The sequence below is a fragment of the Mytilus edulis genome, chromosome 4, assembly GCF_963676685.1.
Source record: "Mytilus edulis chromosome 4, xbMytEdul2.2, whole genome shotgun sequence".
Taxonomy (NCBI): domain Eukaryota; kingdom Metazoa; phylum Mollusca; class Bivalvia; order Mytilida; family Mytilidae; genus Mytilus; species Mytilus edulis.
The window spans coordinates 13,100,803-13,172,891 of NC_092347.1; the positions used below are offsets into that span (position 1 = coordinate 13,100,803).

Here is a 72,089-nt window from a genome sequence, read left to right on the forward strand (position 1 = left end):
TAAAAGATAGTTGCAAATGTACACTGTGAAAGTCAGAAGAGATCATCTAAAATTAGTCTTTAAAATATCTTTGTACACTTGCAATTCCTGAATCACAAATTTCGTAGTAGTTGAAATGTTCAAATGCGGGTTTATTTGGTTAGGATGAGTTCAATATCGTTTTCCCATTGAATAAACATACTACACGTAGTTTTGAGAGATTGTTCATTATACTTATACATTTTGTATCGTTAGACAATATTAGTAAATGTTATGTAAAATAAATAGTAAGAGCGTAAAACACCGGATGTAATTCAGTTGTTCACATAAGGAAGCAGCAATGCCAACATTTAATCGACTCCTTATTGTACATCTTTACAATATACTATAATATTTATTTATTTATTATGCATGATTTGTGTTACACCTTTTTGTTTAATATATAACATAAAACAGCGTTCAAAAATCATTCGTACCCAGGTCCAACATGCATTCATAAGAGAACTGTAGATAACCATATTTACATGAAAAACACATTAATAATACTAGATATAAAGATCTTGTCGTCGCCAAATATAATTTCCAATGAATGACGGCTATTGTTCGGTTTCCGTGTTTTTGCCCCAGCTGTTGACATTCCATGCTACAATAATGTCTCATTCAACCGTTCAAGGCAAAATTACAAGCTGGTTAACCCAAAAATACAAAAGAAATATTTTTACTGGTATTTCTGTAGTAGTATTACTTAATAATGTGTGCATATTAATATGTATGTCTATAATATCGGGCAATGCTGTGAGCTGTTATTACAAATAATGAGATCTTGAGTATACGACATTGGCGCGACAGCAACCAACCGACCCAAACAAGCAAAAGACTTACAGAGGTTTATTGGTCTCTTAAATTCAACCAGTTTGTACTTTTATAGACTAGTGACATGGAAGAGACTGATTCTGCAGATACCTATTTATTGTTGAAGATGGTATTTTGCCCTCTATATGTCTTTAAGTAACATCAGGACTACTGCCAAGTTTCATTTTTTCTCAGGTTGGTGATGGCCTTTTCTCGGATTTTCAAATGTGTTTCCTTATAAAAACAAGTCAACTGTTGACGGTGTCGACATCAAAACAGGATGTTTATTTTATAGAATAACATCTTTACCAAGTAAAGATTATGGTAGTTGTTTTAATTTAGTCTCCTTTTGTTTATTGAAAGCGATTGATTTTGGAGGAAAAAAAATATTGACTTCCCCTTCTTGTATTTGGCTTGGAGTTCGGTATTGTTGTTATTTTTACTGAAGTCTGAACATAGACTGAACATATCTCAATTTACTGCAAGCTAGTTAGCTGCACAGACATGAGTTTTTCATAGTAAATAAGTCTGAAAATTGAAAGAAAAATCACTTTTTAATTACGAATTGTTCAGTTTTTTAAGAGCTGATCATAATAGTTGTTTCAGTTCAAAAATGTTTTATATATTTAGTTCTGCATTTTCAAAATATATTCTCAAATGGACGTTAAGAAAACACCAACCAATCAATAACCAAAGGCTTTATATTGTTTGGAGCAGTTGATATTTTAAAATTTTGATATGAATTACTTTGCACCTTTTGGAATTTTGGGTCCTCAATGCTCTTCAACTTTATACTTGTTTGGCTTGCTAACTATTTTGATTTGAGAGTCAATGATGAGTCTGATAATGCCGGCGTCACACATTGGCATATATACCGACGTGAACCAGCCGTGCAGAGAAAATTGACTAAGTCTGGTGTATCAAATTATAAGCTTGGTACCTTTGATAACTATATGTGTATTTCTAACAAGATAGAAACAAGGTTTTTCGTCTACTACCAGCAGACATGATGCAGGGAACTTAATTAGTTCGCACGACGGCTCAAACATAATGACATCTGTGAAAAAGGCCGAAACAAGCATGTTTGACGTGAGATAGGCAATTTAGCCGATCAGAGAAGTATAATATACAAAATTAGTTTTGCCTCATAAGACCTACCATTAGTTGGAAGTTCAATTCAAATATGATATACAACTTATCTTATTTATTCCTGGAACATAAGATTTATCGTCCTTCCCTATGCCTTTACCCCCCTGCTCTGTCGCTCAGTAATTCTCGTATCAAGACTTCAAAACGAGACCAGGCATTATCAGCGACGTCACAATGTGAGAGGAGAAGTTATCAGCGACGTCACAATGCGAGAGGAGACGTTATCAAGCTTGCTGTCAAGCGTAAAACTGAGAGGAAAAAAGACCATTAATAGAACGATAAATAGATAATCGGGTTTTCTACGTATAGATATTGTAAAATATCAGCCGCTCGACACAATGTGAAACTTTTTAGCTCGTTCGCTACGCTCACTCGCCAAAAAGGTTCACATTGTGGCTCGCGGCTGATATTTTACGATATCAATGTGTAGAAAACCCGATAATCTATACTTATTCGCATTTATCAAATTTAATTGTTAATTGAGATTTTGTTTACATGTTTACGTAAACATTGATTGTTAATTGTTGTCTGTTTAATGTTCAGTGGCTAGTATTTCATGCATACTTTACGAATAAAATATAAATGCAGAAGTTGGTGAATCTAAGTGTGGAGTTTTGGCTGCCACTGCAAAACATAAATAGTACTATATATTTCCCTGGTCGCGATAATCAAATTTCTATCCCCTATCTAACTTCTGAATGCGGATAACACTTAATAATGACTGTTCTTGTCTCTAAATGAAATACGCTTATACAAATCTATTGCTTGTTTTATGAGTATTATTTACAAGTAGAATCGACCAAAATAAATCCTAAATGGTAACAGTTGTACCTATCATTTTCTCCAAATAGATCGACCTCTGTAATCAATAGAGTTGGTCAGACATCCAAGTACTAATATACATAATGTGCTGTCAATGTTGACTCGGACTCATTAATTTCATTTAATGGGCATTTCTAAACTTCCAAGTAATACTTGACTTCCTACATACTGTCTATGGATCATAGTCTTAATTACTGTTACATAGGCTGTTGTTACTACCTTGTCTGCTTTTTGAAAATTATTATCAATCTTTTATGCAACCAGAAAGTTATCGAGAAACATAGTTCCCCAAATGAATTTAAGGTGCACCTGACTCGACAATTTAATGAAAAAACTGCTAATTTATCAAAGCCGCCGTCTCTATAAGTTCGTCAAGTAGTTGCAATTGCCACAATACTCCCATAATACCGGAAGAGATTTCTGTGAAATTAACATACACATTTTGATTATGGTGGTTGTTTAATGTCTAGTGGTAACTTTTTTAATGTTATTAGATTGTGAAAGTGCTAAATTTGAATGCGTACACATGCTTAGTGCTTCATTCGAGGTTTTTACACCCCAACAAAATTACAAAGAAGCATTGAATTCTTAAAGAATTGTGCAGTATGATAATGTTTTCTTGACCCAATATTTGTTTTCCAGTTGATACTAGTGCCTTGTTTCCATGAGCTTTAATATCGGTCTGTTTTCGTGCGAGTATCATATCACGTCTGGTCGAGACGTGCACTTCTTTGTCTTGATAATATTCATGATCGTTAAATTCTATAATTTCTTTAACTCATCAATCAAGTTGTTTACAAATCTAAAAATTTAAAATAATATAAAACAATCGTCGGAAAAGTAGTCGTTTATTGTATTATATTTGATTTGCTGCAGCTGTTTTCCACATCAGACGAGAAAACTCACAATATAATGACACATAAAAATTGTTTTTTCTTCTCACCGAATTACAATCGAATAAATTCTTTTAATATGAGTTTCATTTTAATGATATAATAGCTTTCAAAGAAGCACAAAAAGCATCTATCAAATTTTACAACCAAACTCATTGCTTACTTATATATGTATTTTACAACCAAACTCATTGCTTACTTATATATGTATTTTAATCAAACCATAAAGGATTAAAATATTTGAAGTCCTGTGACTGCATTAACACTAACTCTAGGGTAGAGTCGCGTGTTTAGGGTAGAGTCGCGTGACTGACGTTAGAATCAAAACGTCACAAAGGAAGAAATATAAAACAGTTTTGTCGTTCAAATTTCAATACATTAGGGCTCGCTGCTGAATGTCGATTCTGACACTAGCATAATATGCATGTTTTTGAAATGGTTAACGCTAAACATTTTTTTTTGGGCCCTTTATAGCTTGCCGTTCGGTGTGAGACAAGATTTCGTGTTGACGACCGTACTTTTACAAATTATGACTTGGATGGAGAGTTGTCTAATTGGCACATCTTCTTATATCTATTTTAATTGACAAAAATTGTAAATGAACAGATATAATGTCCATTTTAGAAGGTCATGACTCAATTTTCTAGTTGGTTTATAATTACTTTTAATAGTTGAATATCTTTATACTTTCTTTGTGATTTAAATTTAAAATTTGTTGAAAACGTTACCTTTTTATAAAAATAAACTCATCGTGAATAAAGTGGCTTATTTATTTTGATAAGAAATAAATGCTTCAGTTTAATAGTATAGTTCGAACTGTTTTAACACTTGAACTATTTAAATGGAGTACATTTTCGTTGAACAGCCAATTGACACAAACAGAGACCTGTGACATTTTTAATGATTGAACATGACAAAATATGTGTAAGGGTATAATATTAAGGGTTTTCACATTTTATCGTGTTTTTTTTTTATCCTGGCATTGTTTAAAAAAAAATACATCGACCAAATAATGAATTATTCAAAGTTGATATTTTTATTTTGTACCTCTTGATTCATAAGAAAATTAGCTCGACCTTTAATGGCAGTCGTCAACTCGAGTGCGATTTGACCTATGTAAGTAATTTCTGTCACTTTAGGTAGCTTGACAATTTAGCTCAACCAATAAGTCCTGTCTTGAATGTGAATTTACATTTTCTTATAAGTAAAATGTCAATGACCATTTGAGTTCAATCGCATGAACAAATAAAATCTATTTCAGAATCTAGATCTGGCACTTAAACTACGGTAGTAAACAAAAGTACAATACTTTCCCCCCTAACGGCTTTAAAATAATTACTGAAGACAAAAAGTGGTATGCAATTAAATGCCCGAGTCAATAATGTCCAGACAGATTTGAACGAATATACAAGTTGACCATAAACTGATTACGTGGATGGTTAGAAGTTAGAAATTAGTTTACATTTATTGGATTATAACATTATTCTGATATGGCCATTTGTAAGATGCTAAGAACATTTAAAGATAGTAGAATAGCTAGTAAGAATTTGATTGAGCTACAAAAAATAATGTATTTCTTCGTATTTGTTAAAAGTAGTAGGATGGAGAGGAGATGACATGACACTTTTCGTTTCGATTCACTTAAAACAAACTCGGATTTCTATTTGAAAAATATGCAAAAAAAACACAAGCAAGCTAAACAACATGAAAACACAAAAGTCAATAAGACTCAATGATTCTTTATTATTGAAATAAGATTAAGTCTACAGAAGAAGCATTCATTTTTTTTCCTAAACATGACTGCAATATTTGCCATTGGACATCAAACAACCAAAATTCAACCAAATACTCTACAGAAGTAGCATGCAACGCTATTTTTAGTGCCCATTTTTATATCTTTTTATCATAACGAAGCAAATGTAAAAGACATGAAAGTTAGATATTGAATTATACATTTATGTCATTAGACAGAGCAAAATAGTTCCAAAAAAAAAAATCAAAAAAATCAGAACAACTCTTTCTTTTAAAAGTACAGGTCACACTATACTTTCCGATCACAAAAGTACAGGTCACACTATACTTTCCGATCACAACAGTACAGGTCACACTATACTTTCCGATCACAACAGTACAGGTCACACTATACTTTCCGATCACAACAATACAGGTCACACTATACTTTCCGATCACAACAGTACAGGTCACACTATACTTTCCGATCACAACAGTACAGGTCACACTATACTTTCCGATCACAACAAGTGCAGGTCACACTATACTTTCCAATCACAACAATTTTGATAGCTGTCTAAACACGAACCTCATCTTTTGTTTGACACTTGCTGGATTAAAGTGAAATATGTTTGTTCAAACGTTGGAGAACTATTATAATTAAACCAGTTATCAGATCTAAGTGACTTCTAAATAAGTAGAACGTAAGAACTTGTAAATTTGTTAGCCCTTCGGAATTTAACCTGTTTAATAAAACTAAAGATACCAGGCTTACTATTTGGTAAGTTAAACAGTCGGAATGACAATACATATACAAGATTGAAGAGCTTTAAAAACCGTGAAAAAAATCCAAAAGTTGTGCCAAATCCAAGAATTAGGATAGAGTGTTGTTTTATATTATCTTTAACTCAAGTAAAGTGGCAAGCATTTCTTGTCAAAGCAACATCTTACGGTGTATTGTACTTAGAAAAAAATACAGATACCTTTAACAGCATATAATAGAGACCAGAGTCGGTTTCACAAAACAAACTTACGAGTTAAATATGTACTACTTTCAACTGGTATGTGATTTCTGACCGTGCAGGAATTGTGGTGTTTACTGTGACACCTTAATTACGACCTTCAATATAATAAGTGAGCAAGGCGGTAAGTTATGAAACGCCATGACTGCCTTATGTTAATGATCAGCATTATATGCAGTGCTCACAACATTATATGCAGTGCTCACACCATTATATGCAGTGCTCACAACATTATATGCAGTGCTCACACCATTGTATGCAGTGCTCACATCATTATATGCAGTGCTCACAACATTATATGCAGTGCTCACACCATTGTATGCAGTGCTCACAACATTATATTCAGTGCTCACAACATTATATTCAGTGCTCACAACATTATATTCAGTGCTCACAACATTATATGAAGTGCTCACAACATTATATGCAGTGCTCACACCATGATATGCAGTGCTCACAACATTATATTAGTGCTCACAACGTTATAATATGATGTGCTCACAACATTACGTAAGTAGCTGTTTAAAAGGAGACTGCTACTCTTTGTTATTTGAAAGTCTATTTATATTTAGGAGAGGACTATCTTAATTGCGATAGCAGAAAGGCAAATAAAAGCACTTTTCACTATATTTCACGCATTTGTTGATATACATCATCCTTTAGATGTTAGAAGGAGAGATACTTTCTCAAAAAGCTCGTTCTTTATTTAATAATTATCTTGCAGTTAATACATTGAATACCATTGTGTTAACTTTTTGCTCCACTGGCTCTTCCGGCGTAATTGCGATCAGATTTATGAATATCAGTAATAACAAATCAGACATAACAGTTTAGTTTTCCTATATTTAATTGAACAAAATAACAATTTTCTATCATCTTGATGATATATTTATACAATCAACAAACATGTAGCAAGTCTTTCAAAAATATCCAGGTTTAGTTTCAATAAGTTCGCTTTCATTATTACCTTATTCATATTATATATCTCTAGGGGCGGGGACACTGACTTTCAAATGAACAATTTTGTTTGAACCAATTTAAAAAGGTGTCTTCCAAGACAATCCTGCATGCGAAATCGATTATGCTTGAAGAAGATTGACATTTTTATTAATAAATTGATTATTTAAATTTTGAATGAATTGATTACAAAGTAAACTTACTTATTGGAGTATATAGTTGTAAATGAAGAGAGAACTCCCGTGAGATATTTTTATTTAGCTGTCTATTGACGAATATTCAATAGATCATTATTGGTATACTATAAATTAAATAAAGTAAGTCTTCTTACACTAGTTAGCAAGCTTTATATATATTATACAAACATGTCAGTCCCTTCGTAAGCATGTAGATCTCTATGGCAATAGCAAAACTATATAGTCTTAGAATAGCATCTTGGGATTTCTTATGTTGGTCAATTTATATAAATAATTCGAACATAGCTACAGGTTTTTTATTTGTTTTGTTTTCTTATTCGTAATTATATTCATCAATGTAAACTGAAGAAAGCAATAACTATTATTTGTTTCCCATTACAAAAAAAAATATTGTCAAACAAAGGTTAGTTATATTGTTAAATGGAAACGTAAAACAAAATTAATATTATAATTGTCAATTTTGTAGTACTACATCTATATATATGGTCACATGATGTCAAGAAATTTAAATTGTTTAGACGTTTTTAGTTCCAGATAAGAACAACATACATATAGTCTGGCTTATTAATTGTAGTATATTTAAGGTTGTATAATTTTAGTTCAACGGCTCTACATCTTAACATTACGTGAACATCAAACCATTACCCTGCAAGTTACTGAACAAGGGTACCAAAGAATCCGTTTATTTTGCACGTTAAATTAAAAGGAGTGTCGAACAACCCATTAATGGTGCATGTTTATTTGTTAGTGCAAACAAATTAGTTAAATCTTCCTATTGGAAAATGGAATGACCTTCATAAACCCTTGGTATCCGTTAATGTGATCCATATAATTTGTCAGTACAGTGTGCAGTGTCAAATTTCAGAGGCGGATTTAGAGGGTGTTTCAGGGGGCCCGCCCCCTTTTGGTTGATTATATAGGAAATCACTCCAGCATGACTTGGAGCGGGCCCCCACTTAGGCAGTCAACGGGTCCCCACTTGTGAAAAATTCTGGATCCGCCATTGAATTTGAATAAACTATGCTACCTTCAGGGTTGCATTTCTGTTGAATAACCAATGCAACTTATATGTGGGAATGAATGTCACCACTATAAGTACTTATTATTATAATACATATCGGATCTCCGTTTTATTTTGTGAATGGAGATAGTCCGGATAGACGGCGTTTATGACAAGGAAGAATCCTAAATGACCGCCCACATTTGTATTAATTGTGTCAAGTGTCTCTATATTTAGAAAAGCATTGTAACATTCTATTCAGCGAATTGCGTGACTATCTGTAAAAACATGATAGGTACATCTACAAATAAAATTTTATAGTGTCATATTGCTCTAAAATGTGGAAAAAAGACTGAATCACGAATTACTACTGTCACAAAAAGACAGAAATAATTCATTTCAACTGCGCCAGTGAATAAAAATAATATAAATATCTCAAAACGTTTTTAAATGCTCTGACCTTTCTTTTATTTAAGTGATTAAAATTCATCATTGTGTGGTAGATTTCGCAATTTTCAATATTTAAAACGGCCAAGCTTCGTTTTTTTTTTATTTGAAAGTTTATCTTTTTCGTGATGAACAATAAATATCGCATCACACTCGATGCAGAAACGTAGTTATTATACTAATATATAAACAATTATCTTTAAACTTTGCTAGATAACCTAGTTGCACAATTTAATGATATTTCAATTGTCGATATGTACCTATAATTTCTATATTTTATATAAGTCACATAAGTGATGTTGATAATAATTCTAAGCATGACTAGAACGATAAACAAGTTACAATGACCGTTGTAGCCGTACACTAATTAGCATCTAACATCTAGACATTTATTTCAGGACAGACAGATTTTCATTAGTGATTCTCCTTAAAGTACAACTGGTACATCTAATTAATCATAAATACTTAGTTCACTGATGATTCTTAGTAAGTCTACTCTCATATCGAATGTCGTCTTTTTGTGGTGCGTTTAGTGTGAGTATTTGTAAGAGGAAGGGTAGATTGTATAATTAGATGTATACCATACATAATATCTGACCAATTCAACCATCACTGGTATTGAACTGATAACAATAACGTACTAACATCACAAGATGACACACATCGAAATGGAATATTAGTTCTGCAAGTACTTTAGGAAGCGGAAGAACATGATAAAAACCAGATATGTTGACCGAAACTTCAACCGGATACAGAATGACGATGATAGCAACGGAAAGCAGAAATGATAGACGTTCAATCATGATTTTGAAATAAATAGATTGTATAGCATGTATCGATTTCCAAACTAAATCATATTTATAAAAAAAAAAAGGGCATACGATACAGTTACAGGGCAGGTAATGACGTTGCTAACGTAAAATGTTATTTTCGCGACGTCAAAATGTGACATATCGGGAAAAGATGCAGTTTTGGACTGATTTTTATCATTCAAACTGATTCAATTTGAAAACGAGTGCATGGACCCCTATTTTTTAAAACGACATTTTGTTTCATTTTGCAGGTAGATAATGTGGACCAAATTTTATAAAACTGTAAATAGTGCATTTTTTTAATTTTGATAAATAGACAGCAAAAAATTACGTTTTTTTCTCAATTCATGACCATTTGACAGATATGAGTTATTTCTGAATAAAAATGCATTAATTTTTAAGATACTTATAAAATACAGAAATTACAAAATATTTAACAAAAAACAATTTGTGTTTATCTTTTAAAACAAAAAAGTTATGACTTTCTTTCGAAAGGAAAAATACAGCCACAAATCCAAATTTTGAGCAAATATACAAAATTTCAACCTCATTTAACTCAAAAAGTAGCACATAAAGGTATGTTTTTTTATTACATATTTGATTTAATTAGGCAAAAATTAGTCTATATGGAAATTTTAAGGAACTGTAAATACAGAATCAAAACTGTATCGTATGCCCTTAACGTCCAGTTACAAGTATTTGATGCATATTCAGGACATGTTTGAAATGGATTCAATATGATCCACCTGGATTAAATATTTTAAAGATTTTCTTTTTTTCAGATTTATATGGCTTTGGACAACCCATCATCTTTATCCTATATTTGTGTTTGTGTCTGTACTTACTGTGTTCTTGTTATTGTATAAGTTATAGTTGAACAAAACCATACCAGAGCTTCGAACAATTCTTGATTAATTTGAAATGCCTGATTTTTTAAGTTTTCATGTAGTTTATGTCTTGTATTTACTGCCTTTTAAATAAACCTTAAAACTTTTTAAATTTTGAAGTTACCGAAATAACTACTTCTTGATCAGCTTTGTTCTGTTGGGTTACTGTTTATTGACGAATGGTATTTTAAAGTAAATTAAATATTTGGTCTTTTTAATATATAAATATTGATATTGCGAAATAATTTGGACTTCTGAGTTTATCACTTTTTGATGAAACAGAAAGAAAGGACTTATCCATATTTATCTTTTATGCGAAATATCTCAATAAGAAACTTTGTTCACATTTAAAGGTTGTCCCGTAATGCTTTCGTGTAGGTTGGCAAACCGCGTTGACAACTTTTTATATGGTCCAGTTATGTGTTTTTCAAGGTAAGATATCATATTTTGTCAAAAATTTACCTCACTTTTATTGACAGTCAAAAGTTCAGTCCATCTTATTTAATAGATTACCTAGAAGGCGTACTGAAATATTGCACATATGATTACAAGGAGATCAAACAACACACAAAAAGGTCATCAAGAGTTCAAAAATATTACAAATATATAAACAATACACAGGAGTGTTTACACTGTGAACAGCCTCGGTTGTTGGTCAGTCGGAGGTCTTTTACTAATATTCGATACCAAGCTGGGTCAAACTAAAGACTAAGATATTGGTGTTTGCTGTTTCTCCACCAAGCACGTAGCATTCAAAAGAAAGAGCTGGTATGTTCGGATAATAAGTTTTTTTTATCAGAGTGTCTTTGTGTGGACTGCTGCCTTGTAAGTTAGCATGTTAAACATTGAACTTGTCAGTCTCAACGCAGGATTTATATCACAATAACATGTTCTTGTCCTGAATATGCATATATCTGACGCTGGATGTTAAACATACCGTTAATCAATCAATCTATAAAAAATGTCAAGTTTTTCTTACCAAAGAGAATATCCTGAATAATATTTTGTCTGTGTTATGTTCAAGAAATGGACCAAATTGAATGATAGTCCTTAACTGAATACCTAAATGATACCAGCGTCTTCAAAGTGCTCACGAAACCCCCTTCTAAACTGTTACCATCAATCTTATCAGCATTAAAAAGCCGTGCATCAGAGTTATTGTGAACTATCTATTCAAGGGGTGGTGGTAATCAGATGTGGATACCACGAATTATAAAGATGATCTTTTAAAGTACATACAGTCGACGGCTTCTTCCTCTGGCAATATTATTATTAACACGTTTGATTTCTCCTTCACACGTGTATCCCCAATTCCAAGTATCTTGTTTTAGGGAAGGATAAGTCATACTTTGAAAACACACTGATTAATACAAAAACCTTCCTGAAACTATAATTAACTTATGCTTGATTGTTTGATTGACAAGATATTTGTTACTTTGTGATGACGTAACAAGAAAAGAAAAAAACGATCGTTATTCTCATGGGAATCAACTGTGCTCCTAATCGACTTGTTCTTTTTTTCATAGAAGGTAGACTCCATTTGGTCTATTGTTGAGAGTTGTCTCATAGGTAATCATACCAGACCATCTTTTTTCATAAGTGTACGAGAGCTTCTTTTGCAGAAGACATGAAGATAGCATTATCCTTTAACTTCACGTTCTGCTTTATATATCCAATTGAACTTGAAATAAAGGTTTCAAAATATAAAGTAAATATTGTCTATTATTTTGACTTACATCTAAAAATTGACGAATAAGGGTCGGTTCCAAACACCAAAACAATAGAGATGATTTGTGAATTTAATATTTCTATGTAGCAACATTCCAGCAGCACATGCATATGCAGTATTTATCTCTCGAATGATACTATATACTAGAGATTAAATGTTCTTACATGATTTTATTAATACAGGGTTGTTGCTCACATGTGACCTATAGTTGTTAATTTCTATCTTATTTGGTCTCTTGTGGTGTCTTATTTTATAATTATCACCGAATCTGTAAATCTATTTTTAGCACAACTGGTGCCACATGTGAAGCATGATCTTACTGGAACACCTGAGATCACACCTAGTTTTTAATGAGGTTGCTCAGTCTTTAGTCTCACGTCGTTTCCCAGACTGTTGTTTGCCTGTTGTTTTATTTTTCGTTTATTTTGCAGTGACCTTGTCAGTTTTTATTCTACTTATGAGCTTGTATATGCCTTTGGTAGATCAGCCTCTATACTTGAAATCACCCAGTCCAAAAAGGTCATTCTAGTTCTCAACGAAAATGAAATCCTTGCTACGTGACGTAAGCAAACGCACCTGATGACGAGTTGATGGTGTAGCTGTTGGTTGATAGATATATCATTGACGTGTATCGATATCATTTTTATTCAAATCTAGTTTATTTGTCTATCAATTATGTTGATATGTATACAAATCCTTAAAACATTTACAAGTGATCACGGTGAATTACATTTATCCGCTTATATTTATTATTGACTTTTATTTAGGAACGTCTGATCATTTCCATTTCAAATTTTATGCAATGGCATTCCTTCAATACAAGTAAATGTATTTAAAAAAAATAACCACAATGTGTTACTTCATAAGAACCATTAAATTGTAATACAAACTGTAAATCTGGAGAAGATACTACAAAAGGTTATTTTTGACATCGCACAAGTTCAAATGTTCATGTACTGCTCATAGCGTTGTTGTATTATATCTACTCCGAAATTATACAGCCGCATATATTAGAGTTTATGACGGCTTGGTTACAAATCAGCAGGTTATACTATCATGAGCTTGCTTTTGGTAGCTGATATAGTGTTTGTAAGGTATAAATTGTTAATCTTAATTTGTTTTTTTTTGTACATGTGTTCATAATTGAATGAAAAACTTGAGATAGTTAACTTTTTAAACTGTCCTTTGTGCATGGGTCATTGTGAATGGCAGATTATGAAGTAATGTCAAACTTCATATTCTTTATAGACCTAATTTTGAGCTCTCGGTGTCTTTTTGTTGTTGTTGGGTTGATGTCACATTAATGTATACTTGTCATTTGTTATTCATATATTTATCTTATAAATCGAACTACTGAATATTAGTTTTACTCACAATGCATATAATTGGTCATCTATATCAAACGACTTTCTTCCTTTTTACATTTTTTTACATTTAAAAAAAAAGAAAAACGGACGAACCAGGATGATAACCACTAACCACCAGTATAAAAATATCTAAAATAATCAATGGAACAATAACAAACCATCAGTCTAAAAAGGTCTGACATCACCAATGTGACAATCACGAACCATCAGTCTAAAAAGGTCTGACATCACCAATGTGACAATCACGAACCATCAGTCTAAAAAGGTCTTACATCACCAATGTGACAATAACAAACCATCAGTCTAAAAAGGTCTGACATCACCAATGTGACAATAACAAACCATCAGTCTAAAAAGGTCTGACATCACCAATGTGACAATCACAAACCATCAGTCTAAAAAGGTCTGACATCACCAATGTGACAATCACGGACCATCAGTCTATAAAGGTCTGACATCACTAATGTGACAAAGACAAACCATCAGTCTAAAAAGGTCTGACATCACCAATGTAACAATCACGAACCATCAGTCTAAAAAGGTCTGACATCACCAATGTAACAATCACGAACCATCAGTCTAAAAAGGTCTGACATCACCAATGTGACTAAGACAAACCATCAGTCTAAAAAGGTCTGACATCACCAATGTGACAATCACAAACCATCAGTCTAAAAAGGTCACAAACGCCATTGGGACAATCACAAACCATCAGCCTAAAAAGGTCTGACATCACATTAGAGACAATCAAAAACCATCAGTCTAAAAAGGTCTGACATCACCAATGTGACAATCACGAACCATCAGTCTAAAAAGGTCACATACGCCATTGGGACAATCACAAACCATCAGCCTAAAAAGGTCTGACATCACATTAGAGACAATCAAAAACCATCAGTCTAAAAAGGTCTGACATCACCAATGTGACAATCACGAACCATCAGTCTGAAAAGGGTCTGACATCACCAATGGGACAAAGACAAACCATCAGTCTAAAAAGGTCTGGCATCACCAATGGGACAATCACAAACCATCAGCCTATAAAGGTCTGACATCACCAATGTGATAATCACTAACCATTAGTCTATAAAGGTCTGACATCACCAATGTGACAATCACAAACCATCAGTTTACTAAGGTCAGATACGACATTGTGACAATTACAAACCATCAGTCTTAAAGGTCTAAACCAAATTGTGAAAATGACAAACCATTAGTCCAAAAAGGTCTGACATCACATTAGGTACAATCACAAACCACCGCCTTAAACATCACTTCAAGGACAATCAAACCAATCAGTCTTTAATAAACAGGACTTCACATTGTAACCATAACAAAACATCAGTCTAAAGAGTTCTGACATCACCGAGACCGACACTATTCTACAAATCATGAACCGCGATGATACATGTGATATGTTCTGGAATGGAAAGATGTTACTGTCCTGCTATTGATTCCTATACAATTGTTCATGTCAAGAAAACATCTGTAGATATGTACTGTTAACAAGATATATCAATGAGAATTAATGATTAAATTACAAAATGTAAATACCAAGTATAACTAACCATAATTAGCAAATAACAGGTAAAAAGAACCGATCTAACTACATTGTATGCAAAAAGAAAATCAGCAATTAAAATCAAGAACAATACACAAAACGAATGAAGGGAATAAATTGTGATGAAAAAGTGCAAGGAAATCAACTGCTATAAACGATAGCTAACAACCAAAAATAGAAAGTTTTGGAAATAAGCTCGGAAGGGTAAGCATACTAGTATCCTGTAAACAACCCCACAATGTTCGGTTTTGTAAAGTGGTCAAGGATATTTCAAGTGGACACTATAAAACATTGGCTTCCCAGATTCTATCAAGTTTGAAAGACAACATACTGTACGAAAATGGCAACGCTGTTTGAAATATTATAGTCTGGAACTATAAATTAAACATAGCACCGTGGTACGCATGTCTGGAATCGACATCATGTTAATATTGCCCTTTATCTGGCATTGACAACAGGCTAATATTATCCCCAGTCTGGCATCGATAGCATATTAATATTACCCATATTCTGAAATCAGTAGCATACTAATATTACCCTCATTCTGAAATACCTCCAGTATGAAATCGTCAGCGAGTTAATTTTAACATCAGTCTAAAATCGACCACATACATGTTATTATTACCCTTAGTCTGGCATTGACATCATGTTAATATTACCCTTAGTCTAAAATCGACCACACACATGTTAATATTACCCTCAGTTTGGCATTGACAGCATGTTTATATTACCCTTAGTCTAAAATCGACCACATGTTAGTATTACCCTGAGTTTGGCATTGACAGCATGTTAATATTACCCTCAGTCTGGAAGCAACAGCATGTTAATATCACCCTCAGTCTGGAAGCAACAACATGTTAGTATTACCCTCAGTCTGGAAACAACAACATGTTAATATTACCCTCAGTCTGGAAACAACAGCATGTTAATATCACCCTCAGTCTAAAAGCAACAACATGTTAGTATTACCCTCACTCTGGAAACAACAGCATATCAATATTACCCTCAGTCTGGAAACAACAGCATGTTAATATTACCCTCAGTCTGGAAGCATTAGCATGTTAATATCACCCTCAGTCTGGAAGCAACAACATGTTAGTATTACCCTCAGTCTGGAAACAACAGCATGTTAATATTACCCTCAGTCTGGAAACAACAACATGCTAATATCACCCTCAGTCTAGAAGCAACAACATGTTAGTATTACCCTCAGTCTGGAAACAACAGCATATCAATATTACCCTCAGTCTGGAAACAACAGCATGTTAGTATTACCCTCAGTCTGGAAACAACAGCATGTTAGTATCACCCTCAGTCTGGAAGCAACAACATGTTAATATTACCCTCAGTCTTGAAACAACAACATGTTAATATTACCCTCAGTCTGGAAACAACAACATGTTAATATTACCCTCAGTCTGGAAACAACAACATGTTAATATTACCCTCAGTCTGGAAACAACAGCATGTTAATATCACCCTCAGTCTTGAAGCAACAACATGTTAGTATTACCCTCAGTCTGGAAACAACAACATCTTAATATTACCCTCAGTCTGGAAACAACAGCATGTTAATATTACCCTCAGTCTGGAAACAACAGCATGTTAATATTACCCTCAGTCTGGAAACAACAGCATGTTAATATCACCCTCAGTCTGGAAACAATAGCATGTTAATATTACCCTCAGTCTGGAAACAACAGCATGTTAATATCACCCTCAGTCTGGAAGCAACAACATGTTAGTATTACCCTCAGTCTGGAAACAACAGCATGTTAATATTACCCTCAGTCTGGAAACAACAGCATGTTAATATTACCCTCAGTCTGGAAGCAACAACATGTTAGTATTACCCTCACTCTGGAAACAACAGCATATCAATATTACCCTCAGTCTGGAAGCAACAACATGTTAGTATTACCCTCAGTCTGGAAACAACAACATGTTAATATCACCCTCAGTCTAGAAGCAACAACATGTTAATATTAACCTCAGTCTGGAAACAACAGCATGTTAATATCACCCTCAGTCTGGAAACAACAGCATGTTAATATCACCCTCAGTCTGGAAGCAACAAAATGTTAGTATTACCCTCAGTCTGGAAACAACAGCATGTTAATATTACCCTCAGTCTGGAAACAACAGCATGTTAATATCACCCTCAGTCTGGAAGCAATAACATGTTAGTATTACCCTCAGTGTGGAAACAACAACATGTTAATATTTCCATCAGTCTGGAAACAACAGCATGTTAATATCACCCTCAGTCTGGAAGCAACAACATGTTAGTATTACCCTCAGTCTGGAAACAACAGCATGTTAATATTACCCTCAGTCTGGAAACAACAGCATGTTAATATTACCCTCAGTCTGGAAACAACAGCATGTTAATATCACCCTCGGTTTGAAATCGACACACGTTGATATTACCCTCAGTCTGAAGGCAACAACATGTTAGTATTACCCTCAGTCTGGGATTGACAGCATGTTTATACTACCCTCAGTCTGGGATTGACAGCATGTTAATATTACCCTCAGTCTGGAATCGACAGCATATTAATATTACTCTCATTAATGAAATCAGCACCAACCTGCCGCAAATTACATTCCTTTCTCATTTGAAATGAATAAATATTAGACGCAGATTACAATAAACACATATGCAAAACATAAATCTCTTTAAACGTCATTATGACAATATGATTTTAAATGTACTAAGTTATCTTTTATTCACTTTTTCCATTGAACAGTTTCTTAGCAAAATTGAAAATAAATAGTTAAAATGTGTCGGTAATGTTTTATAATGTGCCCGTAATGTTTTATGAATGATTACCTCGTTTCAACTTGGGTAGAGAAAATTTGTAATTAAATTCTAAACTTGGAATGAATATATCTCTGTCACCCATTATTATTTTGTATTAAGATAAATGGTAGGATAACATTATATAGAAATGTCTGACACAACAACTGTCAAATAATTATGCTTATTGTCTGCCAACCACTGTGACATATTAAATATTTTTATTTAACGCAGTATTTGTTGAAAACAAGGAGCAAGGAACTATGGACCGTGTGTAAATACACTTAAACGACATTTTATTCTATAGTATAGATCAATTAAACAGTAATTATTTGCTTTCTATAGCTTTATGATAAAGAAAAGACCCTTTATTTCAATGCTGAAATGAAAAGAATAAACTGTTTCAGTAAATAAAAAGTATGTTTGGTTAAGGTAAATGAAAAGATTTAAAACTTCCTTACTTCTCATTTTTCATTTGCGAACACATTTCTGTAGAACATTTTACAAATTTCATATTTAGAAATATCTAAGCAGATAAAAGATATACCACTACCTTTCTTACATAATACTTGAAACACGGATGTTTTTCCGTAAAGAATAACCGAGGGATGCATTTGATAGCCAATCTCTATATACTGGTTCCCAAAGATCTAGGAACAGTATATATGTAGTTCATAGTAATGAAAACAAATTGTTGAACTTTGAAATCTAAGTGAGAAGATCAATATCAAAACCTTTTATAAGATAAACATAATATTTTCAATTTGATTAACTATTTTGAATAAACAAGTTTAGGCAATGTCATACGGATATGTATATCTCGATAAAAACCCTGTTTCGTAATACATTGTAATACTTGAATGATGTTAATATAATGATTAATCTGGTAGGTCAGGAATTAGACTGAAAACTACTATGATTACCTAATTATTTGTAATTTTGTTTTAAAAAGAACAAAAATACATTGTTTGGAATGAAAATGTCCTTTTCTTTTCGTGTTGTCCTGTGCTATTAGCATTGATTTTGACAGATATGAGTCACGAAAACGTGTAACGAAACTACCAGGCTATACATCGAAATAATTTAAAGATGTTCTTGTTTTTGGTAAATGTTTACTTTGCCAATGTACATGCACATAATGACGTATTCAAATTGGTGCACAAACAGATACGAATTACGAAATACATTGTCCCTTTCAAACACAATACAAAATTGATTTGAAACACCTAAAACATGAATTTACTGAAGTCTGATTGTAACACAACATAATTTTAGTCGTTATAATTGCAATTTAGAAATATATTTTTTAGAAAGTAATTTTCAACATTACGACGGACTTATTTTACTTTTTTTAATGACTTATTAGATTACTTGTAGTGAATATTGTCCATTGCAAATTTATATAAAAGCTTTTAAACTTAACTAAACAATTTTCACTTCATAAAACTTTGCAATAAAACAACAAATCCAAATGCATATGTCGCCAGCTGAATTGTTGACTCCATGAGAAAACATGTTCAATGCCAGGTTGTTTTTTAACCAATTTAAGTTTGCATTTATGACAAATTGTTACGAATTGTGAACTGAACCAATACTGCTAGAAATATCTTGATATCAGCAATCTATTAGCTCAAATGTTGACATTATCAACCAAATAGAACTAAATTGATACAGTTTTCGAAAAAGAAGCTAATTAAAAGTACAAAATGTATATCTAAATCATGTTCTCACTTTTCAACTTTTTTCAGTGATGGATTTATGCATTTTCCCAAGGATTTGTCAGTATAGTCTTACTATACAAATCCTTGATTTTCCCTACACTTCTGTCGAATTTTTTTTCGGTATGAATGTATTTAGACTATACATGCATTGGAAAAAAGTGAATGCTATCACAGTTATCATACATGATTTCTACAACAAAACATTCACAAAAGAAACCAAACCATAATGATGCCTAAAAGTTAGGCCAAAAATGTAAATTGATAAAATCTTTCATGGCCATATAGATAATTTGATATCGATATCAGATCTTGCTCGTTCTAATACTTAAGAGCAGACAGTAGTTTTAAAAGAACAGACAGGAAACCTACAGCAGCTAAAGAAACAGTAATTAGGCTTAATAGACAGTAAGTGGGAATTCAAGTATCAATTGGAACTTTATATAGACCAGTAACCAAAATCAATGACCCCGAGTCAACATGAACCGCGCATATTGTTTATTTGTACTAATATGTCTTTAAAACTCTATTGATTACAGAGGTCGATGTATTTGGAGGAAATTATAGGTTAAAACTGTTACAATTCAATATCACTTAGAATTGTGGTCGATTCTACTTGTAATTAATACTAAAAAGAAACTGTAACACGTCTGCCAATAAAAAAAATATAAAGTGTGTTTCATTTGGGGACATCAGCATCAGTAAATGTTGTCAAGTGGTTCAAATTTCCACTTAGGTTTTGCACGTGTCAAGAGTGGATTTAATTTAAGAATCAATTAACTAAATATCTTCAACTCGACTTGTTGTTATCTAATAGTTCAAACAATTTAGTTTAGAATATAGATAATTCGAAATCTTCAACATAGCAGCTATCTAACATAATTCTCAAATTAACTTGCTATCATACTTTAAAACATTTTTATCTATTGGTTATAACATTTTATAAATAGTCAATATTACTCGAACTATAACAATGATGTTCTTTTCAAAATTACACGTTTTATGAAAATAAGAAAATACAAAAGAAGCAATCAAACGTCGTAAGTCAAAGATAGCACTAAAAGAAGAAGGACTAAAATACAAATAAACAAAGCAGACAAATCAAGCAGCAAATTTAAGTTTAGATTGTCATCTACAAACTCATCATTGACATCGGCTACGCCAGACGCACGTTTCGTCAGCAAAAGACTCATCATTGACGCCCAATAAAGGCTTAATAAAATAAAGTAATAAATTTAAGAACATTCAAAGATTCAGCTTTGGTTCTATTTTGGTTTTTCAAAAGAGAATACCGTTACGCTGCCATCATTTTTCATGTCGTTTTTTACCTGTTTATAGGTCCTCGATTACACTGTTTATCAGTACTTAACGCCAATGATGGTTAAATAATTACAATAAAATTATAATGATGAAATTATTAAGTATGATGATTATTTATGAATACGTCAATATCTCACCAGGTAAGCAGATTCAAACCCAGATTCCTCGGAAGTTAGAGAAATTCAAAATCACAGTGATTCTGACAGTTTCTATAATAATTACCTAATGAGGGTTAAACGAGCATCTAATTAGATGAAATTGAGAGATTTTGACTCGCAGCCAGAAAAAAAAGAAACACTGTACAACCAGAAACTTGCGTTTGTTTTTGTTTATATCGAGATTGTTTTTAATTCTGACCTTTTTAATGCATCAGCTGGTTTATTGGTAACAAGACATAAACATTGTGATGATTAAATCCACCTTACAGAGGAAAAGTGAAATAAAAAATGACTTATGTTGACGTATGTAAGTTTCAAAAACATACAGAAGAAAATAAAGTTGTTTGCAAAATAAGCTTGAATATTTATGGTTCGGATTTATTCTGGATATGAATGAAAAGAGTGTGGAGTATACATCAATCTAATTAAAAACCGATCTCTCATCGCTCCTGTTTCTGATATGTCGCGTGGGAGATCTAACGAAACCGGCTTTGAGGTCACATGTGAGTGAACTAAAAGTTATGAATTTATAAAGATATGCAAATGAGTTGACGACCTATTAATAAGCCAATCAAATAAGTTTATGAATTATTTTGACTGACGATTTCGTCTTAAATAAAATGAGTTACATCCCTTTGCCTTACGTTAAACTTCCAAGATCGTGGAAGACTCAATTTCATTGGTTGAAAAAGACACACCTACGAGGTCACTCACATGTGACCTCAAAGCGGGTTTCGTTAGATCTCTCACGCGACATATCAGAAACAGGAGCGATGAGAGATCGGTTTTTAATTAGATTGGAGTATACATGTACATATCAAAGACAACTAAATAATCTGGGCGTTTATTAAGTTAACAGTTTATATAGCTGACTATGCAGTATGGGCTTTGCTCATTGTTGAAGGCCGTACGGTGACCTATAGTTGTTAATGTCTGTGTCATTTTGATATTTTGTGGATAGTTGTCTCATTGGCAATCATACCACATCTTCTTTTTTTTATATTGAAGCATTTAAAGTCACCTTATGTTGTGAAGAGTTGTCTCATTGGCAATCATACCACATCTTCTTATCTTTAAAATATGTCTATGCTTTGTTTGTTCTCTCGTGTTGTCAGATTGCTGCCTTTTTAACTATTCCCATTTAATATCTTCTTTTTTTTATATTCTACGTTTAATCCTTTTTTACTATTCATTTGCACTCATATATATACATGTAAAAGCGTGCTGTAGTGGAGATAAAAGACTGAAGTGTTCATACACAAGTATCGAAAATACATATGCATCTGTTGGCCTTCATATTTTCTGTATAAATTCATAATTTGGATGTTAATGTGCACGTTATAGGTTCGATCGTCTCGTACAGCAACCCTTTAGTCGATCAATAAATCAATCCTAATGCAAAAAGGAATTTTAAAATTTGAAGTCACGTTCGAGGTCAAGAACATTTTTTAAGCTTTCTTGCTAAAATGTTTTACTTTGACCAGTTGTGTGTATATAAAAGACACCTTGAATTGATTTTCTTATAATACGTTATTTGAAAATTTTTACAACCATGCAATAAGATATTCATAGAATGCAACGTTATTTTAAGAACAGCTAATAAAATTCCAACATGCACATGTTTGTAAATATCAATTTTCCGTTTTAAGAAAGAACAAATAATAAAATTCTGCATGCATCAATGTGTAGTCAGAGTAGCATGATATATTTAATGTTATATAAATTGCTCGATTAGTCAAATCTTATATGTTAAATGAAGTAATTTGAAGCAATAGAATTTTTAAACACATGATTGTATAAATATTTCTCTAGAATAAATGTAAATAATTTTATTTTTAAGAAAAGAAACCATTCGTTTGGAAAAAAAATGTCTTGGAATCTGCTGGGCCTTTCTGTTTTCACAGTGGCTCTGTACACATTGTCAAGCTCATTTTGCTCACGTGAAATACACTATGAAATACACCTCGACCGACCTTATACGTGAAACTCGCATGAACATTTTCACGTGAATTGAGACCCACATATATCTCAGGTAATGCTTCATGATTTTAATTAAATTTGAAAATTAAGATGTTGCTAGAATAATTTTATTTGGAAAATTCACACGAGTTTTACTGGTGTGAAGTTTCCCTATTTATATTGTTTTGTTTGTACTATCTGTCTTAGTAGCTTTATCATTGAAGTATTCCACACTTCTCTTCTGTTTTTGAATTATATTTAAAAAGAATGAAAGCATGTTGTATAAAAACTTTTACGGTGATAATCAGTTTAGTGATAGATTACATCCCATTGGATGCCTCGTTTTAACCTGCTTTAAACTATTTTTGTAATAATATAGCTGAAACTTAATTGAAATTTTAACATGGCAAACAGGTACAATTCAACCATTATTAAAGTAATTCAAAATTTTCTTTCTTAACGATAGAATGACACAAAAAAACATAAAACTACATAACGAGCTCTCTTTACTGCAGCATGATTTTAATAAAAGGGATTCATAGTATGTATTTCTGTTGACATGTCACACGGTAATATGTTTAATTTACCCTTTAAATGAAAGCTTTTCAAATTATTGTCCCGTACTTTTCATTATTCGGAAGAAATACTTCAAACTCGATCCTTTACAGGCTGCAAATTGTCACAAATTTAGATAACTTTCAAATTGGTTTGCCTCAATGTTGTCTGATGTGAAAAAAATCAATACGATTTTATTGCGTTTTTCTATGTGATTGCGCCAAACCTATTTGTCAAATCTAGGATTAAAATAATCATGTTTCCTAATTTCACAGAAAAGGTAGTTGAGCTTAAATCCAAGCAGTCAACCACTAAAACTATTTGAGTGAAATGAAGAAACTCTGCATCATACGAAGAGAAAAAAATAACATGAACTTCATGTATATTGATACTGGATACCTAATTTGTAAATAATCTAAACGCACGGTTTCTTTTAACAATATCTTACTGGCCAAAAGATAAGATTAGAACATTCTACTTATAATAGATATTATTTCATTTTGTAGCTTTTTCATAAAACCTTCACAATCAAGTTATGAGTTTTAAAAACATCATATAACATTTGAAAATTAAGCTTATCTTAATATCTAACTTAATATATATGAAAAATACATTAAACGATGTTAAAAATGCTTTCGCAAATTCATTGTTAGTCTGCTGTAATTGGTGTATGCACCTAATTTCTCTTTTTCTATAACATGTGTTGTATGTTGTTATTAGGGAGCTACCATTTGATTTTTATGGGGGGGGGGGGGGGGGGGGTTAGGATGAAATTTGAAAAAAATAGGCAGGACAGGAGTTTTGAGTAAAAAAAAAAGGCAGGATGAGACACTTGCAAAAAAAATAGTCAGGACGACAATTTAGTTAAAAAAAGTCAGGATAAACTAAAAAGAAAAAGGCAGGACCGAACAGAGTGAAAAATAAAAAGGCAGGACAGAGATTACAGCTAAAAAAAAATGCAGGACAAAATTTTTCATCCTATTTAAATGGCATGACTTTTTGGCCTTTTTTATTTTTGGTTTTATTACTCCTGATTTTTTTGTAGACGAAACATCTCTGGGGTACAACACTGTTATCCTGGTATCTATGGCGAGTTTATTTATAACAAAGCAATACAGAGCTGTTCTACTGCTGAGAAATGCAGAAATAAACATTCGATGCAAATGTCAGAGCACACAGCTCGTCTTTCAAAACCGACCTTCACCAGATAGATACTTGTCTTAATTTTGGTCAATCCAAATAAATAAATCATTCAAGAGCAAACACATGTAATTAAACAATAATATTTGGCTTTTATAAGAAAATACTGACCGCCTTCATGATAACACTTGATAAAAGCAGCTTTCATGTGACAGGATGTATAAATAGACTTATCTATGTATATCTTATCCTATATATTGTATTAGAGTATCGACCAGAGAAATGTTTTGTCGTCCACAGACTGTGATATTGTGACCTCCGGACATTTTTTGTTTTTATAAAGTGTCTTCTTCATATAACTGATCAGTTGTGGATTAAATTATTTAACGTTGTCGAATGTGTAGGCATCAAGGTTGTGTAAAACAACAACCGTCATAATATTGTTTAATGTAATAATCAAGAAATTTGGTTTTAAATTGTATTGAAGAGAACTTCAAAATGATTTATTAGTCATGGGAAATTACTTGTAAATTAGATTTTATAAAATTATTCGATTGTTTGCATCATCAAACATTAAAAAAAATCAGTAAACCACTACAATACGATACAAAGAAGAAAAATGAATCGTTTTGATTGTTGTGTTTGTTGACGTGAATGAGATTTTATCCCTTAAAGGCCATTTGTTAATAAATTCAATTTACACAAGCATCAAATTGGCTGAAATACATTTTTATATAAATAAAATATCTTGATTATAAATAATGATTATCATTAAATAGGTATATTTACATTTATCACAATTTGTTTCACAAAGCAGTTACCTTGTCCTTTTCCAATAGTTCTTTTGTTTGAGCGCCGTTTTCCACGGTTCTCATCGTGTACTCGGGTTTGGAATAGGAATTGTTAGGACTACGATAGGCGTAACCGTTTCTATGTTCTATGGAGACACAAGACTTTGGGAATAAAATACGTCTAAATGCGTCTCGGAATTCCTGATTGAAGATACTGTAAATAATAGGATTTAAGCACGAATTTACGTATCCAAGCCATGTTAATATTTTGAATAGAATTAAAGGAACACATTTACAAAATGCAGCTATAAGGTTGATAATGAAAAAAGGCAACCAACAGAATAAAAATACACCTACAATAATTCCCAAAGTCACTGCTGCTTTGTGATCTTGGCTAGAACTATTTTTGCCACCACCAAACTGTGGTGTTTGCGTTTTCTTTATACTTTTAACATGTCGACGTGCGTAGCAATATAACTGTATATAAATAGCTAACATTACAATACAAGGAATATAAAAGCTGATTGTGGACGAAACAACTGAATACACTGGATTTAACTCCATGGCACACACATTTTCCTCCAATGGTTTGCCTCGATCCTCTGCGTTCTTATGCCACTCTAAATGTATAGGGATGAACGAGATCGCACAAGACATAATCCAAACTGCACTTATCATGGCGGCAATTTTCTTCCAGTTCATCCAATTCTCGTATCGGAATGGATCTCTAATGTGTATGTATCTATCGAGACTTATGACACACAGATTTAGTATGGAGGCTGTGGAACACATGATATCGCCAGATATCCAAATATCACAAAATGTAGCTCCGAATATCCACTTATCAAGAATGTCATTGATAACAGCAAACGTCATCACAAGGATAGCTACTAGTAAATCTGCTATAGCTAACGATACCAGTAATAAATTATTAAGATGCTTTAAACGTCTGTCAGTAAAAACAGCAACGCAGACTAAAATATTCCCGACTATCGCTAGGATAATGAATAGAGATAATATGGTCCCAATAATAATTTTTTCAGCCAATTGGTATCCGCTTCCAGTTGCCTCTTCGTTAGTATTGTTCGAGACATTTGTGCTATTTATAGTATCAAAAATTGTATAATTCGGACTATCCGAAGATAGGTCCAATATAGAAAAATTTGTTATCATAGTCCCGAATCATTAGTAAGTCCTGAAGAGAATAACCCATATCTAACTGACATAATCTTAGCTAGTTAGAAGTCCAACAAACATCCAGATCGATTTGGAACACACTGACACTCTTTACCACTTTATTCCATGTAAACAACGCTTTAATTTTATGTACACACTTTATAAATACCGACGGTTTGTTTTCTTTTCCACTTTAAAATTCAATATTTGCTTCGATAATTGCATTTTTTCGCATGAACTCTCTGTATTGAATATTCCTTCCAAATCGTTGTGATTATTAATTGTCAGTTTTACTTATATGACATATTTCCATATCAAAACATTGCTCGTCATTTAAAAGAAATTAAATCCATTTAATAAACAAAAAATCTCAATACAAACTTTTAATCACAATTGAATTGATTTAATATTGTTCTCTGTCGCAAATGAACATATTTAAACTATCTAAAATCTTTTCCAATAGTAATACTATCCTTTAAAATCACTCTCCGATCACTGGATCCTGTTCTATTTTTTTCCCAAATAAATCATTCGAGATATTTTTGTTGGATCTTCACTTGATTATTTACTGACCGCCCAGTTTGTAGTTAACGATTACTATTTAATAATATTTCTTTCTTAAGCTTTCTGTTGCACTCTCTGTAGCCACGTTTATTATCAATGCGCATGTCCTATCAACAGAAGAAATTAAATGTGAAAAAATACATGTCCTTCGATTTTAAAATGTATTGTAGCATAAAGTATAAGAAAACAATCTTACAAGTTTCTCATTGATTTTACAAATAATTCGCAAAGTTAAAAATGATTGGATTACAAATATTTATGTATCAGTGAGTTGTAACGATTTTTATGCCAAGAAAATTATCCAGCCTCCTTGTAATACACGTGGTATCTCTCAACGATTGATAGAAGTATTTATAACGTGAAAATCATCTAGTAGCACATACTCTTGTGGACGTAATTAATTATCTCTACAATATTAACACTAATGTGTATATTTCTCCATATGTCATATTTTTTTTAGTTTTTCTCGATTATGATTTACTTTTATCGTCAAATCTGAAGTTTCATTAAAAAGCGAAAAATGCTTCTAACTTTATCTATCCTGTGAAGTTTTCACTTTATCATATTTTAACATCGACATAATATGCAGAAACTTCTTTCAAAGTATAAGTAATTATGACTCCAATGAAATATTATATGTCGTTTAGAATTGCATTTATAATTTTAACAACGATGTTATATGCGGTGAAAAAAAAAACTTGGCGCTCTTTACCTGAGCATTAAAATAGTCCTATCGAAGTAGTGTCACGGGTGGTTAAAACTTTTGTTCAAATATAAACGCCTATTCCATTAAGCATTTTCTATTAATAATTCTATTTACACTTTTAATTTGAAGTAGAGAAACGTGAAATCATTTAAAATCCATGACATACCCCGTTCTTAACCTATCCCCTGGACGATGATAAATTACCTTCTGATAATCACCCGTTTTTATATTTAAATTGGTAATTAAATTATGATTTTTAAAAGAGAAAATCTGAAAGAAAAGGGAAGTAGTTAAAGCATGGAATATATTTTAAACTTGCCTTGTTTATCTTGATTTTTACATAAGACAGTTATAAAACATTAAGATGTCTTTCGACTTAAGGTTAACCAGAAACGCACATTGTAATAGGTTTTTTTAGTGATAACAATTTTAAGTGGTATATTAATTTATACATTTGTGTATTTTTTTCGCTTCAAGAAAATCGGAAGTTTATTTTCCAATTTTATTGAAATCACAGACTGAAGCAATATAATAGATATAGGAAGATGTGGTGTGAGTGCAAATGAGACAACTATCCATCCAAATAACAATTTTTAAAAAGTAAACCATTATAGGTCAATGTACGGCCTTCAAAACGGAGCCTTGGCTCACACCGAACAACAAGCTATAAAGGGCCATGATTCAGTTCATAATTGATATACTTGTTCACAGTTTAAGTATCGTACGTAAAGCAAATAAAGCATAAACTCGAGTCAAACTAGACGGCTCTCAAACATGAAGTCATGTATAATAATCAATTTGACAATTTAATAAGTCTCATTCGTTAATAGATGCATGTTAAAGTTCGTGTATATCACAAAGTTTAACTTTCGGATTGTTAAATTAATATGTAAAATCACAATTAGTAAATCGACTATACTGTGTTTTGAAAATAACAAGAAGACAAACCTAAAAAGGTACGTTTATCTTAATACGGAATTAATCTTTTTCTTCTTTTTTGTTTGTGTGGTTTTTTTTACAGATTTGTCTGACCCATTATGACTTATTAAAACATCAAAAGCTTTTATACTTGCAACTTTGCGCCTAAAACTCAATAATATGTTTGTGTTAAATTATCCCCCTTTTAGAAAATAGGGACATGTGACAGATTTCGTGAGATTTCCAAGACTCAGTGGAAAGATAATGATAATACCGGTGCATAATTATATTGATGTTCTTAATCACAAAAGTGATTGAGCGACGTCTGGAGTTAAAAAGCAAGACGAAGACGCTATGGTTTGAAAATATCATACAAACAGAATTTAAAAAAAAGAAATGATGGCGAATTTCCAAATAACCTCATTTTTACTAAAACATCAACTAAATTGAATTTAGCATAAGAAATGACTAACCTTTATCCGTTTTAACTTCCAAAAACATGACAACAACTGATAATGACGAGTGTCAAACTAAAATTGATGGTACGTTGAGAATACAATAAACGGTTCATTATCAACCGCCGCTGCAATATAATACAATAAATTTAATAACAAATCATTAGCAGTAAATGGCTACTAGTGAAATCTCACATGAATGTCATTTACAAAACATTTATATGAAATTAATGTGTCCAGTGTTTATAGCGTTTTAAATTATTTCCCTCGAAATCTGTTACCAGTACATATACATGCACTAAATACATGTACATGCAGTCCATGGGTCGATACTTATTACGGCGAATGTAAATGGTTGCATCACAAAACATATTGCCTTTGATTTCATATTTTTAGATAAGAATTTTACTGTAACAGCATATCGGACTGGTAAATTAAAGTTACTCGCAATAAAAAAAAAACCGCACAGAATACCGTGAATGAACATGTATATTGAAATAAATACACAGCGACTGTCTGTACGAAAAGTACTATAGTTTATTTTCTTTTTCCTTATTTTGGAACAACACCTCTGGTTTTTGATGGGAATCGTGTTGCTATAGAATTGGTTGCACGAAGTGCGAGAGTTGTTTTTTTTACTGTTGTTTGTCGTTAAAGTCATGTTTCTCTTAGTTATGGTATTGTTAAATCAGTTCCCCGGGTATCTCCTTTATTGATGATTTGTAGGCCAACGACTTCAAGTAACCATAACAAGCAGGAAGAGACATTTCTATAAAAAGTAATCACCTGACTACTTTTAGATTCAGGAGAATGGAAAGCGCTTGACATTTTAAAAAATACTTCCGCTGTTAACAAACGCTTACAATTGAATTTTATCTAAAAAAAAACCACAACCAACCATACTATTATTCTATTATAAAGGTAACTTCCATATAGCTATGATGGTTTTATATTTTGAAAGTTGTACCCATTTCTTTGATTTAAGCGATGACAGATGCCGTTTATATATGAAGATTTGAAAACTACGTTTTTCTATTGTATTATGCTGATAGGCAGGAATTTAGTGCAATTGAAATGTTAGCTAAGATTGATTTGGGTAAACCATAATATAGTAAGTCCTCTAGTTGTACAATTGAGATACAATATAGTTATTGCTTGAATGGACCCCATGTGTTATCGTTTTTTATATGCTTACATACATGTGTTTATGTCTAGACAAACACAAAATTTAATTCAAGTATATCATATAAAAGTAAGGAGTTGTGGAACGAATGAGATAACCATCATGCAATTGTTTCCTCATATTGTGATGGGTTTTCAGTGCATGGAGTTCGTGTTACTCATTTTGTATCTTTATATATTTGTAGTGGTTTGTGGTCTATTGTTCGTCACTTGTTTCTCTTCTAGGTCATGCATGATGTTATCTGATTTATTCGAATGAAGTTTTAGGATTCATCCTCTTTGCATATTTCATTCTTTTTAAATGGAATATTAGTTGACGATCTTTTTAAGCAACAAAACATACACATAAAATGATAATTCCTATTACATTCAGATCGTATCAAAAATATTTAATTTGTAAATTGATTTTACTGATCTTTCTTGTAAGAATTTATAAAGCTCCTTTGTAACAATTTTCAGATAAGGGTCAACTGGTATGGACCATGATAATCTTTCACCATGATATGAGTTAAAAACAAATCATAAAAATACAGAACTCCAAGGAAATTTCAAAACGGAAAGTCCCTTATCAAATGGCAAAATCAAAGCTCAAACACATCAAACTAATGGATAACAACTGTCATATTCCTGACTTATGTAGAAAATGATGGATTTAACCTGGTTTTATAGCTAGCTAAACCTCCACATTTGAATGACAGTCGCATCAAATTCTATTATATTGACAACGATGTGTGAACAAAACAAACAAGCATAATAAGTAAAAATGTACTCTATATCGAGATATGCATGCTCAAAATTTCTACAAGTAAATTTCATTGACGGCCATTCGTATTTCGATTTACGGAACGTTGTTTGATGCGAAACTATCGGTTAACATTTCAAAGATGCAATCACAGTGTACTTTGTAGTGCGGGACCAAACACTACACGCACATACAAAATTATGTAATTGTCATATGCATGATAAAATCAATTTTCTTTTGAAAAGAAATATAGTAATGGAAGTTTAACACTGAAATGAATGGTAATCAATTGCGTTATGTTATTTTTAATTATTTTATTGGCATGTTAAGTGGCTTTATTGACAACATTCACAGTTTTCTAAGACAGTATTCAATCGTCTAAATCGTCAATATATTCAATATTCTGTTATCAGCAAAATACCGATGTGTTGTAAAATGTCTATCGTAAGAATGAAGCTTAAAATAATACCTTAAGCACATATTAATATAGTCTGCGGTATCGTAAAGTTTTGTTCTTACCTTAATATTTCCATAATGCAGTAAATATACAATATAATAATTTATTGCACTTACGTTCTATCAATATCCTGAGTAATTATGAAATTAATTTTAATGATAATATACTTTTAAGTGGAAACCGTGGTAACAGCCCACTTACATCAAATACACATTTCTATTTATAGCGAAATTGAAGGTTCAAAAGCTACATCTTTTCAATTGGTTCAAGAACATTGAATTGGAAACTTGAACTTTATAATAGTTACATCGAGTTTTATGCTATCCTTATCTTATTTTAAAATAAAAAAGAAAAACTCCGTTACTACTATTTAGTCCATTTCAGTGTCTCATCTGCCCCAGTTTCCTATACAGCTTTGGTGCCTCATCTGTTCAGAGACCAATATAAGGATGCCCCAGTTTCTTATAAAGCTTTAAACGATTTCAAAATTAGATTTATTACATTTCCTTGTGCGATGGCGATCCGTTTAAATTTCTTTTTTTCCGTTTCGTCATTTTATGAAACATTTGTTTTACGTTTTATACGATCAATTGCAAATAATATCATTTTAAGTATAATTTCTATTTGTAATTTGATAGTAATCATTTCTTCCTCGTTAATGATAATAATAGGATACAAGTACGTTGAACCATAAAAATAGTAAATATACAAAATTTCTACTCCCACGATATTTAGAAATCAATATAGTTCATCTATGCTTATCGTTTTGGGGAATCTTTTTTCTCTTGGCAAACCATTAGGATTGAAACAATAACCAATCGACTTTCGTGCGTTAGTATAGTCGTCTCATTGGTGATCATACCACACCATCCTATGTTTATACTGACTTTAGCGTAGTCCTGGCTTGGTGTATACACTTATAGGAGTAGTTGGTTGATATTGCCTGCGTGGCGTTAAAACCTGTTTTGTCGTGTAACTTGCTTAAGCCCCAGCCCCACTAGACCACGATCGCACTACGCTCACCGCGATCTAAACTTAATTCAGATCGTGGTGAGGTCGCGGTATGAGCGGCATGAAAATGTAAAATTTCGTTGCTTTCACGATGCTACTACGTCCTCATTAGGCTTCTACAACGATCCTGCTACGATTATACCACGTTCTCACCACGCTTGTTCTGCGATATCTCTACGCTTATCAAGATCTTTCTACGCTCATCACGTTCTCACTACGACCATACCACGAGTATGGGTTGATGTAGTGGCAGAGAGAGCTCTGATAATAACGAATCCTGATCAAGCAGAGATTTCGGACCGACCATTCCAACCTATCCATAAAGCTCAAATGACGATATTTCAGTGAACGATAGCACGTTCTTGTTACGATTATACTACGTTCATACATCGTGTTCCATATCAATACAGTTCTATTCCTTCTATTTCTGATTAATACATAGATTTCTCGGAAACAATACAGTCATGCCACCAAAATCTACAAGAACACGTGGGCGTGGTGGTAGTGGTTGATGTAGAGGCAGAGGGAGCAAAGTAACGAATTTTGATCAAGCAGAGATGTCGGACCGACCAATCCAACCTAAATTACAACCTATTGCTGGTTCATAAAGCTCAAATGACGATATGTTAGTGAACGATAGCAGAAATAACACAGATGTGTCAATAGATACTAGTATAGGAAGATGTGGTATGAGTGCCAATGAGATAACTCTCCATTCAAGTAACAATTTATAAAAGTAAACCATTATAGGCCAAGGTACGGCCTTCAACACGGAGCCTTGGCTCATACCGAACACCAAGCTATAAAGGGCCCACAAAAAAATACTAGAGTAAAACCATTTAAACTGGAAAACCAACGGTCTAATCTATATAAAAACGAAAAGCATGGTTAAGACGTTAGAGCAAATGGATAATTACATACAGACAAACAAAATCTAGGGAGCTTTTTATATATTTTATGTAAAAATGACAATGAGAATGATAGTCGTAGTATGAATGTAGTCAGGTCGTAAGAAGAGCGTGATGAGGACGGCAAGGGCGTGCTAGAATCGTACTACGGTCGTGAACAGCGTGGTATAGTCGTAGTGGAAGCGTAGTTGGGTCGCGGTGATAACGTTATGGTCGTAGTGAGGTCGTAATAACGTCGTTGTGAGATCGTAGCGTAGTCTCTTCGAATAGAATCACGCTTTTGCTACGCTATCGCTACGATGGTACAGCGATCTTTCAACGATCTTAGTGCGCTCTCACTACGCTTCTACTATACGACATGATTTCTCCACGACCGCACCACGATTGTTTTGAACATGTTCAATGTTGGCCACACTCATCACGATCTTGAAGACCTCACCTCGACTGTGATACGACCTTACTGCGATCTACACGATCGTACTACGATCATCAACATTTGCATTTTTTCACAGATCGTAGTGAGATCGTGGCCTAGTGGGACTGCGGTATAAGAACGTAGTATAATCGTGGTGAGAACATGCTATAATCGCAGTAGAAGCGTGGTAAGATCGTGTTGCAATCGGATAACTCGTGGTATGGTCGTAGTGAGAATGTGAAGAGCGTAGAAATATCTTGATAAGCGTAGTGAGGTCGCAGAATAAGCGCGTTGAGAACGTGGTATAATCGTAGCGGGATCGTTGAAGAAACGTAATGAGGACGTAGTAGCATCGTGAAAGCAACGAAAATTTACTTTTTCATGCCGTTCATACCGCGACCTCACCACGATCTGAATTTAGTTTAGATCGCGGTGAGCGTGGTGCGATCGTGATCTAGTGGAACTGGGGCTTGATCAATAACGTCATCATCGTGTTCCGTATCAATACTGTTCCATTCCTTCTTTTTCTTATTAATACGTAGATTTCTCGGAAACAACACAGTGATGCCAACAAAATCTACCAGAACACTCAGACGTGGTGGTAGGGGTAGATGTTGAGGCTGAGGGAGCTCTGATAGAAACGAATCCTGATCCAGCAGAAATGTCGGACCAACCAATCAAATCTGAATCACAACCTATTGCTGGTCCAGCAAGCTCAAATGACGATGTTTTAGTGAACGATAGCAGGGACGACACAGATGTATCAAGCATGGTTTTGGCATCGTTAGAGAAAAAGGACAAGAGGTCCAAATTTCAAACAAACGAACTAAACCTTGAGAGGTTTTATATATTTTATGTGAAAATGACAATGAGAATGATGGTAGTAGTAATAACGTAGTCAGGTCGTAGGAAGAGCGTGATAAGGACGGGTGGGGCGTGCTAGAATCGTGGTGTAAACGTGGTAGTCGTAGTGGAAGCGTAATTGGGTCACGAGTGGTAGTCGTAGTGGAAGCGTAATTGGGTCACGATGAGAACGTGATGGTCGTAGTGAGGTCGTAATAACGTCGCTGTAAGATCGTAGCACAGCCTCTCCGAAACGAATCACGCTTTTGCTACGCTCTCGCTACGATGGTATTGCGACCTTTGCGATCTTACTACGACATTACTGCGTTCTAACTACGCTTCTACTACGACCTGATTTCGCCACGACCACACCATAATTGTTTTGAACATGTTCAAAGTTGGCCACGTTCATCACGATCTTCTTAACCAATTACTAATGAGTGTGCCATCACAATCATATGACAGTCTGCTTCATTTGGCCTCCGGTGAGTTGGCTATTTTTGCATGCAAATATTACATATCCCTTACTGAAATAACATGATCAATAGATGGTTTATCCTGCCGAAGCACCTCGTTTCACTCAATTTTAAGGTCATGAGATGGTTTATCCTGCTGTAGAACCTCGTTTCACTCTATTTCAAGGTCATGAGATGATTTATCCTGCCGAAGCACCTCGTTTCACTTTATTTTAATGTCATGAGATGATTTATCTTGCCGAAGCACCTCGTTTCACTCAATTTTAAGGTCATGAGATGGTTTATCCTGCTGTAGAACCTCGTTTCACTCTATTTTAAGGTCATGCGATGATTTATCCTGCCGAAGCACCTCGTTTCACTCTATTTTAAGGCCATGAGATGATTTATTCTGCCGTAGCACCTCGTTTCACTCTATTTAAGGTCATGAGATGATTTATCCTGCCGAAGCACCTCGTTTCACTCAATTTTTAGGTCATGAGATAATCTACCTTGTTGAAGCACCTTGTCTCGCTGAATGTTTTGGTCATGGGATAATTTTTTTCTGTATGTATATATGTACTAAGTTTCCTTATTAACACCATTACACAGTGCATGCCTCTCTGTCAATCGCAACTTCCGCAAAAGTCATTGAAAGTGTTGAAACAAGAGTCCATAATACCTGGTGCAACCTTTGGGGGGAACCCTACTTGAGGTAATTGACATTACACATGTAATTGTAGGAATGGATTCAAATTGAAGTTCACTACTACTATTTATAGAAACAACCATTAGTGCGTTCATAATTAGTGCATTTAAATTTAAATTTCGTTGTTTAACCTTTCAAGTACGATAGAACGATAGTAGTGCGAGGTTGTGTATACTTACAAAAGAATGTAAATGTTAATCATATTTGTATGTAATGAATTACTCTGAAACATATTTACGTCTGTCAAGTACTATATACATGTATCAATTCGTCTACAATAATTCCGTGTTAGTACAAATTATGCCTTCGTCGTACTTGCATAATCTGTGAGGGTCGTTACGTGTAATTACAACGCTCCCTGCATAACTTTGCTTTATATCCTAATACTTATATATTAAATATATAATGAATTATAACACATCTTTTTTAATTTGAAAATCTGACCTTATATAGTTCAACCAAGGTTCTTTTCGTGAACCCGCTATGACTTTTCGGATCTGTATATATACGTTTACATGCTATATTTTAAAGGTTTATAAAAAAAATTATACATCTCAATAACACATTTATTTTTGTAGTTTCTATGAAAATCTGTATTTTAAAAGTAAACCAAGCCTGTTAACTTATACTTCCTTAATTCTGTATACATATCGATTACATTTAAATATATTTTTAATTCTTTAAGCATTCGCATGTCAGACGTCCCAAGTTAAAAAAAAATGTTCTCGGTTTAAAAAGATAATTAAAGCACGCCATTGTCAATACTTTTCTTAATTCTTCATAGTTGTGTGTCATTAAAAGTGATATGTTTATTTCTTCAGTATCAATCCCATAGCATTAACCCGTATTTATTCACGCGAAACACTTAATAACTTCGATTTGCAATGCATTGTACACAGATAGAAGCTTGCAATTGTACACCGAAACAAGCTTGAGGGAAACCACAAAGAGAAAAAATCAGAAGATACTCACATTACGGTATTTATTTCCATAATTGTGAAAGCAAAGTTGATTTTATTGTCATTTAAAATCAATCTATTTATAGAACATTTTACTGTTAAAGCAATTCCCTTTTATTCAATTATTCAAAGTTTCACAATGAGAAGTGGTTTAAATTTGATTTTATCAAAACAATCCATCCATAAATTAACTGAATTATTTCTTGATAATTTGACAAAGGTATTAAATATATATTTGCATTATGAATGCCTCGTCGATGAACGGCCTTATATACTATTGGCATTTTGTTTGCTTTAAACATACCTTAGACTGGCATGTTAGGGGTTACCGACTTATCAGACTGTATGTTCCTTATCGACCGGGTAAACACGTTATCAAATTACATGTACTAGGTTTAAAATGTCTTTTCAGATACATACTGTTTACCAGTTGCCTTTATTTTTCTTCAGGAGTGATAAAAACTTATAAATTCATTACATTTCCTTGCGAGAAGGATTCCCACTTTAAATTAACTTTTCAACATCTGTCTTTAATATATTATCTTACGATTAATTGCAGATACATGTATCAATTTAAGAATAAGGATTTTTTTTTGCCCGCGCTAGGGTTTGGTAATTTTTTGTTTTTGGAGTCCACATAATTACTTGTTAGTCACTTATTTCAGAACCGACCGAAAAGGCTAATTTTTCGTCACTTCATTTCCGTGAAAAAAAAGGAGATCTTCATGTATTAATGACACAGTGAACAATTGATGAAAAATGAAAAGACAACAAACATTCGAAGTCCCCTCTCCATGCAGGGATGGTGTTAATGAAAAGACAACAAACATTCGAAGCCCCCCCCCCTCCATGCAGGAATGGTGTTAAGGAAAAGACAACAAACATTTGAAGTCCCCCTCCATGCAGGAATGGTGTTAATGAAAAGACAACAAACATTCGAAGTCCCCTCTCCATGCAGGAATGGTGTTAATGAAAAGACGACAAACATTCGAAGTCCCCCCTCCATGCAGGAATGGTGTTAATGAAAAGACAACAAACATTCGAAGTCCCCCCTCCATGCAGGAATGGTGTTAATGAAAAGACAACAAACATTCGAAGTCCCCCCTCCATGCAGGAATGGTGTTAATGAAAAGACAACAAACATTCGAAGTCCCCCCTCCATGCAGGAATAGTGTTGTGTTGTTAAAACCATATTTTTTTTCACAACCACAATTTGACAACACCCAGAGACAAGAAGACTATCATCTTTTACTGAATAAAAGGTATTCTTAAAGCTTAAGGTGCCCTTTTGTAGTACTGAGAGTTTCGTTGCGATCCAAAAGGCATTTGCCCAACGTGAAACCTGTTCTAAAACAAATTAGTGAATAGTCTAGAGGTGATAAATAAGCCTTTATATCTGCTTATTCAAATGAACAAATACTACAGAATAAGAGGTAAAATTAAACAGCAATTCGACATGTATTTTTGGGCATACATTGCATCTTAACAGACATTTCAGATAGTTCTTGAAGTACAAGTTTGCTCTTCATTCACTGGAAATATTTCATTATTCTCAAATGACAGCCAAGAGGCGCTAAGATCTACTACACTGCTAATGTAACAAGGTTTCTATTGTTTACCAACCTTTCAGGCATGATTGTTTTGTATGGAAATGGTTTCAGCATTGATTTATGAGAACTGTATCTTTGGAATGCTATGTTTCCTATAGAAATGACATGTTCTATGTTTTTTCTTCTGTAGTGTGAATAGTATAACACGTTTGTTTATTTTGCCTATCAGAAAAGCTTATATCAGTGTATGTGTTACTAATCTTTTCTTAAAGTGCTTTCTTAAGTTCAATGCACCATGAAACATACAGCTAGATTTTGTGGTCGACAGCAACGACCTCGCATACATTTATTTTAAATACTTGTAGCATCATGCTTGCTGTAGCTTTAAATTTTCTTACCGTGTTGACATTACCATTTCAGGTTCATTTTGGCAAAGCTTTATTTCTCATTTCTCACAATTATGTACTTTTTATTATTTTATCTGACTTATTTTAAGATTTCGAAGTACTTCTATATCAGTTCAAGTATATGGTGTCGACTGATTAAATCTTTTTAATTCTTAGTCATAAAAGAAATGTGTTATCGTGATGTTTAGCTTCAAAAAGAGTTGTTTGATCTAATGACTATATGATCATGTAATTAATGTGTCATTAAAGGTAGATCTTTGACAAAACTCACAAACAGTTGGAAAATAACACATGACACTTAATGTTACAAGAATATTCGGTTCTTTTGAATTCGATAAATATTCCCCAAATAATAGGTGAAAATCAGACTCAGACTTCTCATATGACAAGTACGTGACGTAAAACTTACCATGGCACTTTAATTATGTTCCTTTCCAATAAAAGTAGTTATTTATGAATTGACTTCCCTCACCACCTACTGCGGTATATTATAATTTTATTAATGTGTTCAGCAACTTATTAGTTATGAACTGTATAGTGGTTAGAATTACACGGGAAAATGTGGTGTCATTCTAAAAGGCTTCCATTGGTTTATTGTGATAATTAAATACTATGAAAGTGAATACGCACGAAAGTTATTTACGATTTTTTTTTAGACATTAATAAATTTATATTATTTCAAATTGTATGCGTATTTCATTTGAATACCATTGCAAAAGAACTAGAACTTAATTTAATGATTGCATAAGCAAACATTAATATTTTATTATTTATTCATGATGTCGGATTCACATTTTTTTTCATTTTCTCCGTGAAATTAAATTGTTGAATATAAAATCGGAAAGAGTCAATGGAGTAAAAATTCTAAATATCCTTAAAACTTACAAATCAATACATAGCACAAACACAAAATGGGCGACAAATCAACTCTAGCTCTGGAAAATTGAGGATGTTTTTACAGTAGAAGAAAGTTTGCCAAGCAAGATGCCTATCCATGGGCCCTCTAAAATGTCTCCAAGATATGAGCACTCTTCCAACAGGATCAATAGGATAAAATATCCCATTCCGTCCAGACACTGTCAGTATGAATCGTATTTCTGGATGAAGTTCCCTTTCCATAATTTATACCGTAGTAGCCATTACATGTACCATGACTAATTCATTCGTTAGCTGCACAACAATATCTACTTCTACTACTAGGAGACATCGATCACGAGGAGAGTTACATAGGACATTCCATAATATACTGGTTAGATGTAAACCTATATGCCTTTATCAGAACCCACCACCATATGCCAATAAAACCCCGACATTTTAATTTGAAACTTCTGAGCACACACACACTACATATATATATAATATCGAAATGCAATTAGACATTGGTCTATCAGCCATCCATGAATCATGAATTATAAGTTTGCTGAATATTTTGTTTGTATGAGGAAATATAAATTAAGTGGATCAGAATCACGTATATTAACTTCATTCGATCACAGAAGCTACATAAATGTAATGGTAAATAAAGGCAACAGTAGTATACCGCTGTTCAAACTCATAAATCCATGGACAAAAAACAAAATCGGGGTAACAAACTAAAACTGAGGGAAACGCATTAAATATAAGAGGAGAACAACGACACAACACTACAATGTAACACACACAGAAACGGACCAAGCATCAGACAAAATCCCACGAGAATAACAAATATAACATCAAAACCAAATACACGAATTTGGGACAGACAAGTACCGTAACACGTCTTATCGCAATGTGAATTTACACTAAAAAAATAAGAGAAAACAAACGACGCAACGTTAAAATGTAACACACACAGAAACGAACTATAATATAACAATGGCCATATTCCTGACTTGGTACAGGACATTTTTAAAGGAAAAAAATGGCGGGTTGAACCTGGTTTTGTGGCATGCCAAACCTCCCCTTTTATAGCCATGTGAAATATATGAAAGATTGAAGATGAGAAAAATGTTAAGTATTTTTATTTTTGTTGCACTTCAGTGTTCCTGTTGTTCCTTTGTTTCCCACTTATAGTTGATGTGTATCCCTCGGTTTTAGTATTAACCCAAATTTGTTTTCTATCAATCGTTTTATGACTTTTGAACAACGGTATACTACTGATGGCTTTACTTGTACTAATATTATCATGCCCGTTATATGCAAATTTATATTACAGAGCATCGAAAATTATTTCAAATTTTTATAATTCATATGTTAACGACACATTTTGTTTTGTTTTCCCCCCTCCAAATAGTGTTACAATATATTTGACAAGACCAGCTTTAATATATGAAATAGAGGAACTACCCTTTTTTATTCTTAGATTATGGTTATTTTTATATCTGCATGTTATTTGATATAGGAATTACATTAGAAATATATTTTACAGATTCTAATAATCCTTAAATAAAGACAACAGTAGTATACCGCTGTTAGAGATTCATAAATCGATTGAGAGAAAAAAAACAAATCCGGCTTACAAACTAAAACTGAGTGAAACGCATCAAATATGAGAGGAGAACTACGACACAACAGAATTACAACATTAAAATGTAACACACAGAGAAACGAACTATAATATAACAATGGCCATTTTCCTGACTTGGTACAGGACATTTTAAGAAAAAAATGGTGGATTGAACCGGGTTTTGTGGATGCCAAACCTCCCGCTTTAATGGCAATGTTAAATATAACATTAAAATGACACTATTACATGACAGGACTACAATACAAATAAATGGGAGATCATATAGGACAGAGATACACGAATAATAGCTAACAAAAGGTACCAGGTTTTAAAATTGAACACCCGCACCTCGTCCACACAAGACCAACCACTGACGCTCAGTTGAAAAAAGTTCGAAAGCCAACGCAAGTACAAAGTTGAAGAGCACTGAGGACCAAACGTTCCAAAAAGTTGTGACCAATACGGTTAAGTTTTCCGCCTGGGACAAGAACATCCTTATTATTTAGAACAATTCATACTTTTGCAGACAGCAAACTCGAGACTCCATTAAAATAAAAGAAACAAAAATATAGGCAAATTAAAAAAGGGAGAAGGTCCATTTAAACTGGAAAAAAATCTAACGCTATCAATCAATTAAATCCAAATGTTCAAACAGATTCTCAATCTACATGTTTATTCGCAAAAATAATAACATAGGCATCATTGTTCGTTAATATAATTTAGTAATGTATTCACAAAGAAATGCCAAATAAGAGCATGGGTTATAATAGATGTGCAATTCACTTTAGTGGAAGTAAAATAAAATTTGTACTTACATGTACCAGGCCCGACCTATCACTAATTCAATATTGTTATTCGAGATTACAAAATTTTAATTTTAATTTCATCGTAAAGGTACATATTATGTTTTAGATTTCTCGTATAAAATTAATTTCAATCTGTTTACATTGATTTACTATACTTAAGATTTTTATTAAAACCACTGAACTACAACAGTAGAGTAAGCTAACAAATAAATGTTTTCACGCTTCTTCAACATTTGATTTTTAAAATAAAATGTAAACAATTACTTGTAGGAGAAACGTGATTAATATGTAATAAGGATTAATGATATTAACCGCTAATTAAAGTTCAATGAACCCAGTGTAAAAGAGGGACGAAAGATACCAAAGGGACAGTCAAACTCATAAATCTAAAACAAACTGACAACGCCATGGCTAAAAATGAAAAAGACAAACAAACAACAGCACACACGACACAACATAGCTTCTCCATACAAATAGTAAATAAAACAAATGATCTTACAGAAGAAACAAATTAAAAATAAAGAATAGAAAATTATTACACCGAAAACACTACTGCAAACGGCTAAGTAAAGAAGATACGAAGACAAACTATGCATAGTATCATTAAAAGTCGTACAAAATATCAAACGAAGGAAAGCAGGACCATAACAGCAAAAAGAAAGAAAAAACATAGTCATAATAATGACACGCAATAAACTGCACAAATTAAAAGACACAGGAAGGTTTCTTTAAATTACAGGCATTGTAATAGTATTATACAACAAATCACAGATGTTAATCAAGGCCAAACAATGTAACTCACAAACACCTCAAGACGGATTTAATTCATAATATAAACAAGGATATTTAAGACAAGGATATTTAAATGAACAGGTGTTACAAATAAATACAAGAATTTTGACAGAATACTGCTACACAGTTGTTTGACCCTTATATGGAGCAGGATCTCCCTACCATTCAGGAGCAACTAACAACACACTAAAGACACAAAGTATAAATTTGAGATCTGGCATTCATGTATTTACTTTTAAAGTCTGGTATCTTTGATGTGTGTTTTCACCAACTGGATTGATGCAACTGCTGACTGATCTTTCTTTCCCGCGTCCCGAAAATAACCACTGTCAGTTCAGATGTGTTGACATGGAATGCGAATTTTCTATTAATTTATCGTTGAAATGTTGAATATTCTGGCAGTCTTATACACAAATTTTTGAAAGTTTCTATTCAATAAATGCGCAAATTATGTATTTGTTATTTTTGGGCGAATTGACATCTGTCGAAGTAAATGATAAGTCGGGTACCTCGATAAGTGTGTTCCCGAAGCCTCATCAATCCAAACATCACATATATAGATTAAGCCAAATAACGTTTAGGGAAACCCATGCATCCAAACACAAAATATATTCACTAAAGCAATGATACTTACAGGGAGACTCTCCAATCTAAACAATCAGGAATCCGCTAAACCCATGAGTCTTATAGTTAGCCGCACAGATATCACAGATAATTGGCAAAGCCATGATCCTGATCGGAAACATCACAATAAAAACATCACAGATTTTTGGTAAACTCTTGTTCCTTTTTTTGATTTGATCATTTATTCAACGTTTGTTTTAGGTTTTGATTTTCAATTACGTGTATATCGATCTCTAGCCTCACTTAAAAGACAATAGTGATCACACGGCATATCTGGTGCAGAAAAAAACCTAGTACTGGTAGTTCTATTTATAAACGAAAAGCATATCAGGTGCAGTAAAACTAGTTCTGTGAATGCTTTTTTATATGGAAAAGCATATTTGGTGCCGTAAAACTAGTTCTGTGAATGCTTTTTATATGGAAAAATATATCTAGAGCAGTTAAACTAGTTCTGTGAATGCTTTTTTATATGGAAAAGCATACTTGGTGCAGTAAATAAACTCATCATAGATACACTAGTTCTGTGAATGCTTTTTATATTATTTTTGTTTAGATATCATATTTGGTGCAGTAAAACTAATTCTGTCAATGCTTCTTATATGGAAAAGCATATCTGGTGCAGTAAAACTAGTTCTGTGAATGATTTTTATGTGGAAAAGCATATCGTGTACAGTAAAACTAGTCCTAGTACTGTTAATTATATTTATAAGCAAGAACATATCCGGTGCAGTAAAGCTGGACTACTGTGTGTTCTATTTATAAGCCAAAAGCACATAGTGTGCAGTAAAACTAGTTCTAGTACTGTTAATTATAGTTATAAGCAAAAAGGATATCTGGTGTAGTTATACTAAAACTGGTAGTTCTATTAACAAGTGAAAAGTATATCGATTCAGTAAAACTAGAACTGTTAATTTATAAGAGAAACACATATTTGGTGCAGTAAAACTAGTACACTGCACAAATTTCACTTTACAAAATGAGAGAGAAGAATGCAGATCAATCCAAAATAAAGGCAGTATACGTTTAGATATACTATCCAATAGCGGTCAAATTTTTTCGTTCTTCATTTCATCTTTTCCAGGAAAACTTAGGTGATGGAAGGAAAAACGATAAGGGTGTTTATCTTATGTGGCACATCATATGAGTAGGAATAATCAGCTTGCATAAAATCATATCATAGGATACTCATCCAATTATATTTATATGTTATAATAGGCGTTGTCAGTTTATTTTCGATTTACGTATTTGACTGTCCCTCTGGTATCTTTCGTCCCTTTTTAAAAATAATTGTAGAAGTATATCTAGAGAAAAACAACTTTAATCTATTCTAAGTTTGAAGTCGTCGAGAAATAAAGTAACAACTCGAAAACAAAACAACTACCAACTAAAATTTTATCACGTCAACAATAGATACTGTACAGATTTATAATTTCAATGTGAAAGGTACATAAGAATAAAGCAAACGGTTTCCTCTTAGTTTCTATTTGAAAGTCTATTGAAATATTTTTTCTTGACGAATTTGTGAAAGCCTTTCCGATATTTTCCAATCATGAGTTCCAGGTAGCGATATTTGTTTTCATTTTGGGTTTTTTGTGCATCGTGTTGATCTGTTTAGTTAATACATATTTACAGTTTGTTCGTGTGCTGTGTTGTAACGCCACTGCCTGGGTTAAGTGATAGGTTGATTGATCACACAAATATCTTTGGTCTCGCCACATTCTATTTGGCCTGTCCCAGGTAAAGGGCTGTAATGGAGTAGTTTTGTTAGTTGCAATTCTGTTATAAATGTTCTTTTGTTTATTGTTTTGTAATAAGCCAGGTCGTTCTTTTTATTAGAACTGTTTCACATTTTACATGATTGGGACCACAATTGGCATCAATAAATCATGTTTTTAGAGTTTTTTCATTCATTTTAAGCATTTTAATGGCAAGTTTCTTCTAAAATATGTTTTTCGCAAACTGTTAAAGATAAAGTGAAAACAATTATCATGCAAATTGACTGAAAAATTATATTGCTTGCTGGAAACTGGTGTAGAGCATGTTTAACAAATAATTTCAGTCGGGAATTTACAATGTTAACGAATTGTACTGGTAAGTTATTTTCCATTATATACATAAACAAATGTTACACCTCCATTGTTTTACAACACACTCCTGTAGTTCCGGGATGAGATACTATAACAATGAAATGGAGATTAAAATGTTGATTGGACATTTATCCCGTCTAAGCTAACAGATCAAAAAATTTCTAGAAAAGGGACTTTTTATTGACAATGCTCATGAGACTAGGACATAAAACATTCATGTATAACAACAAGTTGGTATTGTGACTTTAAATTAAACGATAAGGTTTGCCTTTAAAACTGTAATGTTAGTCTTAATTGTGGATCAAGTGGTTAGTTCCTGAAATGTTGACCTTAGCACGATAGCAATGACTTGAACAAACTTAATTTGATCAATAACCGCTTCCGCTAAAATCAAGATAAATATCAAGGTATGAAATGAAGTCGCTATTTGTGACGTAAACCTCTTGTATTCGGGTTGGAGATAGGCCAATAGAAGTCATTGGAACTGCAAGGTCGGATGTCATTTGTGAAGTCAAGCATAAAACAGGACATGACACAAAGTGATTAAATAACTTGATTTCAAGTACATAAAAAGTTAGCGATTAGATCAATTGGAATCTATCATGATGGTAAATCGGTCAGAAGATGAGCTATCTAACATTGATTACTAATTGTCAGGATTAAATCCCATACAAACATTTCTATTTACAACCAATCATACAATTGTTAAGAATGAATGCCATGTATTTACAGAAATGTATTCCAACTGTATTAAAAACATATTTTGATAGGACAAATGTCTGTATAAATCTATAACTTAATTAATTAATGTAAAGCATAAAAAGAAAAAAAAAAGAAATATAAAAATAACTACGGGAGTTATTACATGAGTTTATTCTTTTAGAGGGCAAGGAAATAATCTCAATTCTTTTTTTTTTCCTGTAATCTCTGGGTTTTAATTTTTGTTTTGCGTGAAATAAATATCATTGTATTTGATAAAAAGTAAAATCACAAAAATACTGAACTCAGAGGAAAATCAATTCGGAAAGTCGAAAAACGAATGGACAAGAACTGTCATACTCCTGACTTGGTACAGGCATTTTCAAATGTAGAAAATGGTGGATTAAACCTGGTTTTATAGCGCAAACCCTCTCACTTTGATGACAGTCTCATCAAATTCGGTTATATTTACAATGATGCGTTAACTAAACAGACACAATAAATAAAATAGTCAAAATATGGGTACAGCAGTCATCATCGTGTAACAATTTTAAAAGGAACAATTCAACAGAACACAAAAACATCTATCTACAAACACATTCATTGATTTGCGTGTCTGACGTCAGATTTTTTTTTAAACGTCACATATTTGTACATACAAACAATTTTAAAATTTCACATAGGCAATGTTAGCATACGGGGTTAAAAAATCACAAGTATGTAAAAACAAATTTAAGAAATAAACCGAGATTTGAGTAGTCCAAAAGTTATATAGAATTTATAAGAATCCACAAATAGTCAATCCCACTACGCGATTGAATGATTTTGACGTTTGTGGTTCAACGTATTTTGTAATTCATAATAGAAATATATCAGCATGACATAAAATAGAACAATATCATACTGACAGGATCTTTTAAAGTACAGAGTCACGTTATAAGAACCAAAGAAAGACAAAAAGTCGCACATACAAAACACCACAAAAAAATGAAAGACAATACAAACACATTGACGGGATGTATAAGTACCGAGCCACGTTAAACGGATATCACGTAAAACAATCCAACAGTAAAAGTAATCTTAATAATAAAACAAAGACAAGTGAAAGAACAATAAAACACGTTGTTAAGATGATAAACAACATCAGTACGCATAATCTATACATCAAGACCATCATGTATTATTTGTGAAGTTGATACGGAATATTTATCAACAAGGTCTATTTGGTTTGACAGGTGACGCATTTGGACGCATTCGGGAAAATAGCATACATTTGTAGTTTGCATAACGTCCATAGTTATACTTAGTAAAACGTACAAGATTTGTTAAATACCACGAACACGTATGTTCAAAAATAGTAAACCTATACATAGCAACAATTAGTAATCGATTGAAATTAAGTATTCGCTGTTTGAATCTTTAATTTGGAAACAAATTTATGATTATTCAAATCTTAAAATGTATGATTCAAATTTAGGCCTGGAAAAATATTGAATAAAGTTTTTTCCGGCAGCTATTACCATCTATTGTTATGCATAAATGCAGTTTGCAGAGGGCATTCAAGCAAACCCTACAATCGAGGTTGACAATATAAAAAAAGAAGATGTGGTATGATTGCCAATGAGACAACTGTCCACAAGAGACCAAAATGACACAGACATTAACAACTATAGGTCACCGTACGGCCTTCAACAATGAGCAAAGCCCATACCGCATAGTCAGCCATAAAAGGCCCTGATAAAACAATGTAAAACAATTCAAACGAGAAAAGTAACGGCCTTATTTATATAAAATAAAAATGAACGAAAAACAAATATGTAACACATAAACAACTGACAACTACTGAATTACAGGCTCCTGACTTGGGACAGGCACATACATAAATAATGTGGCGGGGTTAAACATGTAAGCGGGATCCCAACCCTCCCCCTAACCTGGGACAGTGGTATAACAGTACAACATAAGAACGAACTATAAAAATCAGTTGAAAAAGGCTTAACTCATCAGATGTACAGTCCTTCGTTATAAACATTACCAAAACATAAAATTAAAAATGGAAATATGTCAAAGAGACCCAAACCCGACCAAATAGCAGATAACATGACTTAGAATATAACAATAACTACTGATGGCATAACAACATACACCATACATTTTCTACAGAGCATCCTGTATTAGTTTCAAAACGTACAGTTTTTCCATCTATTTGTCTGCCGTTTTTACAACAGCAATTTTGAAAAAGGTCTGAAAATTTGGAAAACTTCATTTATTGGAAAATTAAAGTCCCGATCCAACTTAAATATTTTGTATTAAAAGTATATTATTACTAGCACCGAAGTAACATAATGGCACTTTGCTCACATCAACGCTGTTGTTTTTTTTAAACCAAAATACGTAGAAAATGCATCACCACAAATAAAATGAAAATAACAAAGACACACAATTATTCTATGGTTAACGAAAATCCGGGTGGAAATTCCCATTTTAATCAAAATATAATATACAGTATTTCTATACATTTCTACTTGCATTATTCATACTAAACAATGCCCTCGTCTAAATATACATCAGCTAGGCGGTTTCTATTCTACATTTTGTAATTTATTTATTGAAACCGAGTAATTAGCTCTTCTCACTTGAAAACTGCATTTTAAATTTAGTGTTATTACTTGGACAGAAAACCGAGTATATGTGTGATGACAATCTAAATGTTTTATTTAAGTAACTTGAATTCATATTATTGATACAGGCGGAGGTCACAAGAACTTTTATCAATCGAATTCGTATTTTCATTCATCAAAAGTATGAATCATTAAAAGGGGTATATGACTTATAAGTAAAAACAAAGGAACATATTGATATATAAATATCCATATGACGCCTCGGGAAATCAATTCATTCCGTACAATATTATTACCAAATTACTCCGATTCATTATTTTACCATTTTGAATCACTGTCACGTTTCTGAAATTGATTATATATGTTATATCATTATGACCGTGTACGCTGATGAGCTATTGTTCCTAATGGAGGATTGTGCTGTAGACAGCAGCATGAAATCATAGGCATTGATATGGCACAATACAACTTCTGTAGTGCAGGTTTTTTGGGGTTTTTTTTAAATTAGGTGATGACAGAATTTTTGGCGTCTGTGTTTGTGTATGTTTATAGAGAATTTTTTTTTAAGAATCAGGCGATGAGGACAGATCTTTTCGATTCTGTTTGTATTTGTTCAGAACTTTTCATAACTTGAAGATTTAGACTCGTGTGTTTTGTTAAGGATCTTAATATGTCTTTTATGGTTAGGTGTGTTCAAATGTTGATAAAACAAGCGTACATGTCTAATGTCGAAAATCGTCTGACTGTTCGGATGTCAGTGTGTTTAAAGATTGCTGAGCCACGTGTCTATCGTGGAAAATACTGTTCTTGATTTATTTGGTTTTAGGATCAAGTATCAATAAAAATTTACACTACATCTCGTTTCGTCTCATTAATATTTGTATACAGTCTCATATAATATATAATCAGAGCATATACATCTCTTCTCATCAATCTTTGTATACGGTCTTATATAATATCTAATCAGGGCATACAATTCTTTGATTGTTGGTAGATCGAACGTTGAAGGTGCTCATACAGGTTAATGCATAAGTAATTTTTGAGAGGCAACGGATAACAGATGCAAAGTAATCTATAATACACAAAAGAAAATTCCAAATTGATAAAAATAAGTTTTCTTTTCTTTTAACATAAACCTTAACGTAAACGTAGCATCCATCTGAGAGAAACGTTACTACAAGTTAGTTCTTTAACCAAAATTTACTACAACACGAATGTGGTAGATCCTAACCACTATTTGTTATAAAATGTACTTTTATAAAACCGGACCGTTTTTTCGTAATCAATAAAAATAGATAACGATAAGACGATGCACTGATAACATCCTTCTTTACATTGTTTATAATGAATAGTATATATTCCATTATCAAATTTCAAATTAAAGAACGGATGGATAATATCTTTTGAAGCCAAGAATATCTTTTCAATTTCAGAGAGATTCTAGCATCTACAAAATCCGCTTTCATGGTAAAATAAAGATTCGTTACATAATTATTCGTTTTATCTATTATCAACGTTTGTCTTACTCTTTCCTTTACAATTTCTTTGATATGTTAAAACAGACTGTTTATATTGAATATCAGTATTTTTTTTCACTACATGTTATAAAATTCAAATAAAAGATGTATTAGAACTATTGTTCTCGGCCTCTTCCTGATTTCTGTCGACTTAGTATAATGTCAAGAATTAATTCCGGTGATGTAGTTTAACCTTAAAGAATCTTGTTACATGTTGTTGATTTTCTGTCAATGACTCAGTTTATAAGACGCTTTAACAATCTTCCGTGATTTGATTTTACAGTGCATTATGTTTCTCTTTACTTAAAATATTAATTGTTTAGTTGGTATTAATATTCGTAATTTTAATATCTGTATTTGTGATATTTAGGTATCAAGGGAGCGGCTCTATCAGTTTTCTCAAATTATATATCATGAAAATGTAGATATTTTCAAGTAATCACTTTTTAATGACTTGCATATCGTCAACAAGGAACATCAATGTAAGACACATTCAAGGTAAATGTAAGGCATACGTACTTGTTTCTAAATAAATGCAGGAGTAATAAACCGCTGTTCAATAGTCATAAATCGATTAAGCGAATACAAATCCGTGTTACAAACTAAAACCGAGTGAAACACATAAACTATAAGAGGACAAAATGAAACTTTAATAAAATCTTACGCCAACATAAATAGAATTGGATAACAATTGCCATATTAGAGAACATTTAAAGGCAAATGTTATAAGTTTTAATTATAGATAAATTCTCAGATATAATAGAAGTTGGATTATCATGATATTCACTTTTCTGGAATTGTTTTTGAAATTGCAAGAAGTACGTTCCAAAAATGAGTTCAAGTCATTTGTGTAAATTCAGTTACAACGAGTAAGTAATTGACTGTCCCTCTGGTATCTTTCACCCCTCTTTTATTGACTTTTGCGAGCAATTTAATCTAATGTGTACACACAAATGTACTGGAATAGTAAACAGTTCGCAATCACTTGCTTTTATTCAGCTTTTTTATGCATACAAATATTTATCGTGATGTATTTGTAATATGAGACTATCAGTTAAAAACCGACCACTGATCATATGTTAATCTAAAGAAGTTATATTTAGAAAATATATAATGGATAAAAAAAAACGTTACCTAATCTAGTTTGCAATCTATCTTATTATTAAAACTTTTGATCATTGAGCTGCATTTTACTTCTTTTATTTTTTTATCGTTTGATTCAAATATTACAAATATATATTTTATTTTTAGACATATGCATATACATTTTATTATACGTATAAATATTTTTAGATGCACTTTATTGTCTTTGTATAAGTTTCCAAATACCTTACAAAAGTATAATTTTTGGGCTTTCTTGCATTTACTTTTATGTGTAAACTACTTATCACGATTTATCCAACTCAAGAATTAAGGTCTTCAAGGGCAGTTTCGTCAAGTGAATTTTTGTCTTCGCATAGAAAAGAACGATTTCAACTGAAAATCGTCTAAATAAGAAACCCTGGAAATTAATACAAAAAGGAGGTAGTATAACGGTATAATCAAGAAAATGTTAATTTCATATGATTATATAAATTAAGACCTTACGACCAGTTCACTCAAACTTGCGTTCTTGAATGTCAGATTATGAACAATGGATATTCGTCTTGGAAACTACTGTCATGTTTGATTACTTAATGTGTATATATTATATATAATACTGTTGCTTCATGTTTATGTACTGTGCTGTAGTTCTTATGTTATTGTTTCTAAATCATTTTTATATTTATATCACAATGTGGAGGCGTGGTATGATTGCCAATGAGAGAACTATCCACCAGAATTGAAATGTAATGGATGTATCATAAAGGTGACAGTGTATATGACATAATGGTATAAGTGTAACAATAAAGATTAGGATGAAGAAAAACAGAGACTACAACATACATGTGTATTAAAACAAATTTGAATAACATTTCATGATTATATGACAATGTATCAGATATAACAACATTTGCACGCGGCTCTCTTTATGATGATATTTCCTATACTTTAAGGTTAACTGACTTCCATTTTATATAAATAATGTGCTAATAGATATATAGTAGGTATCAGCTATTGAGTGTTAACTACTTGTTTACGCATTTATATTTCACAGAGATGGACTGGAATAATGAGCAGTTTTCAACTTCTTATTCATATGAAAAATACAAATATGCACATTTACTTCAAATTTGTTTCTGTTATAAACTTGATGATGTAATCTCAATATAGTTAAATTAGCCAAATAAAGTATAAATTTACATTTGACAAATTCTTTCAAACTTACCTAATGTATTTTCTTAATATACTCTTGATTAGTGATCTGAATTTTATGCCTTTTATATTTTGCTAGGTATAGATATTAAAACATGATTTTAATCTCAGCCATGTGCATACATGTGATATAAATAGTTTTTTTAATTCACTTTATTGTCTTTTTATTATGTTGTAAAATACATAAGAAACTATATGCTTTAATGTTTTGTGCATTTGTTATCATGTGTAAAAAAAACATTTATGATTCAGTCAGTTCAAGTGTTAAGGTCTTAAAAGGCAATTTTCGTCAATTTTATTCTTTTTTTCACATGGAAATAATGATTTGAACTTCTGAATCATTTCGTATTTAGAGAAACATCGAAAATTATAATAATTCGTTTTACCAAAAACTGAAAGTAATATAACGATATCAAATTTAAAGACGTGAATAGACAAAAGTGTAAGTAAGAACAGTCAAAATATAATGAAGTCAACGCCTAGTGATACCGATCAAGTCAACAGTATACATTGTACACATAACTATCCTACTATGTGTGTACCACCCGTCAAGTGATTCCCAAGTTAATCTAGTAATAAGTGTCGCCACTAGATGCAAAACTAGTTACTAGTATTCAATATTCATAAATTCCTTATAACTGGCAAAAAAAATGAAAGTCACATCGAAATGGATTTCTACAATAAAGGAAAACTTATTTCAAAGTAAAATCACAAAAATGCTGAACTCCGTGAACAATTTAAAACGGAAAGTCCCTAATCAAATGGCAAAATCAAAAGCTGAAACTCATCAAACAAATGGATAACAACTGTAATATTCCGGACTTGGTTCAGGCATTTTTCAATGTAGAAAATGGTAGATTGAACCTGGTTTTATGTCTAGGTAAACCTCTCACTTGTATGACAGTCGCTTCAAATTCAATTGTATTGACAACGATGTATGACCAAAACAAACAGACATAATAAGAAAAAATGTCAAAAATACGGATTCAGCAGTCAACATTGCATTATAATTTTAATCACTATTATAACAAACAAATATTTAACAAAGGAGCACAACAAGCATATTTCAAAGGAGAACGTTCACGAAGGGTTTAAATTGGCCCTGATTTTTTTATGTTTTTTAAATTGGGACAAAAAATTACAAATTTCACATAGAAATACTTGTGATAATACTACTAAGACAAAAATATTTTTTCTGGCACTTTCCTTTACTATTTATGGAGCAATGACCCCTTGAATGAGCATAATTTGTATAAAAAGGTCAATTTTGGTTCTTTTTGTCCATACTTTTAATTGTTTATGGCATAATTAACCTTGGCCTCCATCTACGATCCAAAACGATTTTTTATATTGATGAAATCTATATCAAAATTGGTATCTTTTGGTTACAACACATTCTGGATCGTAGGTGGCGTCCAAGGTGTTTCAAAAGCTTTCAGGTCTGAAAAATTCACAAAATCATCATATTTTGACAAAATGTCCAAAAAGGGCTTACTTTGGCGAATATCGTGTAGTCTTATGAAAAGAACTGATATTTTTAGCATTTATACTTTGGAAGTAGACCCATTTACGAACCAAATTGAGACATTTGTGGTGTTTTATGATAAAGATGATATTTTAAGCCATTTTGTGCCATTAGTGAACCTTGTCCTTTACAACCTCATTCATTGTTTTTTTGTTTTTTTTCGATTATATTTATCTATGTTTAATCCACCCATAAAGGATTGCAAGATTTCAAATACTTGGACCGAATCCTTACCCTGAAAGGCACATGGTCAGGTTAATTGTCATCAAAGACACCAGGAATATAACGCCAGACGCGCGTTTCGTCTACATAAGACTCATCAGTGACGCTCAGATGAAAGTTGAAGAGCATTGAGGACCCGAAATTCCAAAACGTTTTGCCAAATACGGCTATTGTAATCTATTCCTGGGATAATAAAATCCTTAATTTTTCCAAAAATTTAAAGTTTTGTCAACAGGAATCGCGCGTTTAACGTATATCAGTTGATCAGAATGTAAACGTCACACATGTAGAGATAATTAAAGGTACTCTTCCATGTCATATATATTTTATTTGTAACATTGAGATATAAAATTATTAACATTTATGGCTTTCATTTCTTTTCCCGTGAACCTTCGTTTTAAATAAATCTGAGATGTGTCAAAATTGTAAACCTTCCATTTCAAATATTACCAAAGAAGTGTCATAATACAGAAATATTTTCATTTTTGATCTATCTTGAATAATGATTTAGAGTAAATTGGATTTTCATAAAACCAAAGACATTGTTCGAGTTCATCATATTTAGATTTGAACTCGAAGTTCACTTTAAGTTGGAAAATCTTTACCTATATCTATTGTTATTTGCTAACTATGTCATTTACCACATTCCAGCAGCACCTGCATACGGGGTATATATCTCCCAACTGATACGATATTCCCGTGCTTGCATTTCCTATCATGATTTTCTTGATAGAGGGTTGCAGCTAACAAGGAAGCTATTAAACCAAGAGTTCCAAATGGTGAAGTTGAAATCATCCCTTCGTAAATTTTACGGACGCCATCACGAGTTGGTTGACCGTTATGGAATAACCGTTTCACAAATGATATCGGATATGTTCCTTACGTCGTAACTACAATCCCCTTCCCTTTCATGAATGTGACCTACCGAATTAGACTATTTACTGGATTTGTTATTACATAAGCAACACGACGGGTGCCACATGTGGAGCAGGATCTGCTTACCCTTCCGGAGCACCTGCGATCACCCCTAGTTTTTTGGTGGGGTTCGTGTTGTTTATTCTTTAGTTTTCTATGTTGTGTCGTGTGTGCTGTTGTTTGTTTGTCCTTTTCATTTTTAGCCATGGCGTTGTCAGTTTGTTTTAGATTTATGAGTTTGACTGTCCCTTTGGTGTCTTTCGTCCCTCTTTTACCAATGGACGTAAAGAATACTGAATTAATTTCAATTAACTAAATAGCTTTTTTCTGGATAAATTGTACCTTCACCAGCAACGTTTAAATCTACATATTTGAAAGCCAATGATTTATAAGACCTTAACACGGGAGGAATAATATTTTTTATTCTTAGAAAACAAAGAATAACAAAATGTTGGCTCAATATTGTTATTAGATACCTTCTTTTATATTTGAATGTAAAACAAACATGTTATATATTAACTGGTACTGAAAATGATAAATAAAAATGGGCATCAAATGTTTGCCGATTGTTTCCTAACCTTTGATATAAATTTTATAGTATAATCAAGAAAATGTAAAATGTAAATATTTCATATGAAATGATATCTGTATGGCCGGCCAGTTCAACCAAACTATCATTCTGTCATATTAAATTGGGAAATATTAGAAGTGTGTCTTAGAAACTACGATCACATTACACTATCTATATTTGCAATTACTTAATGTTTTTTGTTGTGTATTATTATCTTGCTTCCTGTTTAAATTCTTATATGTTATTGATAATAAGGCATTTCATATATTAGTATAAAGAACACGATGTGGTATGAGTGCAAAAGAGACAACTCTCATTCCCAGTCCCAATGTATCAAAAGTTGACAACAATTGGTCAAAGTACGGCCTTCAACACAGGGACTTTGCTCAAACAGAATAGTAAGCTATAAACGGCACCAAAATGATTTGTGAAAAACAATTTAAACAGGGAAAACCAACGGTCTAATCTATATAAAAAACAAGCAACAAGAAACATCTATAAACCACACCACGAAAAGACAACCACTGAACAACATGCTACATATTTAAATTACGTAATCATTCAATATTAAAGATAAACAGGAAAAGAGTATAAGCAACTATAAAGAAAGATAAAAAAAAAAAAGGATTACAAAGTACAGATCTATAGATTCAAACTAAGCAATAATAATAATAATAAATAATAAAATTCTTTATTTAACGAAGGTAACACATTTAACAATTACATGTTAATCTTCCATGAGGCCTTCAAAAACTATTAATACAAATAGAAAACAGACAAAAATACATACAAAATAAAATACATAATACAGTTAAATATAGCAGCTTAAATATTGAATAAGTACATATGCATTCAGTAGAAGAAGAAAAAATACATTAGTTTCGTGCATCTTTATTCTGTTCAGTTAGAAAATAGTTTGAACAGTTGGTCTTTAATGTATCTAAATTATCTATTTCTTTAATATTATTTGGTAAATTATTCCAGGTAATAAGACCAGAATATTTAAATGTTCTTTTTAAAAAATCAGAATTAGGTCATGGTACATGAAGAAGTCCTGATGTTGTCGACCTCAGACAATAATTATAAAGATCAGCACAAGCAGTAAATGTAGTAGATAGATAATCAGGTGCTAGACCATTCATACATTTGAACATTAACACAGCTTGAAAATGGAAACGGATGAAAATAAAAACTGATGAAAATCATGATGCAAAAACATGGATACAAAGTGTATAAAATACAAGTCACAACGACAAATATGTTGCTAAACAAACAAAACACACCAGTTTATGAAAATGTCTGGTAGGTTTCAACATAAGGGTTTTACATGCATTTAGCAATTAACAAATATCCCTGATATCAATTCTTTAAATAGTAGAAAGTCTTTTAACAAGATTTTTCAAGGATGTACTTTAAGATGTATTTCATGACATAAATTATGAAAAAGTTTGTTTTACAGGACAAAAGTCTCTAATACTTTTTGAAACGAAAAAACTAGGTCAACTCGAAAAAGTGAAAATAAGATGGCTGACATGATCAGAGAAAATCCTTTAGTTAAAGTAAATTAAAAGGCCAATCAAATGGAACATCTATCACAAAGAATTATATTATGTATAACAAAGAATAATGCTTATAAAAGGGACACAAGAAACGTCTATTAGCGCTATAGTTAATCGCATGGAGATATGTTGTCAAATTATTAGTTTACTTTTTGTTAATTATATAACTGACAAATAATGACGCTTTTTCAGCCTGTATACACTTCTTTGTAACTAGTTAACCACTCCGTTAATACCATTACCGATAGCTGATTAAGTTCTGCCTACTTAGGGATAATTCAAACGACCGACAAACCAAGGAGATGTTGCTTCTATTCCTTCTTACTGTAAACCGTAATTAAAGACATTTAGAATGCTATTTATCGTCCAAACTCGATGTCAAGGAGATATATGCGTATCTTCTTTTTTTCTCGTTGAAATCTGTTTCTTTCCATTAACCGAATTAATGCATAATATATATTAGAAAAATGGTTATTGAAGTTAATAATTTTTTGAAACATTTTCTTGGTATGGTGTAGTAGCATGGGTTACACTGTCTTATCTAGGGATAAAATTCACCTGAATATCCTTAAACACAAAGGAATCTACCACGTGTTTTACTGGCTGACGGGAGAAGTCCGTATGGACACATTTTAATACTACAGTGTACACTTTTGGATTACGGTTGCCTCTAGTGAAATAGGAATCAATCCTCCTCCTGAAGCACCCGAGTGCATGCAGAGTTTTGATCTGTTAGTCGTTGTTCTGCCAACTGTTCTAGTGCGGGCTTTTTTTTTATTTATGTTTACACACTTTATTAAAAAGTATAATGATAACAATACCGAGCTTGAAGGGGAAAAACATTAGAAAGTCCATTATCCCTAAATGTTGTTTTTCATATGTACCGTACCGTACATATATAAATATATGGGTTCGAATCCCGGTGAGGGGAGAACCAAAAATTTGCGAAAGCAAATTTACAGATTAAACATTGTTGGATTGATGTTTAGACGAGTTGTATATACATAATGTACACAGCCATGTATCCCAATCATTGCTGGTGATCCAATGGATAAATCTGTTGTAGAGTTGTCACTGGCTCAGACGTACTTATAAATATAATTATTTTCTGTGACTGTATCTTACATTAATTTGTAGGATCCTTTACTATAGATAATTTAGCTGATCTGTACAAATAACATCTTCATGCCTTATACATCATGTATTGTAGTACGACGCTAGATTAAAAACTGAGGTGGAAAGGTAACACCCGGCCACCGAAAGCTTCATTTTTATGAAGCCCAGGTGGTCGTGTGGTCTAGCACACCGGTTACAGTGCAAGCGATTTGGTGTCAAGATATCTGAGAAGCATTGGTTCGAATCCCGGTGAGGAAAGAACCAAAAATTTGCGAAAGCAAATTTCAAATCTAACATTGTTGGGTTGATGTTTTACGAGTTGTATATACATAATATAGCGCACCGGTTACAGTGCAGGCGATTTGGTGTCACGATATCTCAGTAGCATGGGTTCGAATCCCAGCGAGGGAAGAACCAAAAATTTGCGAAAGCAAATTTACAGATCGAACATTGTTGGGTTGATGTTTAGAATATTTGTTCATTTTATAGTTATCTTATCGTGATGCTGTACCCTTTTTGACTTGTTATATATTATATTTTGTAGTGTACAGAATCATATTGCATGGTCCATCGCCCTGTAAGACTGATCGTTGACTATTTATTCAGTCATTTTATTCAAGTCCAAATTGAAAACTACGTTCAAACCTATGATTGCGTTGGATAAAAACCGCAATTTTTATACGTGTGCATGTAAAACAAATTTCGTTGTAGAAGGGTCTAAATACAGTACAAACAACATTTTCCAAAAGACCAAAAATGTGAAAAAGTATATTTGAACAAAACGCATTTGACTAACAGGTCAAACAACTGATGTTCGAATATGCATCTTTTCTTCAAACTTTGTTGTTTTGATGTTTTGTTTATGTGACGTTCAGGATTTTAGCGATTAAAAAGATGTATTCGTAATATTACACTCCGTCTGAATAACAGATCCTGAAGAGGGATTTATAGTATCATGCAAATTAATTACTTGTTATTGTATCTGTTTCTGTTGACTGTAGCATTTCCTGTCCTAGATCACTAATGAAGCTGACTGATATATTTCCCGCTTTGTCTATTGATCAAATACCTCAACAGAAAAAAAATAAAGTAAATATGTAAATATATATGTAATGCAAGGTGCTTCCATACAATATTAGGTGTACTTGATTTAGAGGAATAATTTTTTGACATTAGTATTAGCATGTTATATAGTTCAAATATATATTATTTTTGCATGTTCTTTCAAATGCATAATGTCACTAAGTTGTGATCTTTTAGCAATACATAATGCTATAAACATCGTTTTGGCAGGACGTAATCGAATTACAAGGTCTCCAAGTTCCATCTATAGACAGAATGTTGGCACTAGGGAATGTATCAGTAGTATCGGAATTAGATCACTATTGTTGAGGTGTTCGTAAGCCTTTACGATCGATGTTTAAATAATACAACATTTTCTCCAGGGAGCGTTAGTTATCTTTTATGCAAAGAATTGTCGACGTTGCATTGTTTAAAGCGTCAGATATTTTATTGTAGGTAATTAAAGAGATATTATGTCCAAAATGTCAAAAATCCAATTTTCCACTGATACAGTGTGAAAAGCTATATAAGTGGCCAACGACTTTTAAAGAGTAGAAAACAAAATTGTCATGTCAAAGTACAAACCTAAAATGTTCTTACAAAGAGTACACATACAATACAAATAAGTTTACTGTAACAGTAACTGACAAACACAGAAAAATGAATACACATACCACGTTTTAAAGGTTCAGTAGAAGAGGCATACCCAGTCGGTATACGAGTGTATGGTTTATATACGACCCAGTTTATATACTAGGGTTCTGGATATGTATTGTGCTCTGTTATATCCGTACCATATATACAGAACTTTAATAAAATTCCATAATAAGTATACATACTCTGTTTGGTATTTAACTTTTAAAATCTTAGAAGACATTATGTTGTATAAATAAAAGATGGTAGACTATCAATAAACATTAACCCAATGACACAAATAACCAAAAAGATACATAGATGACAAAATACATTCCCCTAGAATAGATAGGTGTCTATACAATATTGCGAGCACTAAATCGTCTCAAGTCTATAATATCAAAATAACAAACATAGAACAATATATGAACTGAGACAACCACTGGCCAACTTCCTGACATTTGACCTTTTTAAATCAGAATCAAATATACAAATGCATGCATAAACTCTAAATTTGCAAAATTGAGAAATAGCCACACACATTTAAAGTATATATAATTATTAACAATAGTTTGCAGTGCTTAATAAAATGAACTATTCATTTCAATCATCTTATATATTTTATGGTAAGTCTAAAACATGAGATTATCACTTAAATGTGTTGGTTTAACAGTAAGGTCAGTTCAAACGGCCATTTCTATTACGTTAAATATTTTATTGGATATAATTCACAGTTATGGTCTGGACAGATACAATGTAAATATTGAGGTATTAGCCTATACTTTACGTATATGCCATCGATTTTTTACCAAGTCGATCGTCAAACTTTTGTTCAAAATTAAACGATGTGGATAATTTCATGTCAACATTGGGATTTTTTCAATCGTTTAGTCGTTAGAAATCCATTACAAAGATTGAAAGATTTATATTATTGTGTTGTATTTTATTGTTTTGGGTAATAGAATTTGTAGTAAAATCAGGACTATTACAGCTAATGTAAAGACATATGTTGCGGAGCAGCTGTTCACATACTAAATCTTACAGTCTTACTTTAAATTGTACTTCTTTTGACTTGATTCGTCATATTATTATTAATATGCAGTACATTTGAAAGATTCAATACACATAAAGCGTTATTCATCCCTATTTGAAATGTGTGTTTGGATGATTTGACATTGCCAATTGTGTACTTATAATGTAAATAAGAATGTTTTGTAAAAGTATACATCAGAATAATATCTTATTAAGGCTTTAGGGCAACACATATCTATAAGCAGTTTTGAAATATGCGTCTGTCATTATAAAAGACTACTCTTTCTCTTAAAATATAATCATATCTAGTCGAAAATTGATCAGAAAAAACATATACAAAATATTTTGGGATGATTCCGTTTGTAAACAAATGCTGTAAATGTCTTTGAGAATCGTTGAAAGTAATGTCAATCTAAACTTTTACAATTCATAAAATAAGTTAGATTTTTTTATTTCTATACATGTCATTAGTTTATCGTATTCAAATTTTTACATCAAGAAATGCGTTTGGTAGGAAATTTTTTATTGGTGAGTGTTTCTTTAATGTTGTATTTAGTGTGGCTAGAACATAAATCAACTGGTGGTTAGTATGGACCAGCTCTTATCTCTCATGAGAACTGACAGAATAAACTATCAAGGCACTATTTTAAACTTCTCCTAGTTTTCGGTTTCTATGCTTCCTGACGTTTTTATATTAGATGATTTCTAAACTTTTCATCTTAATTATTCGACACAGAACCTATGCAATGGACGCATTAAAAACTTTTGTATCAAGATCGGGTTCGAGTTTGGGACGTTAACTCGTCTAATCGTCCTTCCCTACGCCTATAATATCCTTATCAGTCCCTTGCATAATTCTCGTATCACGGCTTCGAAACCAAACCAGACATTATCAGCGACGTCACAATGTCTGAGGAGAAAATATCAGCGACGTCACAATGTGAGAGGGGACGTTAACGAGGTTGCTTTCGTCAATCGTAAAACTGTCTTTAGCAGGAGACAGAGGCCTGTTATAGATCGATAAACAGATAATCTGGTTTCTTCGTATAGATATCGTACAATATCAGCTGTGCGACACAATGTGGAAGTTTTTAGCTGGTTCGCAGCGCTCACTCGCAACTGATATTTTACGATATCAATGAGTAGAAACCCGATTATCTATCCATACTTCAAATGTATTGCTTTTTTTATATCACCTATGAATATTGTATAAATCTACTAGCTATTATCCAGTTCCAATGTTCTAACATATTGTTTTATTCATTATTCACTTCAATTGGTATTGACTATTTTTACAGGCCATTCATCCCATGTCAACATAAATTTATACACAGCTGGGAGTATATATTTTTTTCACATCAATTACAAAACACAGAATGTTTTTATCCCTTCTATATGTATTCAAACATACCGATCCGAGTTTTTTGCATTTGGTGTACTACTGTTATTTACGGCACTCACAATTCAAGTTCGTAGAAGGTTGACGAAATTAATTTTAATTCTGACTCTGAGCCGTCAGTCTTTGGTATCACCAGCCCAGTAGTCAGCACTTTTGTGTATTAAATTATGATCCTGGTACCTTTGATAACTATTTACATCACTGGGTCGATGCCACTGCTGGTTTCGTCCCCGAGGGTATCACCAACCCAGTAGTCAGCACTTCGGTGTTGACATGAATATCAATTATATGGTCATTTTATAAATTTTCTGTTACAAAACTTTGAATTTTTCGAACAACTAAGTATTTTCTTATCCCAGGAATAGATAACCTTAGCTTTATTTTGGAGTTTTAGGTACTTAATGCTCTTTAACTTTGTACTTGTTCGTCTTCATAACTATTTTGATGTGAGCGTCACTGATGAGTCTTATGTAGACGAAACGCGCGTCTAGTGTATTAAATTATAATCCTGATACCTTTGATAACTATTTGCTCTTGCTCTGAAACTCCGTATGATGTATGAGCGGGGAAACAACACATACCAGTTTTAAATTCCTATATTTCATTCAGTTGTTGGACAAACCAACGACCTTTTAACCACAGTCGAGCACGATACATTGTTTTTTGTAAATAAAGTTGGAGGGGTTAAAGCAATATGAGGTTGATATAGAAATATGTCCTGCTTAGTCGTGTTATTCCAGTGCCAGGAGTACAATACTACTTATTTCCGAAAATAACACTGATGTTGTTTTCTAAATATATATACATCTTTTAAGTTTCATCATGTTTCATCGAGCATTCGGATCCCCGATTTTCAGGATGACCTGAAAAGGTTAATATTGTGTTCACGTGAGGCTTATGCATTTTTTATAGAGGAAACTGGAAGAAATGTGAAACTTTTCTTCATTTCAATTATGCTTTGATGATTTTTCCCATTAAACTTGTACACGAGGGAGAAAGATACCAGAGGTACATTCAAACTAAAAAGGATTATATTACCAACAAATACATCATATACCATGTTCGGATAATCATCCAAAAATTTGTGAAATCTAATTGATATTTAGTTTAGTACAATAAATCAACTAGTGAATTTCTTTCTGATAAATTATTATTATGTTTTCCAACCCTGAGATATAGGATGATCGGTAGTGCTGATGATGTGGTTTTTACATTAAATAGAAATATGCATGTTCATTGTAATTATAAAATGCATATCAGATTATCTTTGAAATTAAAATATGTTCGTGGAGATAATTAGGTGATTATATGAGTTAAGTATTGCGCAGGTATAATGTAACTTCTTAGTTTCACGCATTATTTGAGTAAAATCACAGTTGTTTAATATATAATTTTGTAAAAATAAAAAAAAACAGTGTTTTGACATTTTTTTTTCAAAAGAATTAATTGGTCTATTCAATACAAGTATTTAACGTTTTGTTTTGTAGTTGTAACATAAGTTAGCACAAATGGTTGGCCTACGTAGTCTGATACCTCCAAGGACCATGATAATTATTACAAAGCAGATTTATCAGAAAGGTTATATTCTTAGAAGGAAATAACTGATTATAAGAACTTTTAAAGCAGTAAATCAGTTTTTCGATTTCATTTTCCGTTTCTTTCACTTTGTCGTTACCACTATCGTCTAACCCGATCTTTTCAGTGAAATACAGACAATTATATCCTTTGCTCCCACAATAGACAAAAAAAATATACAATCTAACCATTTACGTTGGCTTTTGTATACATTGATCCAGTTTATCGGTACTGTAACAGTGATAAATGGCCCTGGTAAAATATTGTGAAAGGGATCTATACATACTGTAGCGGCCATTATCTCTTGCGTGATTCTCTTTCCCTATATATCAGTTACAATATAATAAAATTTGTTAAAAGCTCTCAGACAAGAATTATTGACCAATAATATTATTGACCAGTGATAGTAATGGAATATAATTAGTTTCTACCAAATCTTCACATCATTTAAAAAATAAAATAGCATTAATATTAACTCCGACTAAAACCGTTATTACCCGTCAGATATTGAATCATCCATGTGAAGTGTTACTCATTTAGTTTTTGTTCATTTTTCTTGTCATTTTTTTATTTACTAAATAAGTTCTGGCTACGCTATATTATAGATATGGAATTCAAAGGAAACATCAATATATACGAGTCTGAGTCTAGTTATAACGTAATTTTCGAACATGTCTACGAAAATGGATTTGTTTTCCTATTTATTTCAAAAGCCACATCGCATAGCTTTTTTTTTTAGACAATACACTGTAGATATTCTCGGTTTTTGAAAATTAATTTAGTAGAATTTTTTTTTTAATTCTTTAAATGGTTTACTTGTTTATCCTTTTCGAAGATTTGGCATAAAAACGATTTCAAATCTACATACTTTATACATTTTCGATTTATTTGTCCAGCATTGTAACTGGTTTTTATATAGCATGGTATATCTGTAGAACTGATGTTTTATTTTCATTATAATAGGTATTAAATCAATTTTTTTTTATTATATTCATAATTGTTGTTTTGTTGTTCAATAAGTGGAATAAGCTTTTAGTTCCTTTTACACGTTCTTACCAGTTTTACTTTAAGTTTTATTTATTGCTTCACTTATAGTATGCGTTAATAAAACTCTAAAATGTAATGTTTTCGTTCCAAATGTACTTATTCTGAAGAATAGTGCGTAATTAGGTTTCATCCGAAACTAACGACAGATTGGTTCAAATAAGATGGATTATTCATTCAATTTAATTGCCGCGTTTTCCATTTTGTTTTATCATCAACACGAAGTCTATAAATTAAGCCATGAGGTCCAAAGTGTGTCAATTTTTTTTATTCTTTGTCAAGGTGTTTTGTTGGAACTGCTCAACTTAAAATTTAATAAACATTGATATATAAGTCAATAACAGCTTATTTCCTTACCTTCTTTACAACTGATGCACGGTAATTTTGGCGATACGGATACATGAATGCCTTTTCTAAAATAATATGTATTAAGGTCATTCCTCTAGGCGAGGACAGACCTTATTTTTTTTCTAATTAAGGTCTTTCCTCGCGTAGACTATTGTTTTTCTCATGTCAGTTTTTTTTAATACTAAATGAGTTCTGGCTACGCTATATTATAGATATGGAATGCAAAGGGAACAACAAGATATACGAGTCTGAGTCTAGTTATAACGTAATTTTCAAACATGTCTACGAAAATGGATTTGTTTTCCTATTTATTTCAAAAGCCAAATCACATAGTTTTTTTTAGACAATACACTGTAGATATTCTCGGTTTTTGAAAATTAATTTAGTAGAATTTTTTTTAATTCTTCAAATGGTTTACTTATTTATCCTTTTCGAAGATTTGGCATAAAATACGATTTCAAAGTTACATACTGTTTACATTTTCGATTTATTTGTCCAGCATTTTGTCCAGCATTGTAACTGGTTTTTATATAGCATGGTATATCTGTAGAACTGTTGTTTTATTTTCATTATAATAGGTATTACATCCATTTTTTGTATATTCATAATTGTTGTTTTGTTGTTCAATAAGTGGAATAAGCTTTTAGTTTCTTTTACACGTTCTTACTAGTTTTACTTGAAGTTATTGTTACAATGATAGTATGCGTTAATAAAACTCTAAAATGTTATTTTTTCGTTCCAAATGTACTTATTCTGAAGAATAGTGCGTAATTAGGTTTCATCCGAAACTAAAGACAGATTGGTTCAAATAAGATGGATTATTCATTCAATTTAATTGCTGCGTTTTCCATTTTGTGTAAATAATGTTTTATCATCAACACGAAGTCTATAAATTAAGCCAGGAGGTCCAAAGTGTGTCAATTTTTTTTATTCTTTGTCAAGGTGTTTTGTTGGAACTGCTCAACTTAAAATTTAATACACATTGATATATAAGTCAATAACAGCTTATTTCCTTACCTTCTATACAACTGATGCACGGTATTTTAGGCGATACGAATACATGAATGCCTATTCTAAAAAAATATGTAACATTTTAAGTTCTTTCCTCAGTTGTGTCAGACTGAGATTTTCTATTATTTATTTTCTTACCTGGCTGTTAGTTTAATTTGAAAATAATGCTTACTATAAGTCAGTAGAGAGTTTTTTTCTATCAACATTTCACAGCCAGGTCAGAAAATAAATAATAGAAAATCTCAGTCTGATCTATTAACGTCATTACCATTGTCCATAGCAACAACTTGTCGTATTTTTATTTAGAAATTAATTGACTGATCCTTATCGTTCAGCTGCAAATGTAAGTTATTCACGAAGATAACAACAAAAACGTCCTGCTTTGTTATCGTGATCGACATGATGATGGACTCCGAATGTGTTAGTTCACAAAGTATATATTAACCTTATGACGACATATCTTTCTACTATTGCATTTGCTTTTAGTTCCGAGCCATGTAGGAGAATCAGTAAGTAAAGTTTTGAATTTTATCCGCCTGAGAATTATCGAGTCTATCGAATCTATGTTATCCAGCACTATAAGCTATCAAGTTGCATTAGACAACCATAATGTTCGTAGTAGATTTACAATTAAAAAGTACATTTATTTATCAAATTATTGCTTAATGAAAGTTATATCATTTGAAAGTGTAAGACCTTTAGCAATTCATTGTCCAATCTAACACAACGAACCAATTCAGGGAAAGATGATTATCTTTGCATTATTTTCTAGACATATAATTTGTAGTAAATGAATATCATAATAGTTTTATGTCCATATTTCTGATAGTCTTTAGAACACATGCTTTCAATATATTGACTCTTCTATAGATATGTAAACAAGCATAAAATTGGCGCCATGTAATGCTTTTACGGTTTTATCTCATAAAACCAGAATATTGAGAAAACGAATACATCCTTTTACGATGACATTACTGCTGATTCGGTAAACATGTTTACTTACAAGGCATGTCTGGAATGACCATTTATAAAGTCTTTTGAATGGCAGTTATAACATCCTCATATATTACTCCGCGATATCTTGAAGGAAGAACATGCAACAGATAAATTATATAGCTGTACGCCGAGGCGGATTCCTCCTACATTATTGTCTGAGGAGTTGTTCCTTTTTTACAATTAATATAAAAATCACAATGCTATCTTTTATGGACATAATGCAGTAATGCATTGCTACTTAATTTACTCGTCTAAATTTGAAAACAAGAACTTTTAAAGATCAAAGCAGATATAAAAGGAAGAAAAACAATAACCAAGAAATAAAACAGTACAACGCACCTCAATTTCCGATCTAGTGTGCGACTGCTCCTCAAAAAGATGTTTTCTTTCGGCCAAGTAAGCAACTTAATAAATATTTATTTTTCTTAAACAAATATTTCGGTTATAACACGTTTGCTTGGTATGAGTTTCATATGAATTCCTGAATTCCCATTTATTCACGAATTTTCATTTATAAACACAAGCAAAAATGTTTGAGTTCAAATGTCAAGAGGGTATATATTAAATAAAATCTTCAAAAAGTTTATATTATATTGAGAAAAACATTTCAATGATACTGTCTATGAGGATCAGCGTAAGGTACATTGTATTCACAAAAAACGAATACGTGTGTCCAGGCTGTAATTTAGTTTTTCATTGCAAACATTACAAATGATACCATTGTCAATATTGATAATCACTTTGTGGTGATTCGAAAACAACTATGCGCTAAATAAGTCGTTACAAATTAATATAAGAAAAACACAATAGGTTTGTGTTTCATCTAAAATATGCCATCATGTCGCCTAAAACTTTATAATAGTAAAAAATTGTACAATACATCTTAGTTGTTTGTCAAAAACTGCAATTTATTTTTAATTCTAAACGTATGCATACAATGTATATGTGTAATAGTGTTTGCATCTAACTGCTTCCTTAACTTTTTTAGTTATATTTCTAATGATTTTAATGTATTATTACATTACTACATCAAGATTCACAGGGAAACAATTGCACGGTACTTCAGACCCAAACTGTGAAATTATGAAGGCTGCATTACAGTCAACAATTCCATTTTATAATTGTCATTATCTACTTTTGTTAAGTCTTCCTTAAAAATCTCCAAATTGAAAAATTGTCATTCTTTCTATTTAATTGTTCTGGATGGACCGGTTTGAGAAATGAGAGTGAAAACCATTATAGTTGATAATGACGAATTCATTTCCTCAAGTTAATGGATATGTAAGGAGCTTCATCGAGAGTGACCTTGAATTATACTAGTGTGACTTTCAAGATTCTGACTGCTAAGACAAAATGTTTGTCGATAAATTTTACTTTAATCTTTTTCTCTTGTCAACCAAGTATTGTCACGTACAGATAATTGATATTTTACTGAATGAAGTAATTAATGCAGGTTATGTACTAATTCTAAATTGTTTATATGCCAGGACAAATTCAAGAACTTCGTCAGTTGTTGTTATTGCTTCTTATCGTAGCTTGTAGTCGGTTATTATACAAAGTATTATTGGGCTATTTTGATTTGCTTTTTTTTTAGGGAGGGGGGCGTAATGTTAACATGTCGTTGGGATTAAGCATCCACAACGATTCCGATATTCATCAAATATTGTCAGGAAAACTTTTACTTCTTATTGTTGCTGTTGAATTGTTGTTGTCTTATATTTGTGATGAAAACATTTGGTTTTGCATTAGATTAGGTTTATTATAAATAAATTCATAGAATTGTTTGGTATATGTCACAATCCCAGTTCTTTTTGAAATCCCAGTTAATTCTTTGTCCACCCTCTTCCAGTTGAGTAAAGCCTTTAAACAAGACTTGCTCAAGTCGTCTATATTAAAAAAAAATGTTTGCACAAAGCAGCTTTATAATAGGATAAAACAAGAGTGCATCTATTTCATTGTGACCTCGTTGCTAGAAAGAATCGATCGGAAAAGACCCAAGTGGTTTCCACTGTGTATCATCGCCATCTGTAGATGGGTACCAACGAAGAAGGGAGCGAGGACGCCACTGTATATTAAATGTGGTTAAAATGAAACTCTCACAGCAAGTGTACAGATCCACATTGTATTTAGGCATCTTCTATCTAATAAATGTAATTTAGGTTTATTTTCCTTTTGAAAGAGGTTATTTTATGATTTTTTTTAAGGGCAATATATTGAAAACCGAATAAACGTTTCCGAGCATTTAGTTTATGTTATATATATATATATATATATATATATGTTTCATATATCTTGTTTGTCTTTGCAGTGTCTGAGACTACGCATGTTTATGTCAACGCAATGATTTGGACAAGTTGGTTCTTTTTTATCGGGTCTCCTGGTTTAATGAGGAATTCAATCGTGAATCATTAACAAAACAATCTAAATGAGAGAAACAAAAACTTAAAGATTTAGCAAAATTCATTGGCGAGTCCTTACTAATGGTACTTCTAACTAGATTATTCTAGTTTTCAGGATTGCTCTCAACCCATGTTTTAGCAGATTAAAATTGACTTTACATATTTACCAACTAATTTTATGGATTTGTCATTCCTCTTTGTAGTGTTTAAACTGAAAAAAGTTTCTGAAAATAGCAATTTATTATAGATTGAATTGCCCAGATTTAGCACTTTTCATTTAAATTTAATTATTTATTATTTATTTATTTGTAGAAACGTTCCTAAAGCAAACAAATTTATTGCGTGATTATTTACAGTTAAAGCATATACATTTTGTTTAAACTATATTGATTCAGCACCAATTGCAGTGGAAAATGCAATTACAGGTAAAAATTTACCTGACATTTTGTTTTATTGAATGATTGTATATTACAGTGAATTCCTACACGCCCGATCAGATAAGGCGAATAACAGGAAAATACGACGGAAATGTCAACTGTGAACAGAGGGAAACGGAAAATCATTTGATTGACATGAAATTAACATGGCCATAATGAAAACTAGCAGGAATTTCCATTGTACAAATCTAATTAAGTGTTTATACTAACTATACATATAATATAATCATTTACTATGCATGGTTTACTATTGTTAGTGAGTCGCAAGGTAGAGAAACACAAATCTGGACAAACTATTATACATTTAATAGTCGACACCGTGAGGGCTGTTTAGCCAATCAAGCTCGTTTAAAACTTCCATCATCATTAATGTAATTTATAGTCATTTAATATGCATGCAAAGTTTAGTTATGCAAGTGAGTCTCAGGCAAGGTAGAGACGTATTCAAAGTATTGGAAACAGAAATCTGGATATCTAATGAGTACTCTTTCTCTATAAATTGTGTTGTCAACTATATTCTCACTAAGAATAACTCTCTGATTCAGTTTTGTTAAGCATTAATAAAATTTAGCATATACATTTTGACAAAAAATACCCATGATGCTGCTATATTCTGAGAAATTCGGTTAAGGATATTAAAACGAACGCTCAATTAATTTACCCGTTATTGATTTACTTTTTATTTTATATTTATTTTCAACATTTTTTTATGGAATGCCAAGTACAGTTTTATGATGTTTTATAATAGTAAACTTTAATGAAAACATGGTTATATAAATTGAATGACACACTTGAGAAATGGACATTTTATAGGTGAGTTAACCAATAATATCCCAAACATAAAGTTATGTTATTCTGCAACAATAGATGATTAATGTAAAAGGTTTTCTCTTTAAAAAGTGAATTTATTATTTTTCGTTTGAATGAGCAATGTAAAAAATAACGACCAATGCACTTGCAAATCTTTTTAGTTTGTTAATAGTCTGCAGTAATTGCAACATCCCATGCAAAAGTTCTAC

General features: G+C 32.2%; 1 protein-coding gene and 1 long non-coding RNA gene across 2 annotated transcripts; both read right to left on the minus strand.

The window, feature by feature from the left end:
• Positions 1–25,768: 25,768 nt before the first annotated feature.
• LOC139518993 (dopamine receptor 1-like) lies at positions 25,769–27,168 on the minus strand. Its single transcript, XM_071310704.1, has one exon. It carries the CDS (start codon positions 27,017–27,019, stop codon positions 25,862–25,864), a length of 1,158 nt encoding a protein of 385 aa, XP_071166805.1. The 5' UTR covers positions 27,020–27,168; the 3' UTR covers positions 25,769–25,861.
• Positions 27,169–27,474: 306 nt separating this feature from the next.
• On the minus strand, positions 27,475–39,813 carry LOC139518994 (uncharacterized). Its single transcript, XR_011663497.1, has 2 exons — positions 39,710–39,813; positions 27,475–27,693 (listed from the first exon to the last, which is right to left on the minus strand). It is a non-coding gene; the product is annotated as an uncharacterized lncRNA (long non-coding RNA).
• Between the last annotated feature and the right edge of the window lie 32,276 nt (positions 39,814–72,089).

Bases quoted from the DNA above. Each gene is read 5' to 3' on its own strand.
- LOC139518993 (XM_071310704.1), bottom strand. From the start codon at position 27,019: ATGATAACAAATTTTTCTATATTGGACCTATCTTCGGATAGTCCGAAT.